The sequence below is a fragment of the Falco peregrinus genome, chromosome 5 (assembly GCF_023634155.1).
Source record: "Falco peregrinus isolate bFalPer1 chromosome 5, bFalPer1.pri, whole genome shotgun sequence".
Lineage (NCBI taxonomy): Eukaryota > Metazoa > Chordata > Aves > Falconiformes > Falconidae > Falco > Falco peregrinus.
This window is the reverse complement of record NC_073725.1, coordinates 89,888,016-89,946,337: the sequence shown is the minus strand read 5'-3', so window position 1 is coordinate 89,946,337 and position 58,322 is coordinate 89,888,016. Positions and strand designations below refer to the sequence as shown.

At 56.5% G+C, this 58,322-nt stretch overlaps 1 protein-coding gene across 1 annotated transcript; it reads left to right on the top strand.

Annotated features, from left to right (window-relative positions):
* The first annotated feature begins 37,818 nt into the window (after positions 1 to 37,818).
* HS3ST2 (heparan sulfate-glucosamine 3-sulfotransferase 2) lies at positions 37,819 to 52,780 on the top strand. Its single transcript, XM_005229152.3, has 2 exons — positions 37,819 to 38,798; positions 51,481 to 52,780. Exons 1-2 carry the CDS (start codon positions 38,311 to 38,313, stop codon positions 52,097 to 52,099), a joined length of 1,107 nt encoding a protein of 368 aa, XP_005229209.2. The 5' UTR covers positions 37,819 to 38,310; the 3' UTR covers positions 52,100 to 52,780.
* The last annotated feature ends 5,542 nt before the right edge of the window (positions 52,781 to 58,322 follow it).

Here is a 58,322-nt window from a genome sequence, read left to right as displayed (position 1 = left end):
CATTTCCAGTTATGTACATGAAAAATTACATAATTTTCTGGGTTTCAACATTTTGGGTCTTTCAGCACGTACATCAGAAGTCTGCTAGGTTTGGGCCTTTCCATAATGGGCTCGGGAATCAGGAAGCACTTTGCAGCCGCAGCTCTTTCATCGGGATCCCTGCTGTGCCCGATCCCAGCTAACCCCGGGTGGGGAGGTGGGATGACGAAGTGGCTGCCACGGCACAGCCATGAGGTGCCCGGGGTGGGTGTGGGGCCGAGAAGCTGGGGCAGGACCCAGCCTGCGCGCCGTGCCTCATCACTCCCCGGGGAGCCCCGGCCGGGAGCCGGGCAGCGTGCACCCCATGCCCCGCTGGGTGGATGCAGCATGCTACCTCTGCCTGCCCACCTCCGCTGCCTGCAGGGACGCAGCCCTGGGACTGAGGGCATTGGCAGGGACTTGGCCAGGGGCTTGGCTCTGCTTGCTCTGTGAGGCAGTGGCATCAGCCGTCCCATGCTCCATCACTGCTGAGGTGAGAGATATCATCGCTCAGCTCAAGTTCAGGATCCTGCCAAGGGAAAGCCCTCGGGAGCACCATCAGGCTGGCACCAGACGCCCTCTTCCCATTTCCCCGGGGAACTTCTGCACTTCTCCATGCCCCATCTTTGCCACCCCCCTCCATCACGCTCCACCAGCAGCCCCTGCTCTACCGGCCTGTTGGCAGGGGGACATCTGGGCATGCCAAAGGCCGCACATCTGCCTGTCTCTCCTCTCACCCACCCAGCTGGGCTCCCTGTGACCCCCAGCATCCCCGCGTTGGCAGCTCACTGACAGAGGAGTGGTGCCAGAGCTGAGCAAGCGGTACTGGCTTTTCTCCTTCTTCTTCTCCCTGTGCAACTGTGTAAAGGGGATAAAAAAGTGATGGGCTCATCCCTGGTGTCTAATGGAGAAATGGGAGGGTTGAACACATCCCCACCAACAGCCGGTCCCAAGACATGAGGGCAGCTGCCTGCTAGGCTGCAAGCAGCTCCTGCTTCAGCTTCCCCAGAGCTTCCTCCTACCATGACTGCTCGGGCACACTTTGCTCCCACCATGTCCCCAGCCTGGGTGTTGGGGCTCCCGTCCCACCGAGGCACCATCCCCGGCTCCTGGCACATGCCTGGCAGTGGCAGCTCAGCTCCACATGGGCCAGGCAGCCCCGGCGCTCAGGGAGCATCACCAGCTGCACCCTGCCACCACACCGCCCTGAGCTGCAGCTGCTCTGCAGGAGACACGGAGAAACCATGGAAAACAAATGGTTTTCCTCTTGCATTTCTCTTTTTTGCTAAAAGCCCCAGTGCAGTAATCTGAGTGGCATTGTTTAGCCAATTACTAATTTACTAGGAATTAACTTTAATGCATTAATAAATGTTGTCATTTTCCTGACAAATTATCATAATAACACATTTTAATAGGCTGCAGGAGTCAGGAGAATAGTGGGAAATAAATATATTTTAGTATTACTTATTCACTACATCTGTACCTGACTATATTTGCAGAACAATTACACTGCCACTGCTTCCCCGAACTGTGTTTGTGTCAGCAGCACGGGGGTGATAAATCCCTGCCAGGCAGCAGCAGCCCCCCCGCAGCGGTGATTACAGCCCTTCATCACCCGCGGGGGAGGCCCCTGGGTGACACTGTCCGGCCGGGCCCGCCGCCAGCTGCCCTGATTTACTTACCTCTGCACAGGAGAAACTAATTCAGGAGACAGATTGCTGGAAGGACCCTCCACGTGAAACATGAATCATTCTTTAATCACAGCCTACCCTGGGCTAAAGAGCATGGCTCCAAGGTACCAATGGGAGAGGAGAGCTCCAGCCCAGCCTGGGTGATTTGGGTACTGCAGCGATGGGCTGGAGGAACCCCCTGCATCCCGCTGTGCCTCCCCCCACCGCCCCTGAGCATCGCCCTGGCTGCGGGTGCTGAGTCCTGATGGCTTCTGCCCGGATGAGGGGGCGATGGGACAGGGTGACAAGGGGCTGGGTGTGCAGGCTGGCTCCATCAGCGCCCAGCACAGCACGGCACATGGCACCAGCTGCCTGCAGAGGGGCTGGGTGATGGGCTCCCATCTGCCATGTGAAGGGTGTACAGCAGAAACTGTGAAACGCTGGGTCTGGCCAGCCTGAGGGCTTCTGCTGTGGTTCGTGGGTGGTGTGCCATCCCATGGGGCAGGGACAGGGACAGGGGCAGGGGCAGAACAGACCGGCAGCACTGCGGGCTTTCATGAATGCAGGACGGCAGGACAGCCCTGCACGCACTCTCACAAAGGTCAGCACTAGCCGTAGCACCGCTTCATCCCTCAACTTTGTGTGGGCTCTGAAGGGTCCTGGACGGCGGCAACGAACCACAATTATGCAAGACCTTTCGATCATAACAGATTTATTCAAAACTCATGCATAAATATTAATGTCCCCAAAGATTTTGAACAACTATTTGGCATAAGGAGAGCAAATATTTAAATCAAATCTGACTGCTGTGCATTGCAAACAGACGGGGCAGCTCTGCACACAACAGCACCTCTGGCAAAGCCTGTCTGTGCACTGGCATTTCTGGGAGCCCCACAGGCTGCTGCAGCATGTGCGGCACGTGAGCCTGCACCCGCGGATGCCCTCCTCTCCCCTCCTTTCAAGGTGATTTTTTCAGCCAGGCAGGCAGCTCCTGGGTGAAGGGGAGAGCCTCTTCCCAGCCTTATCCTGAGCTGGGGGATGGGGCAGCCCTGACTTCGTGATCCCCCTCCTGCAGTGGGGACTGACACGCAGCGTTGCACCCACAGCCAGCAGCATGGGCAGGCAGTGACCCAGTGGGTTAGCAAGAGCTGGCCGTGAGTTTCAGCCCCTTTGCCCCATTCTCACCCTCTTTCCAGGCACATTATGCCCGAGGTATCTGCAATAATGAACAAAGATGTATGTGCTGTCATCAGACAGCCTGAAAGGTTATGAAATTATAACCGGCTCCTCTTAGCACTGATGAAGCATGTCCACTTTAGGCAAATTGCCATTTTCCTGGTTAATCGTATTTCAGCCACTCTCCAGGGAGCTGCTCGAGGGCCAGCACAGGGCTGTCCTGCTTCTCTCCTGGCAGCTGGAGCTCCTCGCCTCACCAGGCTTGGTGGTGAAGGGCACAAGCCAGTGGAGCCAGGGCGCTGGGCAGAGCATGGGGAGCCGGCATCTGGAGGTTGATCTAAACCCCTCTCTGCTCTTATCCCTGCTGCTGCTTGCAATGCAGCTCTACAGACCCTGAAAGCAAGGACAATGGTTCATCCCCTGGTGCTACCGCCTGTGATCTGCCCTCACGGAGAAGATAAGCTCTTTGCTGGGAAATGCAGAGACTTCGCAGGTCCTGCCTGCTTTCTGATCGGGCTGTTCACTAATGACACGATCGATGCTCATTGATTGCTCAAGGCCGTAATATCAGGATGCTATCAGCCAAAGTGGCAATTGCACAGAGACCTGGTGTCTCTGCAGTTGCAGTGCAAAGCAGAGATAACAGAAGTCAGCCCGTTCAGCACCGATGAAATAATTGTTCAGTCTGTGCCGCTGCACTTACGGCCATCTGGGTGAGTGGTGCTGTGCTCCTTCCTGGCTGGGGGTCCTGGCAAAGCAACAGGGAAACGAGGTTCCTGCTTTGTCGGCATCTCAGGACAAGCTGCTGGTGTGCAGAAGAAGCAGGAGTCATTCAGGAGCTCACTGAAATGAAAGTTTTTTGCCTTGAAGCATATGGGGATTCTCCGCCTGGACACAGGATGCTTTGCAGTCTCCTTCTGACAGGAGGGACCCGTCAACTTCTGTCTTTAACCCTCAGATATACAAGGTGTAAGGGAGACCCCAGGGCTGTGTTTGGGCAGACAGCACCTCTGGGGCCCAACTCCTGCTGGAGGCTTGTGGGGCAGCTGAGACCCACCACCGCACACAGCCCGCGGTGCCCTCACGTGGGGCAGGACCAGGCTTGGGCATGCTTCTGCCCCTTCCCCTCTTCCTCTGGTGCCTTGCCCTGCTCCCTCTCACACTCCTGGCTCTCAGCTATCATTCAGCAAACGAGGAGAGCAGCAAATAGCGTCGTTTACAGATATCCTGGGCGTACCTGGAGCTTACGCAGAACTGGATCAAGAAAAAAATACCCACAAATGTGCTTTTGGTGTATGATTTCCTTATGAGGTTTAGAAAACAGCCCCAGTTCTGTCCCTTCCAACAGCAACAAACAGATCCTCTCACAGGTAAGGCGGGGGAAAGTGGCAAACTGCAGCAGTTTCCTGTAGAAATGGGCTGGTTTGAGGCTACAGATGTTGGCACCAGTCTGTCTAAAATAAAAATAATTGCAGACCATTAAAATAAAGCTGTCTCTTCAGATGAGAAACAATTATGCTTTTCAAAGCAAGTGCACATGTCTTTACACCTAGTAATTATCAATTACAGAAGATACCTGCTCTGTTATCTCAACAGCATCTCCAGTTATCTTTTCAGGGCTAATTGCAATGGATTTAATTCAGAACTCAAACACTAATGATTTTGACCTTTATGCTTATTCCTGAGGTGTGATAACACTTTAAAGGCTGCGCAAAACTGATCTCCCTGTTGTTCGCATTGTGATTCCTCACCTCTTAAGACAGAGAACCTCCCTTCTGCCCTGTCTGTTCTTCCTGACATCTCTGGCTGCTGCAGGGGCTGGTGAGCTGGGCTGGAGAGGAGGAGATGGTGTGCAGCCCCCAGCCCCAGCCCACCCAGGGGATGCTCCCCTGCCAGGGCTCCGGGGTGGCTCTGGGCAGTAGAGTCCCAGCGCCAGCAGGTCCATCCCAGCTGGTGTAATGGCAGCACCATGCAGCTACAGTCATTCCTAACTCCAGATTATTTACAGTGAAGTTTGTAAATGTCCCTACAGACTTCCTCAGTCAAGCAGGGATGGAGGAAAGCTCTCTCATTGCACTCTGTCATAATCTGCAGCGGCCTTTGTTCATAAGTACTTCTCTTGTTGCCATGTGATGTTTGAAAAATCACCTTCTAAATCACTTTGAAATGCACCCATTAAAGTCTGGTCAAGCAGCAGCTTTGGGGAGGGGAACCGTGCACGGTGAAGTGAAAGCTCCAAACAGAGCAGCATGAACCACATTTACTGTGTTTCAGCGCTTTGTCCATGCATTAAATGTGGGTAAGCGTCTCATGGGGCCCCACAACATTCACACGTGGGCAGCATTTCCCAGTCTCTTCCTCTCATTTAAATGTTAAGTGGGTGGTATTGGGGGCATTGAGGAGGGTGCACAGAGGCCCTGTGGAAGATGAAGATCCCACAGGGCGGTGCCAGACCCACGGTCCCTCCAGCTGGGTGCATCTCTGGGTGCACTGGCTGCTCCCCCAGTGCCATCCCCTGCACCCTGGCAGGGGCTGGATCCTGGCTGCGGGCTGCTCTGCAGAGCTGGCACCATTGGCCAGGAGGGCTCTGGGCTCCGGTGTGGCCAGGCAGAGCAGCTTCCCTCCTCGCAGCCATGGGCCATGCGTAAGCGTTGCTGCCAGAGGCTCTACGGGAGGCAGAGGTGGTGACACAGCTCTGCATGTCTCAGGGAGTAAAACGTTCTCATCTGCTCTGTCTTCAAAGCAGATTTGATCTCCACGTTCAATAAGCACACATCCTGGCTAAATCCCCTTTTTAAAGACCCTGATTTCTTTTCTGTCTTTGAGGACGATTCTTCCCTCTTACCTAATTAAAGCCTCATTTCCATGAGGAGCCTTTGGGTTAGCTGGATTCTCTATTAGCGCTGCCCCTGGCAGGTCTGCAGCCTCTGCTGGTGGCGGTGCCGGGCTGTGCTGGCTGGCATGCCCTCCACTCAGCCCTGTTCGTGTGGGTGATGCCGCTTCCACATATGGCTCCCTGAGCCAGGCCGAGCCAGGAAGGGAAGGGGAAGGGCTGCAAGGAGGTGCAGTGGGTGGGCAGGAGGTCCTGGGGGGCTGGAGGTCCCCGGGCGGCAGGAGATGTGGTGTGGTGTCTCTCCCAGTTCCTTCTCTGGTGCCTCTGGCAGCTAAGGAGCAAATTCAGGCACAGAGGAATCGCAAAGCAGACAAATGTCAGGAGTAAGTGTGCAAGAAACCCCAGTGGTAGGTGGATTTCCATCTCCCACTTAACACTGTCATTAGCATTGAAAGTTTTCATTATAAATGAGCTTGGGAGTTCTTCTTTAATCTCCAGTACAAATTGTCCTTATTACTTGCAGATGGTGAAAACCCATTCACGCTGGGTCGAGCACTCAAGCCCTGCTTTTGGAGCTGACATGTGCCCCCTTCCCCTCTGCTGCTCTGTATTACATTTGTGAGTTTTAATATTTAATTGGTGTTTTTTGCTATTTTTGTCTTCTGGTGCTTTGCTGTGGTTGCAAGTTGGAGGTCAGCAGCCTGTCAGAGTGGAGGGGAGGCTGTGTATTAGTTCATCAGGTTTTTATAATTTATTTGTAATGGATGCTACACCAGGCCTTTCCCAGAACCTTTGGCTGCCTCCCTTACCTGTTATTTATAGGCTTCTCTTTTCCTCCTCTTATACCCCAGGCTCTGGCAGCCTCACTGATGGAACCCGCCTTGGGGGGCTAGGACCCCACAAACCTCCTAGCCAGCTGCCAATGCCAGAAGGAAACCCAGTGGGAGACCCAGGAGCAAAGGTGATGCAAGTGCCACAAGTGTCCCCAGGTGACAGCTCAGTGCCCAGGTGGATGGACGCTTGCAGCTGGAGGCACCCCTGTTTTGGCCAGCAGCCCCCGAAGCACAGCCGCCGGGCAGGCTTGCTGGTGGAGCTTGAGAGCAGCAGGGGCTCGTGCCGTGGGCAGAGGCTGCGCAAGGCACTGAGGGCAGCGTGGGGGCCACAGGCAGTGACTCACCACACTCTCCCCCTGGCTTGAGTCCACACTGGAGCTGAGCTCCTTGCACCCGGCTGGCGTTATGCCTCTGTTGTCTAGGCAAAGGTTTCCATGACACTAGATAAAGTGAAATATGATTTTGCACAGCTGGATTCTGTCTTAGAGGCAGGTTAGGGACAAGAAATGTACATCCAGCAGGGAGCTGTAGGTAGCAAATTATAAGGGCTGTGATCTGTGATGGCGACAAGCAGAAAAATACCAATTTTTAGCAGTTATTCAGCTGGCTCCCAACCAGATGTTTACTTCCAAACCAGTGTCTTGTTTGTTGGTCTTATGTAATTGGCTTATGCCACCAGGATGGAAAGTGTTCAAGCGAGGTCATATAATAAATGAGGAACAGGAGAGGACGAATATCGGTGCCTGGGCAACACGCTGGTCCCCACCCCCCCAGTGATCTCATGTCGTTCCCAGGATGCAGCCAGCAGCCCCTGGCCATGTGTTTGTGCTTGGCAGACCCATGCATGGGCACCCTGGTCTCGAGCTAAACTGAGCTTGAGCTAAACTGGGCCTGTCCATCACTTGCCAACACCTGGCACAGTCCCCAGGCAGCGGTGAGGGCATCCCCCCAGCACCTTGTACCTGGGTGCCTGAGCCCCAGGGGCCCGAGGGGACTAGGGCAGGTTTGTCCAGCCTCTGCCAAACCCTGCTACAAAGGTGGCACTGCTGCACCAGCACTGGTGCTGGCTGGCTCCCGGCAAGGGTAGGGGGAGCTGGCAGCCGCCCAGGACCACCCCAGTGCCCTAGCAGCACCCCTGGAGATGCTCTCTGGTTGCCCTGATATGCCTGCTTGATGCACATAGGGTGGTTCATCAGCCTGGTTTATTAACAACAGTACCTGAAGATCAACTCTGCCATGCTTGTGCACCACCTCAGCAGGCTCTGAAACTGCTGCTTGTATAAGAATTTTATTTAAATACCTTTAAGGTGTAGGATCCGATGGGATCATCTTTGTGAAGCTTGGAGAGGAGCTTTACAGATCTTATTTTAAGAGGTTTAATTAAATGTTATGGGTTATCAAGTATACAATGTTAATTGGTGTTAATTTGGAAGTTGTCTGAATTCTGGAGGCTCAATTAGAAGTAATTAAAATCCATTCTCATTTATTCTTGCATGCAAAATATATGATGCTTTTCCACTCCTCTTTTTCTATTAGAAGCAAAGGGCATGTCTGGGCCTGGGGTGCACCCAAATTTTGGGGAAAAAATTGGTGGGTGAACCCAGAATGGGAGGAAAAATCAGAAAAAACAGCATTACAGCCTTACTGCTTAGATAGACAGCTGGAAAAGGGCTTTCTGTGGTTACAGCTAGACCGATTTCCACCAGTTTGGGAATAAGCAGCGGCTCCACGAGCTCCTGGGCAGGGACAGGCTTGGCAGTGAGTGGGGGGCTGCTGTGGAGGGGCTGCATGGCAGAGGGGGGCTCTGGGGGAAACCTGGCAGGGGACAAGCAGGGCTGGGAGCCCAGTGGGGGGAAAGGAGGGGCCTGGCTACCTAAGAGCAGGTGAAATGGGTGTGAGTGGGCCCCTCAACCTCCCCTCCCACCCAGCATGCTGACAAACACCTGATGCTTGCAGAATAATAATGCAAAATTGAAGAAATAAATATATAACGGCAGGAGGCGAGCCGTGGGAATGCCCCGGCCGCTGGCGCTGCCTGCCGCTGCCCGGCCCCGCGCCCACAGCAACGATGATTACACAAGCAATGGCTCTACAAATTAGCCATGAAATTGAGACTCTGACAAGAGCTTTGAAATTAGGAATTTGGGGGAGAGTTTGTAAAATGTTTAAAAGGCAGAAGCAGCACAAAGCCTCAATTTTAATTATTGCGGTTTTAATCAGTGAAATAGTTTTTTCTACCCTGAATGGTAAAGTAATTGGAAATGAGTATGGAGTGTGATAATCGTGTGAATTACAAAAACAGAAAGAAGAGCAACTCAGCCCAAAATGGTCTCCTTGATCTGAGGGAGGGAAGGAGGGCTTCAGCTGCACCCGGTGCGGGGAGGGGGCTGGGGGCGGCTGGCATGCAGGGTCAGTGCCATGGGCACTGTGCCCTGGCACTGCCCGTGCGCCAGGGTGATGGGTGGGCATGGGGCCTCCACACCCCTTTTTGGCGCGGGCAGCTTCTGCCCGCTGCCGCCCTCATAGGCTGGTGGGACGTGCACCTTTCCCACAGCCGGCCGCTGGCGGTGGGTGGTAGCAGGGCTGCAGGGTGCTGCTCACCCCTGCTCGCTGCAGGACCCGCTCAAGGGGCACAATGTGGTACAGGCGCAAGGTGTCACACTGAGCTGCCAGTGCAAGTGCTCTGGATGGAGACCAGCTGGGCATGGGTGGATCACACCCCGCAAGGGCAGGTGGGTGGCATCCCCTCGGGGCAGGTGGATCGCCTCTCCTTGGGGCAGGCAGATCATATCCCTCCTCCTGGCCCGCCTGCCCGACCCGAGGCAGAACCATTGCACTGCCCAGGGTGATGCTGAGCTCAGTCCCTCAAGGGCCCAGCCAGGCAGGGAGGAGCGTGGAAGCCAGGCTCATCTCTGTCCCCAGCACCCCGGGGTGCAAGGAGAGACCTGGCAAGGGGATGAGCTCCGGCTGTGGACAGTGCTGCCCAGCAGGATGGCTGCGGGCAGGGGGCTGAGCAGCCTATCGGGATGAGCAACATGGAAGTCATTTGACAGCGAGGAAGGGATAGACCTGCTCTCAGTCATGTTTAGGTAATTGGAAGTAAATAACTCCTTTCATCCTTAAATAGGGTGTCTTCATACGCTAGGTAAATGGAAGAAACAAAATCCCGATTTTCGTTCGCGTTCCACGCACGTAGTAAAAATGAACCTTCGTCTGCAGCAATTCTGAGCTAATGAAAAACGAATGAGGTTTTAAATCAACCCAAAACGCAGAGCTCTGCTGCCATAGTCGTGCACGGCTGCTGTAGGACAGCCTCTATTTCCAAGGCTCCTCACAGAATCCTGAATAATTTTATTAGATTTTGAGCAAGGCTGTTGCCAAAACATTCATTACTGCACCCAGCAGATGGTGGGGAGACAAAGGGGTGTTTGAGGGGCTGGTGTCACAGGCAGTCATGGCTTTCTTTTCTCTTGCAGAAGTTTTGAAGGGCTGAGGTTTATTTTGTGGTGTTTATACATCACTCATCTGGTCCAGAGTGACCAGCCCTGCCTGATCACTTCTCGTGGAAAGGTCCCTCTTGCATGGCCTTTAAATCATGTCTGAACACAACATAATTCTCCCATGTGCCTGGTGACTTCTATGTATTTGATCAGTTCACATTCCATAAAAATGTAAATAATCAAAGTCCTTCTGCTATTATTTATAATGCCTCACTCTGGGCTGTAATTTATGTATTAATTCCAGCTGCAAGTTTCTGAGGGGAGGGGGAAAAAAAGATTAATAACCGGATGTGTGGCTGCTCTTGCTGCCAGTGTCTCCTCCTGCGCACACACGCAAAAGCCCCGCAGGCCTGATGGCTGGGGACTGGGGGACCGGGGAGACCAGTCCCTACCCCGGGGCCAGCCAGCGGGGTATCCGCATTGTGTCCCCACCAGTGCTGGGAGGGTCCCTGCCAGCCTGGGCAGGGGATGCACTGCACAGCCCCACCTGCTGCTGGGTACTGCCTCCAGCGGTGGGTGCCCCCGGGCTCAGGACCCTCCGAGTGAACAGGCAGGACCCACCAGCGTGCTACTGGTGCATGCCACAGCGTGGCACAGCAAGGGTTTGCTGGCAGAGGATCCACTCATCAGCACTTACCTCTGATGTGTCGTATAATCTGCCGGCTTGTAGACCAAAGCTCATGACAGTCTTTAGAGCAAATAATCAACTCGGAGCTGCTGGCAGGCGATGTAACACTGGGTGGTTTGGGGCCGTGCCAACAGCTTTCCATCGCTGCCCTGCGCACGCAGCGCTGCCGGCCAGCCCCCCATCCACCCGTGGGAATTTGCTCCATCTCAGGGGTTCTTCCCTGTGTTAAATCCCCTCAGTCCAAAGCAGGAGGCAGGACAGAGCTCTGCTGCCTCAATCCTGGAGCAGCCCAGCCCATGGGATGTGCCCAGAAGGGGTCAAAGGCTGCTGTGCGGGATGCCCGTGGCTGGCAGTGGCCAGTGAGGTGAGCCTCACACAGCACCAAGGAGCTCCTGCCCCTGCGGAGACTGCTTTTCCTTCACCTGTCACAAGCAGCCCTTCCCTCCCACACACTCGCGCATGATGGACCCTCCTTTAGAGGATATCGAAGCAGCTGTAACTGGGTTCTGTGGGTAGCAGAGGAGTTGGCTGGGATGTTCAGGAATAGTCCCACCCTCTTCCCAAAGCAGAAGGAGGAGGTGAGGAACATGGGCTGTTTGTGGTGCTGTGCTGGCAGCTCTGGAGCTGCAGAGGGACAGGACAGCATGACTGCGTGGGGGGTGCTGAGACCTGGTAAACTCATGCCACATGGGGCTGCTTGGGATGCTGCTTTCACAGCCTTGTGGGCTGTGGTTCAGATCTGTTCTGCCCAGGAGCAGACATGCCCTGCCAGGCTGGCCAGGAACCGAACAAAGGGACAGCAGAGGTGGCTGCTGTGGGCCCCCAGCCCTCCTGCGCCCAGGGCCATGCCGTTCTCCCCGGGAATGGGACCAGCACCGGCTGCCAGCAGCTCTGGCTCTGTTCAGCCACACCAAGCAGGGATCTCCTGACAAACTGACCTGACTACACTGGTGGTTCCTCAGTCCCTGCTATTAGCTATCTGTTAAGCATCGTATCTGATCCAGACACAGCATTATATGCATTTCTCTGGGAATAAGCTCCTGCTTGACACAGTCTGTGATTGCTTTTTTAAAACCATGCGGGGAGGATCAGTTCCTTCATCCACTGATAAGGTATCAGGTGACAGAGGGATCAGCATCCACCACATAAATCTGCAACTAATCCTTCGAAATCAATATTTTTCATTAAGAACCTGTGAGAGTTGGGCCATTATAGGGAAAAATCTGTTTAGGTTGACACCTTGATGAAGTTATTCAGTTCAGGGGCTTAAGTCATTGAAAGGTAATAAAGAGCAAAGAGCACAGAAAGATCGAGGTACCAGTTATGAGAGCTTGCGATGGGAATAGGGGCTTTATTGCAGAGAGAAATTACCATACTGATTTATTGTGGAATTACAAGAACTTTAAAAGGCTGGCAGCACTGCCCAGATGTCACTGCCAGCTGGGGATGCTGCCCAGGTGTTGCCTCTCACGCCGAGGGCTCTCCCCTCCTATACACCCCATGCCTTGCTGTGCTGCAGGTTTGGGTAGGTGGGTGCTGGCTGAGACACCAGCTGCACTGCCCAAACCACTGCCACCAGCACAGACACTGCTGGGGGCTAGAGATGGAGGAGCCCGGGATCCCATGGCCAGGGAACCCCTTCACTCAGGAGCTCCAGGTGGCTCCTCAGGGCTATCAATGTGGCAGCAAAGCTGGGCTCTAGGACAAAGTGTGCCTCCTGCCACACCAGGTGCCTGCGCCATCTGTGCCCTGCATCCTTGATGTTCCTCAGTCATCCATGCCCTGCATCCTTCATGTTCCTCAGCTGCCTATGCCCAGCATCCTTGATGTTCCTCAGCCATCTGTGCCCTGTATCCTTGATGTTCCTCAACCATCCATGCTCTGCGTCCTTGATGTTGCTCAGCCATCCATGCCCTGCATTGCTGGTCTTCTCCGGGAGAGGAGGTGTTGCTGCCTTCCCACAATTGCTGATAACTAAGCACCCTGCTCCATCACTGCTGTCTCTGTGAAGCGCTTCCAGCTGCAGCAGCGATGTCCACTGGGACTCTTGGCTGGATTTGCTCCCAGCTGGCTCCCTTCCCAGCAGCACAGCTGTCCCAGCTGCAGCTTCTGGCTGAGCACAGCCCCAGCATGGGGAGCAGCCCCGCGGCCACAGGAGGGGTGTGGGGGCACAGGGAGCTGCAGAGCGGGGAGCAGTGGGCAGCCTAGCTGCAGGGCAGCGTGCAGCCGAGCAGTGGGTGCCTGTTGTGCCTCTTTGGGGGGAGAGGAGCAGCTGCCCATGGACCTGCTGCAAAGCCCCATTGGGGAGGCACCTTGTGCAAGCAAATGCTTCTCCTGGCCCAGCAGCGCTGCCGAGCTCTGCCACAGGCCAGCACAGATGCTTAATCCCTGGATAAACTGTTGGAGAACAAGTGTACACAAGCACGTACACGGCTGGGAGGCAGGACTGCTCCTAACACGCAGGACACTGCTGGCTTCTCTGTACATGATACTTAATAGTGTGAGTGAGACAGGGCACTGTGGGCTGCCAGTCGCTTTTCCAGTCCCTGGCTTTAATAACTGAAGAAGTCAAACTTATCCTGAAGTTTTCTTTATAGGTTAACCAAGGTTAATTGCACGAGCTGCAAATGAAAATGTCTGGCCCATAAATCCTCAAACCTCATTAAAGAGGATTAAATGATATGACTACTTTGTAAATCCTAAAATTTCATGCAAACCTCTCATAAACAAAACAAGAGACCCCTGACATGCTCAGTCTTTGCTAATCCTGGCGCTCGCTCCAGCAGCAAGGAGGAAACCAGCACCCACCTCCCTGCAGCTTGCGTGGGGGCAGGTGCTGCCAGCAGCAGTGGCACGGTGGGGTCCGCTGTCCACACGCCCTGAGCCGGGCGGCCGCAGGCCTCTGCTGAGCACAGGAGCAGCGCGGCACTGAGCACCCTGCTCCCGCTGAGCCAACAAATGCAGGCAAATCATAATCCCTCAGATCTGGGTAATGCTGGGGAAATTCTGCAATAACTACCTTGGCTCTGAGCCACGATTGATGTGTTTTGTTCCAGAAAGATTTTGTTTTGCGGCTCCTTCAGCAATCATTTGTTTTCATCCTCACTGAATATCCATAACCAGCACTGAAACGAACCAGGGAGGGGGAGAGACGGAGAGCAGCACCAGAAGAGAGAGCAGCACCCAAGCCAGAGAGCAGCACCCAAGGCAAGGCTCTCCCAGCAGCTGGAATGCTGCTCTCCAGGAGGAGCCTGGTTTGCTGGCTGGACATTGCCATGGCCCTGCAGGGGTGCTGCTCTGCTGCCATGCAGAAAAGACATAAACCACCCAAATCTTAATGAGCAATTAAAAGCTAATCAAAGGGAAATCTGTCAGATAAGGATTGTTGTGTGGTTTTATATTTGGCTTTGCATCTGTTTGAGGAACAAAACATATTGTCAGTGAGATTTGTAGCCCTGAGATTTGCATTGTGGTTCCTGGATCTAATTCAATTCAGAATTGATGGATTGGGAAGGATGGGATTTTTATGTTAACAGGAACCTTTATCTTAGATTTAAGCTAACTGCTATGTGCTCTGTAAATACGTGCATGTGCTAGACACATTTCCTTAATTTATAATCATGATGTCAGTTCCTCTTCTCTCTCCAAACGTACCCTTTCAGCCGAGCATTGGAGAAGGCTCTTCCATGTCCTAGCGCATGGCGTGGCACCAGCGTGGGACCGCCTGGGGCACTGCCCCTGCATCCTGTCCCTGCCTTGGCTCACAGGGGGCAGAGATGCCCCATTTCTGCTGGTGGAGACAAGATGCCCTGTAACAATGGGGCACATTTCAATATCTGCTTGATTTTTGACTGTCTTTAAAAAAAAAAAATCTCAAAAATTTTCAAAAGAAAAGCAGATTTTGCAGGCATTTTCACAAACCATCTTCCTTGCTCTTTGCCAGTCACAGACCTGCTTTAGGAATGTTTTTGCTACATTTTGCATTTGAGAAAGGAAGGAGAGGGGTTGGGGCTGGTGGTGCCAATGCTCCTGACTCGGAGTCTGTGCAATCCCTCCCCAGCCTTTTGGGAGCAACCTGAGGGGTGCAGGGCTGGTGCACCCTCACCCATGCAGCAGGGGCTGGGGACGGCCGCAGGTTCCCAGGATCTTGGTAGCTCCGGGCTCCCCAGCAGCCCCAGGTCTGGATGCCAACCCGGGCCCCCCAGGGAGGGAGATGCTGGTCATCCATCCTCTCCTGTCGGCCCAAAACCCAGGGACACAGGGGACAATTGCTCCTTGCAGCACTTGGGCTTCATCCAGCTGGCTCTGAAAGGTCTGCAAATGGTGCAATCCCGGCGGTAATTACTTGCCAGGCAGGGAGCTGAGACCCGCCTGCATTATGCACAGTTAAATGCTCGGTGATTCTGCCCTGAGCCTCTCTGCTCCGCTGCAGGCCACCCGCCCTCTGGTCACCACGATTAACGGATTATGACATTCCCAGTTCAGAAGACATTTGTGTCTGCAGAGTTTTGCTGAGCAAATGCTGCTCTCAGAGATCTGAATAGAAACTAATTGTTCTGAGTGTCTTTCACATTCCTGATCTATTGATTAACCAGCAGGAGTGGGAATCCCTCTAGAAATACTCTCCCAACTCACTCAGTCCACATCAGTTCAGCTTCTTAACTAAATCCCTTCCAAATCCTTGCAAAAAATCTAATTGAGAGCTCATGCTGCTGAGCAGAGGTGCCGCAGCCTGACTCAACCAGTAAATGGCGTGTGAATAAGAGGGAGCCTATTGTTGCCTAACATGGTCCCATCAATAATAGATACCAGCAAACCTCTGAGGGAGCTAAAAATTTCTCCTTTAAGTATGAATTATGGATGCAGTTTAGTGTAATGTAGATGTATCTCAAAGGTTTTTCCCAGTTTATATGCTAGTAAAAGCTAGCAATTTGCTTGTGTTCCACCTATAGGTTTTTTAAACTAAAGAAATTCTCTCCTCTGCAATAAATTCTGGCATTAAGGAAGGTGAAGACAAATTCTTAACATGCATTTCAAGCACAGAATGAGCATGTCCAGGTGGGAGGTGCGGGGCTGCCAGCTGTGCCCTAGTGCCAGGGGTGCTCTGGCAGAACTGGAGCTGCATGCCGTGGGCAGCAGGGGACCGAGGTGGTCACAGGGCCGGAGCTGTCCCAGCCCCACCGTGTCCATCACCCCCCTCCCCAGGGCGGGTGGGCAGGGAGCATCGCTGGGCTCGACAGGCTCTGCCTTGGGGTAGATTTTGGCTGCGGTGGGGCAGAGGAGTGGGGTGATCCCCAGGGGTGCTGAGCACCTCCTGCTCCCGAGGGGTTGCCAGGAGCAGGGGACGCTGCTGCTCTGTGTCGGGCAAGGGGCTGCCAGCGGAGATGGGTCCCCGGCATGGGGGCTTAGCCCCGCAAACTAGCGGTGCCAGAGCCCATTACCTGCAGCGCTCGTCTCTCTCTGCTCAACAGCCCTGGCCCCGACAGATCTGTGGGAGACACTTGAAAAGCCCGTGTGCATCTCCAGGGGTCAGAGGGCTAATGCTTTTTTTAATGCACTCTAATAATTAATACTCTACATCTACGATGAAAGATCATTATAAAAAGATTTGCTATAACTACAGTAGCTCCTTCTTGAACACATAATGAACAGCAATCCCGAGGGGTCAGCTTCTGTCAAAAAAAAATCCATAGCTGCAGATTCATGTTGGCGTTTCCTACAGCTCCAACAACCACCGAGCGACCAGTGGTAATGAACCGGTGCAGCCACGAGCCCCGGCGGGACAGGCATGGCAGAGCCTCCCCAGGCCCCCCCTGGGGCAGGAGCTGGGTGCTGCCAGGTGCTGCAGGGCACAGTGCAAGCCAAGCAGCAGCACTCTTCATCTTGGTTCAGTGGGAATCCCAGTGGGTCACTCTGCAAGGGGCTGACCCCCACAGATCCAGGGCATCACAGTGCCCACCGTGGTGCCAACCCCAGCTCTGCCTCTGGCTGACTGTCCCTGCCTTGCTGGCTGTTGCCACCAAAACAGGAGACACCAGCAGCTTTGCAGCTCCACCAGCCCTGCCAGGGCGAGCATCACTGGTCCTGCTGCCCAGGGCAGAGGGGGGGATGCCAACAGAGCCCGAGCATTTGCTCCAGAGCAGGGAAAAGGTCTGTCTGCTCTCCTCAATGAGAGAAAGGATACAGCAACAGCAGCCTTTCCACAGTCTGGGACCAGAACTATCAGGGAAATTCCCAGTTTTCCAAAGGCATTGGCGTGAAACACAGTTTATACGCAAAATCATTGTCATTTAATATGAGTGATAAAAAGGCTCTTTAAGCACATCTTTCACAGACATAATATTTCAATTTGCAAGTTTAATTTTTTCTGGGTGTTTTTTTTCAGAGGCGTTGACATATCTGTATTTATTTTTTAAAGAAAGAACAAATTTTTATAGACCTTCTGCAAAACCTTGTAAAAATATAATCTCTTCTTGTGCCAGACAACTGGTGCCTGCTGACTCAATTGCTTTTATATATGACAAGGCTTGAAAAAAAATGATTGCCATTGCCTAACTCTGAACAGATTGGAGTGAAGTGCAGGACTCATCAATCAGAGGTGCCATGTTGGGCATGCAGAATACAGCACCCTGGTGCTGGGATCATTGTGATGGCTTTTTCCTAAATCTTCCCTTCAACCATTGCTTCCAAGCGCTTCTGGCTGTTGCTGAGTGGCTTGAGCAGCATCATCACAGGGTAATACAGAAAATGCAAGTGCTGCAAGTCAGATGCCGTTTCCAGCCGATGGCGGCTGCTTGTCAGGCAGAGTAATTGCTGATACACTTTCATAGGAAGAAACTGTCTTCAATTTAATAAATATGTAAAACAGTGTTTAACAGCCCTGAAATAAACTGTTGAGCCATGTGGTCTAAGGACCTAAGCTTATCTGCGGCTCCTGACAGCACAGCAGTTTGCATCCATGTTTAAGCGTGTCACACGCTCTGCACCTACAGACGCATCCCCACGCCCCACTCCTGCCTCCCTCCTCATCCCCAGATTCAGTGTCTGTGATTGGTGGGCTCCTTTCCCCTGGACTGGGGGCAAGGCCAGGCTTGGAGGCAGCATCATGCCCACAGAGGGGCTCTTGCCAGCAGCGGGGGGCAGAGGGGGGGCCTGTGCCAGTGCGGGAAGGGCTGGGGCTGGAGGCGGGTGTGATGGGAGTGCTGTCAATTTATAAATTTAGGAAGTGACAGCCCAGTGTTGTGCTAAAGTGTAGGGGTGGTATCTCTTGAAAGTTTTGCGGTACATGTACTTAAGCAGGATTATTGATTTGAGCATGTATGTGGCGCAGCATTGGAGCTGATCAATATGTGCATTATTAATGTGCTGTACTTATACCTAGTGATTACTCATGAATAAGTGGCTTTCACTAGGGCCAGAGTTCAGACTTCTCTGCTGTGATAGATGCTTTTTAAAATTGCTGGATTTGAGTTGTCAGTGTTTCACTCCATGGGTCCTGTGAGTCACCTGCCCTTTGCTTCCCGCTCTCCTGCCGGCTCGGCTTGGTGAATGCAGTGAGCAGAGCCACGATGCGCCACCACTTTGCACCTTCCTCTGCCCTCAGAGCGGGGCTTGTGTCCTGGGAAAGCCCCCACCTTCCCTCGGTCACCGGGTCCTCCCCACGGGGCTGTGGCCGTCCTGCTGCGAGCGGGTGAGCTGAGGGCTGAGGAGCTGTGCCGTGGGCCAGCACAGCCACGGAGCCCAGCGCTGGGCTGCAGCCTGCTGCGGGGATGGTGGCACCTCACGGGGGCTCGGCTTGGTGCTGAAGCAGTGTCCCCATCGCTGCAACCGCCTTCCTGCTCTGAACCCTGGAGGTACCGACCGCTCCACTGCCTGGCGAGCTGCTCCTCCTGCTCTTTGCTCCAGGACCGCAGCCAGGTACTGGGTGGGAGCGGGGATGTGCAACCACTCAGTCCATCTTTGCTGCTGATGGGGGAGAAAAATATCACTCCTAGAAAGGCTGTTCACTTCTCCTGACCCCCATATGTCCAAAATTCAGTGTGCGAGAAGCCTCCCAGCGCTGGCAGAACCAACAGTGGGGAGCAAGGGCCGTGCCAGGCTGGTGCTGCCCTGCAGCATGTGGTCTGGGCGAGGGGCGTCCATCCCACCATCAGCTCCCCGAGCTCCCGGCTCAGCCCTGCCACGAGCCCGTGCTCTGTGCCTGGGGGTGTCTGCAGGGATGCCACAGCGTGAGAGGACTTGAGTTACAACAAGTAACTCTGGAGTATTTAACTCACTAATTAAGCACAGACCTTGCAAGTTGGGACTTACTGAAAAGGGAGATGCCAGGGGGATATTTCTGAATGCTGCTCTACAGCTGAAAATTAATTCTTTGAGATGTTGTGTGGATTAAAAGGCAGAGCCAGGCTGGAGCTGGTAATTAGCAGCTCTGGGATCCTGCAGTTGCAGCCAAAGGAGCAGCTGCTCCTGGGGTGGAGACCTGCCTGGAAAGGAGCCCTGCCCTGGCCAGCAAGGCAGCGGGGAAATCGGGGATCTCCAGAGTTGTGTGCCCACCACGGGCTGCAGTGCCCCTGATAAACAAGTGCAGGAGACCTGAGCTGGACAAACCAGCAGCACAGCCCCATCCCCAAACCCCACTCACTGGGGGCTCAAACCCACCGAAACAGAGGGCAGGGAGCAGCCAGGCCAGGCTGGCTGGCAGGGGGGCAGGAGCAGGCAGGAGTCAGCCCCCTCCCTTTGGCAGTGTCAGCTGGCACTGCCACTGGCGCTGGTGGAGACCTTCTCGGTCAAATAGCTCCCACCGCCTGCCCTGGCTCGCTGACACTGAGGTGTTCTGAAGGAAAGTGTCAGCACTGATGAAACTCTCAGCGGAAAAACTGGAGATGATTTGAAGTATAAATGCCATCTTTCATTACAGCTCTCCCTCCTTGTTCTGTTACAGCTTTCCTGCAGTAATTTTTTCTTCTATGAGACACTGTCATGTTCACATTATCCCACTGAAATCTTCCAGTGGGAACCTTCTGCAGCCTCTGAACTCACTTTCTCCCCGACTGTCCTGTCCACAAGATATCTGAAAAATTGACTTTGTCCCAATTTGTGATTACCAACAACAAGGAAAATCCTTGCCTGGGAAGGGAAGTTTGGGTTCCTCACTGGGGCAGCAGCCATGCAGCACTGGGGGCTCTGGAAAGAACTACTGCAGGACTGAAGATGTCCCCTGACTGTGGGAAGAGAAGGGCCACAGCAGCAGGGCCACAAGGCAGGGTGGGCATCTGAGCCACCAGCAGCTGTGCATGGAGGGCAGTGGGGATGGGATGGGGCTGCCGTGGCAGTGGAGCTCCCACCTTGCCCACCTGTCACCCATCACCCATCACTGCCTTGCGCCAGGCACTGGCAGGTCCCCGGGCACAGCAGACCCTGCGCTTCCTGCGTGAGCAATAGGTGAGTGAGCTCTGGCCAGAACTACTCCTGTCTGCATTTGACCCGTGTGTTGTTGCAAAGCTTTGAAGAGGCAAATAGTTACCTCAACTGATCTCTTTTTCTTGTTAGTTTGGAAACAGCATCAGCCAGCAATCCAGATTGTATTGCTTTGCAGCACACCCTCATTAGAAACACCAGGACAAGCTCAGACTCCTCAAATCAAAGGCACCAGATCTGTGCAGCACATCTGAGGGATTCAGTGCTGTCACAAGTTAGTGCATGTTAAACGAGCACGTGCGGGAGTTGCAGCTGAGGATGCTCATGCCACTGCCAGTGAAGGACAGAGGAGCGCATCCCCACACTGACAGCACAACACGGGACCGGGGACCACAGGGACCGCAGAGCCCTGGCAGAGCTGTGTTCCCTGGTGTGTGGGGAGCAACATGCCTGTGTGCCACGAACAGCTTGTTTCACCAGTCTTAAGACATCCAGTGCCAACAGCAGCCAGCACATGCATGTTTTCCTGGGGAAAAGGGCTAATTCAGCCTCACATCCCCCAGTGAGGAGCATGGGATGCTTATTGGTCTTGCAGACCCCAGGGTTAACAGCCACTTGTCCAAGTGTTCTCCAGGCAAAAGCCTTCCCAGGAATTTCCATGCCAGGCAGCCAATCACAACCATAAATCTGCTCCATCTCTCTCTCCACCTCACATTTGCATATTTTTTCTTTCATCTTGCAGCAAAAATACCAACTTTGACAAGTCCTTTCCCCAGAGGACATCCTGATTAAAGTGAGACTATTCAGAGGTGGCTCTGGATCACAGACCCAAGTCATCTCGAATCATCCACGATGGAAGAGCTCAGCGTGCCCCGCCACGAGCCATCAGCTCACCATGGACTCTGCAAAGTGCTTTAGCTGGAGCCCTGCAGCCACTGGTGAAGCTGGTGGTCCCACAGCACTGGGCAGCCCCAGCATCATGGCCCCACATAAAGCATCCCCCCACGGGCTGGGACAGCCGCAGTGGAGCTGAGAGGATGTCCTTGCACACGCGTGTTCACATGTACAGACACTTGCTACAGGGAGGGTTTCACCAATCCCCCAGCAAGACAAGGTCGCTGCGGTGCCTCACTCCCCTCCCAGCTTCTCTGCTGCAGCAGCAGACGGCAGTGTCACCCCCACCTGCCAGCCCGCAGCCCCCCACAGCTCTTGCCGCTCTGCCAGCCATTTGGGAATGTGCCATAAGTTGCCCGCTAAGGATGAGCAAACCTGCAAGGCTGGTGAGTGGGAATTTGCAAAGCTTTAATAGGCAAAGGAGCCACAAGCCTGCAACGCTGAAGGGCAGAAACAGAAAGGAGAAGGGTGTTTCAAAGCAAAGATCAGGGGTTCCTCGAACACCCACAGGGAGTACGGAGGCTGCTGAGCTGCTGCATGATGAATGAGAAACCCAGAGATTACAATAATTTTGTTAAAGAGTTCTTAGCTCTGCTCTGCTCTTCTGATTAAGGGGATTTTGTGGAGAGTGCAGGGAAAGGTCATCTGACACGTGTTCAACAGCTGATGACATTATTCAGCTCTGCCAGGGAATTGCTACTCCTAAATACCCTCAGATGTGCTTCACCAGCAGCTACAAGGTGCTCCGCACAGCGCAGAGCCCGTAGCATCACTCCAGCTGCACCAGCACATCCCAACGCTTTCACAGGGATGAGTAAATGCTTCGGGCAAGGCTTGTACCTGGATCTGCAGAGCAAGGCGGCACAGCCACCCTCATTCCCTTTCTGGGGAGGGGTGTTAAATAACAAACTGTCTCTGTGCTTCCTGTCACAGGCAGATGTGTGGTACATTCTATACATTTTATATGTTATATACATTCTACACATTCTATACATTATACAGAGTCCGTAAGTGTCCGGCGGGTCTGTAGCTGTTTGGTCCCTTGCTGCAGCTGGCTGAGGGACTCGGTGGCTCTGTTCCCAAGCACTGAATGTGTGTGATTTGGCACGGATGATGGATGGGTGAGATGTGTCCTTCAGTGCCCTTTGCCCACTGGGGCCGTGGGGGGCTCAGGTGCAGTGTGGTCCCCGAGAGCGGGCAGCAGGTCCCAGCTGGGTGTCTGTGAGCCTGCAGTGGGGCCACAGGACAGCACCCATCCTGGGGCTGGGACTGCAGCCCCCTCAGGTCTCCTGGGGCCAGCCAGACCCTCATACCAATGTTGCTCCTCCTGACCCAGGCTAAGCTGCTCCCAGCTTCCAGCCCCATCCCTCCTGATCCATGGAGCACCCTCCAGAGCACATCTCAAAAGTGCGAGATCAGACAGTTATCACCAGCCCTGTGTGTAAATCTCAGCTACCTACAGCCCTCAATGACTACTCCCAGCAGAGCTGGCAGGGTGACTGCCATGCTTTCCACACGCTCAGTTAATCACCGCTCTCCTCCACCTCTCCAGCCACTGCTCAGCCTCAGATTTACGAGCCCTGCTGCCAGGAAGCACGGTGCCGGTGGAGCTGTGCCTCAGGCCAGCCACTGCACAGCCACTCCTCAAGCCCACAGTGCCCACTGTTCGGGTGGTACCCCCATAGCCCCCATCCCCTCTGTGGGGATCAGGGCACAGCTGCACTGCTGGAACTGGCATGTCCCAGCCCTGCCTGTGCAGGGAGCCCAGGGATGCTCGGGAGCTGCTCGCCAGGCAGCTGGGAAGAAGCCGACATGCCACCATGTCTGCTTGCTGAGCCCACGCGTGCATCGTCAGCAGGTGCTGATGCTGGAGCATGTTGAAAGGCAGCACTGGCATGGGTTGGCAAACATATTAATTACGAGTTTTTTTCCTGGGGGTGCCCACTTCTCTGCAGGAATCAATGTTTAGCATGAAGCCAATTAAATAATCACTATGGCTTTTAAAAATGGTACATGTTGACTGCCTACGAGTTCCTCTTCTTCCAGGTGAGGGTGTTCCTGGCAGCTTGGGGGATGCTGCAGCCCGGCGGGTGCAGGACAGTCCTGCAAGCAGGAGCAGCAGGCAGTGGTGTCTCCCAGGGCAGAGGGCAGCGGGCACAGACCAGCGCCCAAGCAGACTGATGGTAGAAGCGTCATTCCTCGTTCAGCCCATCCTGCACCCAAGGCTGTGTCCTGAGGGGTCCTGTCCCCATCCCAGGGGCTCAACACCAGCGTGTTGGAGCGAGGGCAGCCCTTCCCCACTCTGCTGCCTTTGTCCAGGTGTGCCATAGCTTTGACTGTTTTTCCAGTAATTAAACTTTTTATTGTTATATTATAATCTGCTTGGTGTAAATGGCTTGTCCAGCCAGCCCAGCAAATCACCTGTTATCATTGCAGTCAATGGTCTGTGTCAACCCAATTTCACAGACAAATGCTTCTCTCCCTGACCACGGTCACTGACATGGGTAACTCTGATTTACAAAGCCAATAAAAATAAAATTACTGAATTACTAAGAACCACTGACTTAATATAGGAGATTAAAATCTCCAAATTTAGGGTGACTGGAAGACATTTAATACATGAACGGTGGCAAATGGGTTATAGAAATGTCAGCCTAGCCAGGGTCAGGTGCCACAGTATGGTGATTTATTGGTGAGAAAAGGGCTAATCGGTAAGTTACCTTTAACGCTTTTTCCAGAGGCCAGGTTATTTATATGACAGTTTGTTTGTCATCTTTTACTTTTGGGGTCAACCAAAATTTTTTATGGTAAGAAAAATCTCTGCGTCCTGCTCATTAAAGTAGCAAGGTCAGGCTGAAGGGTGGGATTTAGCTGGAAATAATCAGGTTGATGTGATTAACTATGGCCTCGCTGCCTCCCAGAGCAAGCCCCCAGTGAAGTCAGCGTTCAGAGAGGCAAAGCGCTGGCCATCAGCTGCTGGCAGAGGTGGCTTTAAAAACTGTCAGCAAAGAAGCAGAGACAAGGCGATGGGCAGTAACAAGATGAAGCGCCTGTGTTTCCTACCCCATCCTGCTCTGGGTGCTGCAGTCAGCAGTGCCTTCCCCCTTGCACCATCTCTGAGGGGGCTGTGGCCCCCTGGCCCTGACCGGGGTGGGGGGTGAGAGAGCTCTCTCCAGGGCTCTGCCTCTTCCTATTTCTTTGCATGATTTTTCCCCTTAAAAGATATCCGCGCTTTGTGCCTCTGCGCGTGCTGCTTGCAGATGATGTTTGCCACCAGGACAGGGTCTCCAGGCCCAGCCCAACCCGGCTGCTCGAGCAGGCACTGGGGCAGAGCTGCCCTCCCGGCCCCTGGACCCTCAGTCCTGCGTGAGGTCATGGGGCAGGGGGGTGTTGCACCTCCCCAGGGCACAGGCACAGCCAACAAAGGGGATTACAGAGCCAGATGAAAGCGCAGCTCCCAGCAGCCAGTTAGGAAGGATGTGAGATTACAAATGAAAGGCTTGTGTAGACTTTAAACTTCACTCTGCCTTCATAAAGGTGTCAGCTGGAATTATTTTGGGCATTTACTTGCGTGGTCTAGTGCATCACTAGCTAAAACAGTTTTTTTAAATAATGGAATTTGCTGCTTGGCTCATGCATAAAAAATAGCAAGAACACGACCCAGTTGCATAATTTTTTAGTAATAAATAGAGTCAAAAGTGTTTAGCTCAGCTGCTGGTGCAATGAGAACACCCTGCGTGGGGAGACACAGGGCAGGGAGCCCCGGGCAGCGCAGCCCTTCGTGGCATACCTGTAACCAAGTCCTTGGGCCAGCACAGAAAAGGCAGTGGGGGAGACCCTGGGAGATGTGACACTTCAGCTGCTCTCAGTGGCCCGCTGCCTGTGGCTGTGGTCCTGTGCCACAGAAGGCCACTTCCCTGGGGGCTGCCCTGGCCTCATGTCGCTCCTGCTCTGTCTGTGCACCCTGCACAGCTCAGCCACAGCAGCACCCCTCTTCCCACTCTAACCGCTCCATCTCCAGGAAAGCTGCTCTCCTCCCCAAGAAATGCAGAGCATGAACCATTTTACCTCCACACTCTTAAACAATTGGTGCATGAAATATGTTTCTATAGGAACCCCTACAGATGTTAGGTGAGCACAGCCTGGCATGGATGGGAGGTGTCACCGGAGCCTGCATGCAGGAGAGTGAGATGTGGCAGGAGCGACATGGCCAAAGCCAGCCTGTCCCCCCACCGACATCAAGGCCCTTCTGTGCCCCGGCACTGTCGCTGGGCTCTGGCTGTCAGACCAGACTCAGCCGGGACCCGCTGCTCCCAGCCCGCACCCCCTCTTCTGCGCTGGGGGCTGGCATTGCCACAGCTGCTGAGGGTCGCTGTGGCTGCAGATGCTGCGGGTGGACGCAGGACCAAAGGGACCCATTTACCAGCCTCCCACTCACCGGGCATCACCTCCTGCCCCAGTGCACTGGGAAACACACTCCTGTTGTATTTCTGACCATTAAAAATGTTTGCAGCCATCAGTGTTATCGGTGATGAGCTTGGAGGTAGGCACAGGAGCCAGTTATGGCCCTTGAAGAAGCTGTCCGGTGCATGGCCCCCAGAGCAGGGCTGGGGGATGCAGTGGGACCCCCACCATGACACAGCCACTGACCCCAGCTCAGGAGCCCAGCAGGGCTGCTGGTGCCACCCCACACAGGGCATGGGACAGGCTGGCCCTGGCCCTGCTCCCGAGCTGTGGGGGGCCCGGGAACCACATCTGGGGGGGACGCCCTGCCTGAGGTGCAGCACAGCCCTGGGCCAGGGACAGAGCAACCTCTCCTCCTGCGCAGAGGCAGTTTTATAAGAAGTGGCATTTTGATTGATGCCATTTGACATACAGAGAATTCCCCACAGCGGGCAGTCACTCACCCGGCTGATTGCGGGCTCTGACTTCTTTCTCTAATTAAAACTCACCCTCCCGTTTTAATTCCTTTGCCCCCAAACACCCTGTTCTGGATCATCTCCTAATGTGACACTAACTGCCTGCGACAGGCAGCGAGGGTTGCCCCATGCCCAGATCTGCCGGGGCCCCCGTGCTGGTGAGCACAGCTGCGTGGCAGCCTGCACCCAGCACCATGGGGTCGGGGGGTGCAGGGACACCCTGCCCACCCCTGCTCCTGCACAGGCTGTCCATGCACCAGGCAGCTGGGTCCCTGCCCTGGCCTGGTGTGTCCCAGCCCCAGCCACACGTGCCTCTGCTCCAGCAAAAGGCACATCCCACTCCACCCCCAACCGTTTTCCAGCCATGTTCGTGGGGACACACAGACCACAGCCTGGTCCTTGTGAGCCCAGCATCGGGATTTTTTGGCAGGCATCCCTTTGCAGTGACCTGCCCAGGGATAGTCTCACCTGCGCAGCAGGTGTTTGCTTTTCCTGCATCAGAGTCAGGTTTTCATGATTAAGTTGCAACCATTTCCTTCCCTCCCAAATCCCAAGCTGGATTCAAGCCAAATCCCTTTCCTTAATGCATCCCAGCTCCCCAGGCACTCCAGGCAGGCGCCCGTTTGCAGTTTGGTGCAGCCCCTGCACTGACAGCTGGGCTGCCTGCATCGGGCAGCACTGGGAGGGTCTGTGGGGCAGGGGGACAGAGCCCAGAGCCCTGCCTGCTCGTGCCCTCGGCAAAGCCATTCAGACAAGAGGGGGCACAAAGAGCACAGGCCCCAGCAGGGCAGGGCAGGGCAGGCAGGGCAAGCAACCAGGCTCTGCTGCAGACCACGCTCCAGCTTGTCTCTGGTTGTAGCTGACCACAGTGGGACGAGTGAAATGGGATTTCTGAAGAAAGGCAATAACCTGCGCAGGGAGCTGATGGAAACAAAAGGTCCCACTTGGGTTTTCTTGGCGCTTTGGGACTCATTTTTAATGTAACTCAAAAGAAAATATGTTTAAACACAGAATTTAACCCTCTGACTTGAGCTTTTTTCTGGCTGAAAGTAAATCCCCAAGTAGCGGAGCCCAGCACAGACGGCACAGAGCCCTGGTGTGGGAGCTGCCATGGGGCCGGGGCCAGCAGCAGAGGATAGTGATGCCAGTGGGGGACAGCGCTGCTGGACCAGAGACCACCCACCAACCCCTCCCTCGGGACCACAGCCGCCTTCTCCCCCGCTCCCTGCTCAGCACCCACTCTGGCCACATGCTGCCTCCCCGGTGCCTCCCCTCTGCGGGGCGTGTTCGCTGTCCAGCCCTGACACCCTGCCAGATTGGAAGCCGTTTGCCACAAAAACATGTTCAGTTATTTTATATAAACAAGTTATCAAGCTGGAGTTTTACTGCAGTGGGTAAATACTGGGTCAGGCCCTCTCACAGCAATGTCTCTCTCATTGTAATTAATATTGATTTTGTGCAGCTGAAATATAGCTACAAAATTTAATTTTGCTGCTAAGATTTTTGACATCGCTGTTCTTAGAGATTAATGTGGGATTTAATGAAGGATTTGGCTTCTCATCTGTGATGTTCTCTCATGCCGTCATGTACCGCAACCCCACTGCTGACTGCTTCGTCGGTCGGCTTATGGTTGGTGTCCCCGTGGGCGGCGCGTGGCCCCGTGCCTGCAGTGCCAGCACGGCCGCGGGCACCGCACCAGGCACACGGCTCCTGTCCCACTGCGCTGCTTTAGAGGAGAACTAGGGCCCGGGGTGCTGGGTACAGTGGAAGATGGAGCGCAGCCCCTGGGACAGCACCACAGCTGTGCCACGGGCAGCAGTGGTTTCATAGCCACTGCCACTGGAGCATGGCAAGCCAGTGGGTCTGCCCACCCGAAGTGTGACCATGGGGCAGTGGGACCTTGGGACAGCAGTGGGACAGGGAAGGCTCCTCTCATCACACACTGAGGTGTGCGGTGGCTCCTGAACTCAGCCCTAAAACAGAGGTGAGAATTGTCCTGCCTCAGCTCCAGGTCCAGTAAAGAACCAGCTGGGGGGCACATGGCTCCACCAGCCCCCTCACTCTGGGCTGGGACCAGGGTCTGACCCCTTTAGTCCTGTGCCTGCACCCAGCAGGATGAGGCCAGTGCGGTCCCCTGCACCTGCTCCAGTAACTGGGCATGGCACGGCACAGCACAGCATGGCATAACATGGACCAGCATGGCACAGCACGGCTGGGCAAGATCCAGAGTCCTCTGCCCTGGAGAAGAGCAGTGTGAGGGCTGGTCCTCAGGCTTGGGGCCACAATGAAAAGAGTGCAGGATGGCACCCTCCCCGGCCGTGCCTCCTAGGGGAGATATCGCATAGAACAAGGGCCATGTGGCCAGAGCAGATTTTTTGCTTATCAAATCAGGGAGCAGCTGGATTAGAGGATTAGAAACCAAATTAATTACTAATGACTTCCCCGGGCCCTGGGCAGTTCTGACATGACTCTCCCAGGCAGCAGCAGCGACCGTGGTACTGGGCAAATGGGGAGGGGATTGTTTATCAGTGGGCAGCAGGACGAGCGTGCGGAGCCAGAGGACGGGACCTGGACCCCACAGGCAGCCGGCACCCTCCTGGGGGGGCTGCGTGCCGCTCCGGCAGCGCCCCACTGCTGAGCCTGACAGGCAGAGCTGTGGCTGTGGGGAAAGTGCAGCCCCTCACCTCTGGCTCCCACTCAGCACAGCTGGAGCATTTCCACAGGCGTACCTGAGACGTGGCCCCCCAGCCCAGAGGGAGTCTGAGTCGTGGGGGCTGGACCCTCCTCTGGCCCTGGGATTAGCCCGTGCTGCCCCAGCTTCCCTGTGGGACTTCGTGCCGAGGCAGCGGTGTCTGCGGTGTCCCTAGCTGCGCTCCCTGCATTACCTGACCCGCTGAGCTGCAGCAGGAGACAGGAGCAGGAACAGGAGGGGGCGAGTGGCTGGTTTTGTTGGCACAGTTAATTGACTCGATAAACAAGTGTTCATAAACAACTGTTCCTGTCCCCATTAGCCAGGACAACTGGGCTGGTTTCCATCTGCTTCCTGACCTGGATATTCAATTGCAGCAGATGATGAAAATATGTCAATGGGAAGAAAGTTTTCTTCTGCCTGCCAGAGCCGTTTGCTCAAGTGTGCGAGTGCCAGGCAGAAGGATGGAAGGACAGAAGGACATCGTGGGGAAGGGCGAGCAGGGCAATTGGCTGACTGCGCATGCCATCTCTCTGCCATGCACCGTGTCCCCATGCTCCAGCCACCGCTGGGGCACCCCACAGCACCATGGCCGGGAGCTGCTGGCACAGTACTGGGGGCACCCATGGGGCCCTGGGGCAGCCAGCATGGCCATCGGCCCGGCTCTGCCAGCACTGTCCAGGAGGGCATTTCTGCAGTGGCTGCGAGCTCCAGGGGATGTCAGTTGATCAAAGGGCTGGAAGGATTTTTTAAATCACATCAGCCTCTGCCTCTCCCTGTCGCTGGATGGAAGCTGGGTTGATTTTTAACTAGGTACATCACAGCTCACAGAGATGCTCCCCAGGGACATGAAACCTCCCGAGGTCCCCGGGGAGGGGAGGGTGCAGGGGCAGTCTCAGCCAGTGGATGCGGCTGTGTCCACCCCTTGCTGCAGCCTCCTGGTGTGGCTGTGCCCCGGAGCCAGGCCCACTGCGACCAGTGCTGTCCCATGGGATGAGGGACACACAGCGTGGGGACAACTCTGAATGGATGGTCCTGGCTCACAGGGCCCCTGCGTGCTGGTGGCCGCCGCTGCCCGCTATGCCAGCCCCGTGGCACAGCCAGTGCAGCCCAGCCATGCCAGAGCACTGCGGGGGCACCCCTGCCCGCTGGGCAGCTCCCGGCGCATTTCACTTGTTACACTGGGCTAATTGGTTTAAAAGAGATTGCTGGGTCACTAATTATGGAGTCTATTGAACGGCACATCTCAGCTTAGGGATACAATTAAAAGTTCACCCTAATTAATCAGGGGTAATTAACAGACCTTGCATTTCTCTGAGATTAATTAATCAAGGAATCCAGAGCAAATCAATGTGGGCAGTAGGGAAGCAAGGGAAAGAGTGAGCGGGTGTCGCAGGGACAGCGCACTGCCTGACCCACTTTTCAGGGCTGGGAGCAGCGCTGGGGTCCCCACGCCAGCTCTCACGGCCCCGGGGTCTGTGTCACCCCCTGTTTGCTGCCACAGCTGCGACCCTGCTCTGCTCCCTCCTCAGCACGGGGGGGCTGCGTGGCTGCAGCAGTGCAGGACTTGCTTCCTACTGCAGGTCCGGCCAGCGACAGCACTGTGGTGGCACTGCCGGCACCAAGCGGGTCCAGCCCCATGGAGTGAGTCCCATGTCCAGCCCGCTGGGTCCAGCCCACCGAATCCTTCATGCTCTGCTGCACCCAGGCCCTGGCCATGCACACACGGACAGCAGTGCCCATGCAGGACCATGTGCCCAGCAGATGTGGGGACAGTGGCTGGAGCACCATGGTGTCCTCAGCTGAGGGCTGCTGCAGCCGTGCCAATCGTTAACAGTGGTTTGGCTGCAACTGCTTCATCTCCAGCTCCCCAAGGAGAAGTGTATTGAGATAATCCAGACAAAATGATATATGTGCATCGGTGTCTTGTGTATGGATCTGGCTCGGTGTTTGTAATATTTTGTTGCTAAGGAAGCCCTCGTTTGTGGTGTGACAGAGGACCCCATGCCAAATCACGGAAATTGATGTGCTCATAGTGGGAAACTTAATCACCAGAGGGGAAATGCCCACCTCGTTTTTCTCATGAAAGAGGAATGCAGTGCTTTGATTTTTGGCTGCAGTATAAACAGGGTGTGATTAAATATTGTTTCCCTTCTCTTTCTTGTCATTAATCAGGATATAGCTGTGAGCACTAGGTGTGAGGTGGGGACACTTGCTTCGATTCCTCAAGTTCTTAAATGGTTTTGTTCCCTTTTCAATCCCAATAAAAATAGAAGGCAGGGTGTTTCAAAAGGAGAGCGCTTCTGATCTGAAGGATGTGCACTTGTTGGGAAATGCACCTTCTGCAGCCAGCGGCTGTGCCAACAGGTAGAGCACCAGCCCCATGGCCATGTGACTCCACCTGTGCCTCACACGTGTAGTGCTGCTGTGCCGTGCCATGGCAGACCCTGACACCTGGGGCAGCCTCAGGGCACGAGCATGGATGGGGGCTGTGCCCTGCAACGCAGCTGGAGGGCGGCTGCCTTGATGCGCATCCCACGGCGCTGGCAGACCAGCATCCCGTCGTGGCCGAGTGCCGTGAAGCCGCACCTCCCCAAGCGCTGCCCCAGCCGGGGCAGTTAGTGCTCGCTCCTGCCCATACAGGTGCCCGATGCGGGGAGGTGCAGGGCAGCCTGTGCCCCGGGACCCTCAGTGGGGGCTGCTGTAATCAACTGGTATGAAAGCAGACAGAGCCTCTCCTTTAGGTACATTTACTTGTGTAGGCAGTGATGGGAATTGGTGCCCACAGCAGGGGAGGGTGGGTCAGGGGGAGCTTTTGGTCCCTGGCCACAATGCCCAGCAGAGCTGCAGGAGGGTGCTGGACTGGGGAAGCCTGCGAGCACTATGGGTTGGGAGCCCTCTTGCAGCGGCCAGGCCGCTCTCCTCCTGCCTTTGGTCCGCCAGCCACCACATCTGCCACCTCCTGTGCAGTCAGAGGACACTCTAATGTCACCGGCGGCTGGTTTAGGTTGTCACCAACAGCCAAAGAGAGGTGTGGATGCCGGTGGTTTTGCAGGGAGGAGAGCAGAGGCAGTTTGAGTTGCCAGGAGCCCTGCTCCAGGCATGGCCCATCACACAGGGCAGGACAGATCCAGCCCCTCAGCCCTCTCCTGCCCCCCGGGCTGCCAGCACGCTATGCCCGGCAGCTGCCTGCACACACTGCACATCCCTGCCTGCAGCTCACCGAGACGGGGAGTACTTCGCTTGTTCACTCCTGCCCGTGTGCTTTGCTTGCTCACAGCTTGGCCTCCTGTGGAAATGCACCAGAAACTGGTTTCAAAAAGTTAATTTTAGTGCAAATCTGCCACAGAAGCTTCTGCTGTTCTGCTTGCCACAGCCTCTAGTCTCTGGTACAGCCAAGGCTGCCCAGCCAGCCCAACAGCCAGGTCCCTACTGAGCATCCCCATGGAGAGACCTTGCAGGTGCAGGTCTCCTCTCAGCACCCTGGCAGCCCCAGGGGAAGGATTGTGCAGGTGATTAAGCAGGATGTTGGAACTGGCAGTGGGTGAGGTTTAAAAGTTTCCGTCAGGGTAGATATAGCAGGAGTGGGGTTGGTGCTGCCTGGGCGTCCCCTGCATGGGCTGGCCCTGTGGGCAGGGCATGGAGCTCTGAGGAGGCTCCGGTGGGTACCTGGTGCCGTGCCCAGGTTGTCCTCAGATCCCCCAGCACCAGAAATATGGGGCTGCTAGCCCAGAGGGGTCAGAAGAGGAACAGCTCACAGATGCCTGGCAACCCCCAGGAGATGGTGCAGGTGGGTTGACACTGGTGTTGGGCTGACTGCAGGGACCCCTCCTGGGCTGGGGGGCTGCTTCTCCTGGAGCAATAGCTTTCCTGCAGCCTGAGACCTTTGCCAGCACACTCTGCTCTCCTGGTCTTTTGTGGAAAGAAGAGGGCAGGCTTTCCTACTCCCAGCAATGGTGCCAGAGGACACAGCAGTGTTGAGAGTGAGTGTGAATTACTCAGTTCTCTCCCTTCAGTGTGAATGGGGCAGCTTCCTTCTTATTTTCTGCCTTAAAGTTTACGTAAGGCAAGGATGGGGTTATAAAGCTATAGAAGAGCTGGCTGAACATGAGGCGACACTGAAAACAAGCCTTAAAAAAAAAATTACCAGCTTGTGTTTGAGTACAGATTCCTTATTTGCAGTTAAATATAATTGTGAAGGTCTGTGAGCCAAAGAGATATTTCTAGTTATTGGAGAACTAGCTCCTGCCCCTGTGATCCCCAAGGAATGATAATGAGATTTAACCTAAGCAGACACTGCGGAGAGCCTGGGAGAGCTTCATGCGTGATGGTGTAATGATGAGGAGCAGAGGATGGTTACAGGGTCCCTGTCTGCTGCAGTGTGCAGATGAACTCTGCCGACTGCATCATTTTCTGCACCGTGCTGTTCATACAGCATCTCCGTGGCATGAGACAGTGACAGATCCAGCCCAGCCGCCCAGAGCCCTCTGACACCAGGGAGGTGCCTCTGGCTCCTGCAAGGGTAGGAACGGTGCTTGTGGTGAAGAAAGAGAGGATCCAGCTGCCCTCGGGAGCCAGGACATGAGAAGCCTGTGGGGCATCCTTGCCCTGCCTGCACTGCCTGCTCCCAGCACCCTTGCTTGCCCTTCCCTTCTCACAGCAGGCCTTCATGCACCTCCAGCCCCAGCCTAGCCAGGAGTTGCCCAGCCCCATGGGCAGGATTCAGCCCACAGTCCTGCAGCGGCTGCCTCCTCTGCCCAGTCAGTCACAGCTGTGGGGCAGAGGGTCAGCCCGACCCGGCATCCTCATTCCACCAGCTGCGGCACTGGGGTTGGTGCCCACTGGACCACATCCTGATGGGAACAGCCGTTGCCCCCATGGTGGGCGGCAGGGCTGTGGCACAGCTGCCCACTACGCGGGACAAGAGCTCGGAGGGTACCGGCACATCCCTGCCCACCTCCAGTTATGGTCTTTGCAGCGTCAGTGACAGATATGTAAGGATTAAATTGCAGTAATCTCTGTAATCTACTCAGCGAGATTAAACTCCCCCAACCCCTGCCCCCAGACTTTATCCCTTTCATTCCAGGAGTCTGCTAGCAGTGATTACAGCTGGGGGAAGCCATTTAGCTTTTAAGCATCGCTCCATCCTGCTTAAAAATGCATTTCAGAATCAAATGAGTTTGTGCAGCACGGCCAGGGCGGGCTGCTCCGCCTGGGCAAGAGGCTCAGAATTAGGACCAAAGTAGCTTGAGTCACAGTCAAAATTAAATTTCTTGTTTCTGGCCTTATTCAGAATACAGTGCATTTACAACTGATTAACGAGGCTTAACAGGAGTCTCAGACTCAATTCAAGGCAGCTCGGAAAGTCTCCACTTCCACCCTGCCGTCTGACAGGCACTTCTGTACTCTGCTGCCCTTGGGAGACCCCACACTCCAGGGCTGGGAGACCTGCCAGCCAGCACTGAGTTTGGTGGTGATGAGCTGAGGTGCTGCAGGAGCTGGGATCAGCCTTCAGAAGCAGCTCTGAGGCCAGGGCAGCTGAAGTGCCATCAGCTGATGGGACTTAATATCACCTACATCACCAGGCCCATGGCTCTCGCCAGGGCCGGGATGGTGTGAGGGCTGCACTGAAGAGAAGGGAGAATAACCCACGTGCTGACAGCCGCTCAGTGATGCCAGGGCCTGTGGCACTGGCTGGAGTGGGAGAGAGAATGCAGTCCCAGCGTTCGGGAATGGGTAGGACCTGCTGGCATGCACCCCATCACAGTGCCTGCAGCAGTCCCAGGGGACGTGCAGCAGGTCTCTGAGCACCATCAGCCTTGTCCTTGCACCATCGTGGCCCCTCACTGCTGCCCATGGATCTGGCTTGGCTGTGTCCCTTGCTCCTCTACTTTCCCGCTGCAAAATGCTGGAATATCCTTTTTTTTTGGCTGCAAGTTTTTTGCCAGGACAGGGAGAATGGGGAGGCATTTGAGCAGCATACCCTGCAGTGGAGGCTTTGTGCAGGTGTTCAAGGACATTGCCAGGGCCATGAGGCTGGAGCAGCTCAGCCCCAGCTGCCCTGTGGCACTGAAGATCCCCCCCCTTCCAGGTACATGTACTGCTCAGCCATCAATTTCCAGCACAAAGAAAGGTGGCAGTTTGTCAGCCCAGAATCAAAAGGTTGTTAATGACATACATATTAGACACAGAAAACTAGATTAACAATGACACTTTGGCCCTGAGGGCTTTTTTTGGCTCTGGAAATAAATTCTAACCTTGATCTCTTCTGCCTACAACCTGAAGACATCAAGGGCAGAATACCACCTTTAATCTTATTTGCTATTTCCAGAATGCATTTTATTGCCTCCCTTTTTTTCCTACAGGTTTCACGTGTTTCTGGCACAGACTTTCTTTGTGTATTTCTGTAATAATCTTCTGATCCCTACATTTCTGCAGCCTTTCTCTTTTTACCTGCCCGTCAGCTGCCTGCACTTGGGTTGAGCCCTTGGACCAGGTCCTCCCTGGTGAACCCCCCGAGCCGGGACCCCCTCAGCAGTGGTTCATGGCTGCTACCAGCTTGTGACCTGGGGCAATCAGTGACTCAGGGGATGGGGGAAGGAAGGTGAAAGGGCTGAGGGCTGAGGACAGGCTCCAAATCCATGGTGTCTCTGTCATGAGTGCCACATGTCTGGCCACAGCCCCTGCGGTTCCATGAGCTGGGCACTGCTCTGTGCAAGGTGGAAAGGGAGGAGCACAAGAGGCTTCTGAGGAGCATTTGGAGAAACTGTCCTGGGGCAAACCGGCATCCAGGATTGTGCAATGAGCTGCAACTGGCCTGGGAGGGACAGGACTCTGTGAGGGGCCCTCAGGGTTAATGCTGGGCAAGGCAGCGGGGTCTCAAGCTGCTTTGGTAAACCCCACCCCAGCAGGCAGATCAGAGAGCTTGGGAGTGATGGAGGTAAGATGGGAAAGATCAACTTGGGAAGAAAGCCAGGAACCCAGGAGAGGTGAGGAGAGGGTGGCATCAGTAGGCCCCTGAAAAGGAACTAACAGAGGTGGGGGAGAGAAGAGGAAGGAAAAGAAGGTGTAAGGCTGGCAGCAAAATGCTCTGCCAGCTCAGTTCAGGAACGGGGGTAGGGGGGCTAGAAGGGGAGGCAGGACCTTCTTCAGAGCTCGAAGTCCAGTCCCCATGCTGCAAAGTGCTGGCTGCTGAGAGGGGAATCTCCTGCAGACATTCAGAGAGCTCCCAGGGCAGCTCTGGCAGCAGCCCAGTGCCTGGTTCCCCTACCACAGCAGGGATCCCACTTGAGGCTGGCTCCTGGGGCTTCTGTTAGCACGGGTGGCAGGGCCGGGAGTGTGCCAAAAGTGCCAGAAAGCTGTTGTTTATGTGGAGTGGGGTGTAAACAGCAAACACGTCATGGAAAAGACATGCCCTACAAAGAAACAAAGGCTGAAAGCAAAATTGTCAGCTTTACAAAACATTCCTCCCTTGCAAGCAAGAGAAACCTGGAGGTGTCTACGCATCCACACCAGCTTTATTTATCCAGACACCTCTAGTGTTCATGCTTAAGCAATGTGTTTGCTGCTGAGGCTGGATCACCACATGGAGGCAATAAAATGGCTAAAAATGGAAAAAGCAACTTTTCCACAGATTTGGCAGTTTGTCACGGAGCGGAACTGAGTGATGGACACCTCCTGCCACTGAGAGGGGAGCCCACCAATGGCCAGCCCACCTTGGGTACCTCTGCTCCCGTGTTCCTGCCGTGCTGTCACTGCCCAGGCAGGGCAGCATCCCCCAGCGGAGGGGCTGAAGCCCCATGAGCTCTGTCAGTGCCACCTCCCTCTCAGTACTGCACTGGCTCAGGTGGAAGTACCAGATGTGGGCGAGTTCACACCAGCCAGGGATGGCCCAGTGCTGACTGGCTCCTCCATGCTGAGACTGGATGCTTGTCCCTACCTTGACTCACACAGAGGTGCTGGTGCCCGTCCCTCCTGGGTAGAAGCTGCTGTTGCACAGAGCAGCAAACAGGGTACCAAATGTCCCAAATGCAAACCCCCTGTGGGTCACTTTGGTGTGTCAGGGTGATGAGGTTGGCCCCATGAGCTCTTGGTCCCTGCCCTCCAGTTTGAGAGGTCCCCTGAGCCAGTAGACTCTTTCTTCCTTAAGAAACTATTTTTAAACTCCCAGAGAAGTCCAGTCCCACTGCTTCCACACCAGCATAGGTGAAAGAGGCTGTAGAAAGCACCACTCTTCAGCTGTCTTTTCCATCTTTCTTTTACATCTGCACCGAGTTCCTGGGTGTTGCACAAGAAGAAACGCCATTGCCACCCTGGACTGGCTGCCAGGGAGCTTGCAGCATCCTTGTTTGTGTTGGGCTGGCACTTCTTGCCTGTCTCTCTCTATTATCATCCTTCTTCCCAAGTAACAAGACAAGTAGTTTTCTGCAGCTGAACGAGCTTTCTGTGCTGAGAAAGCAGGGATGATGACTGCTCATGTTTAAGCGGTGCTGCACACAGCCTTTTGGCTCTAGCATGAGCGACCAAGCAGAAGCCTGGGATGTCAGGGTGTGAGAGGGAAGGAAGCCGTGTCAAGCAGAGGGAGCCAGAGGGGTGGGGACGGAGCAACGATCTGCACCCACACCCTGCACCAGCCTTGTGGTTTTCCTGGGTCAGGCTGCTTGCAGGGCATCACAAACCACCTAGGCGAGGCTTAGCATCCCCAGCCTGGCAAAGAAATTTAACTCTCGCATCACCTTCAAGCCTTTCCCCCTTACTTACGGGCGGAAGCACAGCGGCCGATGGCTGCTCCTCCTGCCCTTGCTGAGGACAGAACCGGCGGCTGCCGTGCGGGGCGGCCCTCCGGCTCCCGCCGCCTCCCTCGAGGGGAGCTGGCTGCCGGGCGGAGCGGCTCCGGCACCCGGGGCGGAGGATCCCTGCTGCCGCGGCTCCCCAGCCTGCTGCCGGCTGTGCCCCCGCCCGGCTCCGAGCCCACCCTGCCCGGCTCCCGAGTCGGCGGCGGCTCGCAGCCGCCGCGGTGCCGGTCCGCCTTCCCGGCCCCGGGGCTGCCGGAGGCGCACCCGCCCCCCGCGCCGCCGCTGCGGGTAGTTGAGGACTCGCTGCGGGTTCCCACCGGCAGCCGCCGGCCCTGCCCGCCGGCACAGCGGGGACCGGGGGACCGGCCGGGGCGGGGCTGGGCGGGATGCTGGCACCGGGGCCGCGCCCGGGCAGGGCACAGCGGAGACGGCGGGGGCCGGGCTCGGCGGGGGAGCGGGGCCGGCCCCCGCCCCGTGGCAGCCCTGTCCCTGTCCCCGTGCCGGGCGGGAGGGCTGTGCGCGGCGAGTGCCGCCGGCCCGGCCCGGGGGAGGCTGCGGCCGCCGAGCGATCGCGGGGGCTCCGGGAGGAGCTGACGTCAGGCGGCCCCTTAAATAGCAGCGCAGCCGCCTCTACCCCGGCACTTCCCGCGGAGGCGAGAGCCGGAGCCGCCGCCGTCCGAGCGCCCGGCACGGCACGGCCCGGCCCGGCCCAGCCCAGCCGGGGATGGGAGCCGCGGCGGCGGCGGCGGGGCCGCGGTCGCGCAGGGGCCGGGGCAGCGGGCGCAGCCCCCCGGGGCGGCCCGGCCGCACCGCCGCGTAGCCGCGGGACATGCCGGAGCGGCCGCGCAGGGGCCGGGCCGCCGCCGCCGCGGGGCCCCGGGGGCAGCGGCGCGCCGGGCCGGGCCGCGCCATGCCCGGCGGCGCGGCCCCATGGAGCCATGGCGCATAGGGCGCCGAGCGGGCGGGCCCCGGCTGCGGCTCCGGCTCCGTCCCGGCGGCTGGCGCGGAGGGTCCTCGTCCTCTTCACGCTGTCGCTGTCCTGCTCCTACCTCTGCTACAGCCTGCTCTGCTGCTGCGGCGGCCCCGCCGCGCCCCGCGCCCGCTGCCCGCCCGCCCGCAGCGCCGCCGCCGCCAAGAAACTTCTGCAGAAGTCGCGGCCGTGCGGGCGGCCGCCCCCCGCCGAGCCCCCGGGCAGCGCCGTGCCCGCCCGCCGCCCGCGGGACCCCCCGGCGCCGCCGGCCGGCAGCCCCCCGGGGCCGGCCCGCCCGGGCGCCAAGCGCCTGCCTAAGGCCATCGTGGTGGGCGTCAAGAAGGGCGGCACCCGCGCCGTGCTGGAGTTCATCCGGGTGCACCCCGACGTGCGCGCCCTGGGCACCGAGCCCCACTTCTTCGACAGGAACTACGACCGTGGGCTGGAGTGGTACAGGTGAGGGCGGTGCTGCGAACCGGCCCCCTGTCCCGCCGGGCACCCCCCTGCATCGCATCGCATCCCGTCCCGCCCGGCCCCGCCGGGCACCCCCATGCATCCTATCTCGTCCCGTCCCGCCCCGGGAGCGCGATCACCCCCGGCCGCTGCCCCTGCCCGCTCCCGATGACGGACGCGGGTCTCGGGTCTGTGCCCACTGCCGCGGCGGGTGCATCCCTCGGGCAGGCGGCCTAGTGTTGCCGGTGGTGCCTGTCGCCCAGCTGCCCTCAGGGAGTTGTTCCTCCTCCTCCTCCTCCTCCTCCCCTTCTCCCGCAGTGCCGGGCCGGGCTGGCTCCGGGCAGGGCAGCCGTGCCCCTCTCGCGTGGGACATGGCTGCTGGAGCCCACCGGGTGCTGTGGTGTGGCCGCCTGCCCCCAGCCCTGCCGTAAGGGGCTCTGGGCCCGGGACCGTAACAAGTTTCCTGTCCTGTCTAACGCTGCGTGAAGTGGCCTCCAGAACAGGAGTGAATGAGTGGCCCAGGGGATGGCACGGCTGCCCACCCTGCATCCCCACTGCCTGTGCCTCAGCACCCCTCAGCCATCAGGTCCCCTGCCCTCCACCACCCTGCCTCCCTGATAAGTCTGGGTCTATCTAGGATCTCCAATAATTTGCAGAGAACAGTGAGTGCACCTCCAGCATGAGATAGTGGGATTTTAATTTCGGTAAAGACTGTTGTGAGGAGCTCAGGGGTGGTCACGGGGAGGCAGCGAGTACTGCATGTGAGCCGGTCACAGTGCCCGTGGGCTCACCCGCTGCCCGTGGCCCTGCACATAGAGCTGCAGGCAGCTCACCCATGCTCCCTGTGCTGTCCGACCCAGTGTACTGGTTACCCGTGGTCGTTTGCTGCACTGTTGTGGAGTGCTTGCAGGAGCGCTGGGCTGCTCTCGGGCAGGGCCACGGTGCTTCTGCTGGGCATCAGCCTCAGGAGGCAGAGGAGGGCTCGGTCTGGCCCCGGGTGCCTACAAGCTCACAGCAGGGTAAAGGGCACCTGGAGCTGTCAGTGCATCAGAACATCGTGATGGGAGGCAGCCTGTGGGGCCGCACACCAAGCTCATTTGCTCCTCTATGTCAGCAGTGGTTTCTGAGAGGAGATGTCCCTGTTCCAGAGCAGGGCAGTGCTTGTTGGCTGCCAAGGAGGTCAGGAGGCACCGTGACACGGTGCTCACTCCCAGCATTGCTGTGGTCCTCGTTCGTCTCCTTGCTGGGCAGGTGTGAGTCATGCCTCTGGTGTGAGGATGCTGGTTTTGGACTGTGAGTGGGTCAGAGCTGCTCTGAGCAGCACGTGCCTGCTGGGCACCGGGCTGGTGCTCCAGCCCTTGTAGTTGGGGTTCATGCCCATGGGGTTCAGCTTGAGCACTGCATGGGGAGGGCTGTCTGCAGCCGCAGGCAGGTCTGCTGTCCTGTGCTGTACTTGGGTCACAGCAGACCCTGCAGCTGGAAATGTTCAGCTTCTTTTGATGCAGTACTTGTATCAGGAGAGCCAGGACAGGCGCAGGTGGAACTCACTGAGGCTGTTTCCCGCTCCTAAGGCTGTCCTGAGACATTCCCCATTCCTCCTGCCCTTTGGAGAGTAGCTGCAGCCGTGTCCTTCACCTGCTCTTGCTCCTCGGCAGGTCTGTGTCATTCACCCAGCCTCCCCCCTGACATCAGACACTATCACCCATCCTGCATCACCCAACAGCAAACAGCTGGGAGCAGCCCTGCAATACAGGCTGTAAGGGCAGGAGCAGCAGTGCTTTGTCTAAAGGGCATCCAGGGCAGCAGGATGGGTAATGGAGCAGGACGTGGGTCCTGGCTGAGCCGCTCGCTCAGAGGGGCTGTGTGTGCTCAGTGCCTGGCTGGGAAGCAGCCCCCCTAATCCTGAGCTGGGGTCCGTCCCCCCCAGTCCTTGGCCCTGCAAGCTCTCATGCTTCCCATGCATGCGGTGGGTGTGGGGATCCTGGGGCTGGGAGCCTTGAGCCTGGGGCTGGAAGCCTCGCAAGCAGTGCAGGAGCAAACCTTGTGGCACAGCTCCTGCAGAAATGCTGGTGTCCTTTCAGGAAAGCTGGGGCCACAGGGACCAGCCTGAATGGAGGGAAGGGGCTGCGCCCTGGGACAGACCCTGCCTGGGCCACTTAAGGACACCTGTGGGCACCCAGCATGGTGCTGGTCCAGGAGATGGGAGCCACGTCCCCCTCCACGCACACGCTCCAGCACCGAGGGCTGTGGCAGTGAGCGCCGAGCAGCCAATCTCCTGCCCTGAGCCGTGGTTCAGCCTGGGATCCTCCATGTGAAGGGACTGTGACTGGGAGGGATGCAGCCTGTGACAGTGTGTGTCAGTGGCAGCGGGCAGCTGCCGAGCGAGGCAGGGGCAGCGATGGGAGCGCGGCTGAGTGAGCAGCATGCTGCCCAGGGCCTGGCTTTGTGTCCGGATCGAAGGAGAGATCACATTGGAGCAGCGAAGCCTCCAAATTAGTTCAGCTAAAACAATTAAATGACACTTCCCTGGGTTTACTACTTTTTTTTTTTTTAACCTCACAAATGTGCCAAAACTTAAGGACAGAGGCTACTAATGTATAAAACGTGGAATTGATTTTCTTCCTTGCAAGTGGAGCAATTAAATGTGTAGCAGGTCTAACCCGCAGTGTGATGAGCTCCTGTCGCTCTGCCAAGCAACCAGGGAGCAGGAGAGCAGGGTCCTGCCGGCGGCGGTGTCCCGGGAAGGGCAGAGCTGATGCCGTGAATGGCTGGCTGGGAAGGGCTGCCCTGCTGGGACCCCGGAGCGGGCAGGCTGGCCTGGCCTGGCCGGAGGCTGTCCCCAGCCGCCAGCCAAGGAGGGGTGATGCTGCCGTGCTTGGGGAACACTGTGGGGCAGTGGGGTCTCTGCAGGTAGCCTGGAGCACAGACCGCTTGGAAAGGCAAAGGCTTTCCCTGTTGTGAGCAGAGACGTCACCTGCAGGAGCCCCTGGCTGCTGTGGTGGCTGAGTGCTCGGTCCGGCTCCATTTTGTGCCCCGTTGGGGAGCCGAGAGGAGGGACCAAGTGGGTCTTTAATGCAGTTGAGAGCAGCGTGAGAGCCAAGCTCCTCTGATGCTCCGAAAACATCAGTTCCTGTTTTTCCACGTTTTCCCCTGCCTGGGAGCTGGTGTGACGCAGAGGTGGCAGAACCAGCGGGAGGGGACATCTCCTGATCCGCCTGTCCTTGCCGGCTCCAAATGTCGTGCTTGCTCACAGCTGCTGTTCTTGTGGTGCCTCCTGTCTCAGCTCCTGCCATCACCCGGGGCAGCCTTGGCTCCCTCTGCTCTGGGAGGCTGGGCAGAGGCAGACCCCTCTGCTTTCCCCGGCAGAAGACCACCACCCAGGAGTGCCTGCTCACCGACTCCAGACCCAAAACACCTGTGCCGTTTCCAGTTCCCATCAGTCATTCTAATCCACCTCATTAGCTACAGATACACTACAGGAAAGATATTTTTAGCAAGATCTGTTTTAAGACAACTGAAACCAAACAGCCAGCTACTGGGGAATATCGATTCATTACCAATCCTGGACTAAATGTTCAATATTGAGCTTTTTCCTGCTGCAGGTAGTGTGTGCCAATAACCTTCAATATTTTCCAGAACACAGGGAAGACAGTGGTGTTTAATTTGCAGTTAACTTTTGAATGGTGACTCCACAGCATCTCAGGGTGCAGTTTTCCTCTTTGGGATTCCTGAGTGACCCTGTCAGGTGCTCCAGCATTATTTTCATAGAGAGGGTTTTTTCCTGGCAGACCTGGCTGCAGGCTGAGCCCAGCTCCTGCCCGGCAGGCTCCCGTGTGAACCCACCTGCCTGAATCCTGTCCCACGGACAGCGCTTTGGCCAAGCCCGAGCTTCCCCATGTGCCAGTGTGACAGGTCCCTGGGGGCAGCCGTGCTGCTGGAACTCTGCCCCACACTGCCTTTGGTTTTGGGGTGGTCTTGGGGCTGCAGCAGCAAACGGAGTGCTGCTGGTCTCTGAGCGGTGGGCACTGCCCTGGGGGAGCAGACCCCACCGGGTGGGGAGCATCGCTGCACCATCTCCATGTCCCTGTGCCTGTGGGAGGGAGAGGAGGGCGCGTGCAAACCCAGCTTCTGCACTCCGCCTCGCTAATTGCTCTCTGCTAATGGCCAGGTTGGCTCGCACACAAATGGGAGCCCATTAGGCTTTGCCCAAGACGTGAACTGTTTTGTGGGCTTGACTGACAGTGCATTTTGCTAAAGTTAATTAGTAAGAAGAGAGGAAGGCAGCAAGCTTCAAGGATGCTTTGAAATTTCCTTGACTTCAGAGAGTGCCCTGGCTCTGAGAAATGGGTGTGAAACCTCTGGCAGAGACTTTTGTGTGAGAAGCTGCCCTGCAGGCAGCTGTTCCTTGGTCACTGCCTTGCCTATGTCTGCCTGTGGGCAGTGGTCCTGCCCTGCCCTCCTCCAGGTGGGCCTGGGTGCTGCAGAGACCTTGGCTCAGGTCCCAGCAGGGTTTCCCTCACCAAGGTGCTCGGAGAAACGCAGGGGGGTAAACCCACACAGGGTACCAAGCCTTCAGTATTGATGATGTATGTTTTCGCTCTCTCTTCCATGACCTTGTTTGTAAACGCTGCAATTTGTTCTAACCGTCGATTCGGTAGCACAAAATACAGCTTGTAACCTGGCATGGCCGTGGGTGCGGATGCTTCACGAAGCTGGCAAGGGAAGGACACCAGTCGCTGCTGACCTTGGGTGTCTGTGGTGGGGGTCAGGCACTGTCCATGGTATCTGCCCGCAGTGTGTGCTCCAGGGACGGCTGGGGTGTGTGCCAGGCTGGGAGCAGGGACCAGGGCAGGTTCCCGGGGCAGGCGGTGCCCAAGCACAGCTGGCAGCACAGCTGGCCACCCAGGGATGTGGCTGGCAGCACCCGACCCTTTTGGGTGTCTGCAGCCCTGGATCCTCCACACAATGACCGTGTCCCAAGCGTGTCCCTGACAGCAGGCATGTTAGATGTGGCTGGAGTTGCTTTTTCTCAGCACTGACATGTGATGTGGGGTCTCCAGGACCCGCCACTGGGTTGGTGTGGTTTGTTTTTGGGGGCCGGCCCATTGTGCCATCCATTTGCACCCCTGAGCACTGGAAGATCACCAGGTGGGCAATGTATTTCTGACACTAGCCTTTAACTAGGGAATTGCTGCAGTGGCTGGGGCATATTAGTTGATTTTTTAAATTAATATTAATTTTTAAAGTTTCACCTATGGAAGGAGTTGCCTTGAAAATGGAAGAGGGGGAGACCCCAGCTTTTCTCCATGAGCCACGGGGCCTCGCGCAGCAGCTGGGCTTACGCTGGGTTGGGCTGTGTGTGCTCACTGGCGGGCTATCTGCCCCGACCTGCGAGCACTGTGCTGGGAAGCCCTTGCCTCCCAGCATTCCCAGTCGTGATCCCCTCGGTGCTGGCCTTGGGCTTTGTCTGACCTTCAGTCAGTGCTGGGTGGTTATTTAGGAAGATGGGAGTTAGCACATCATCATGAACACAGTTGCACATGTGCATGAAGGGCATCGGCAGCATGCCCTTTGGAAAAGATTTTGTTGACTTAAAGGACACTACAAATCTCTGGAGCATTTAAATGATTAAAAATGAATCAGCAACAAAGTTAATTACTGTGTTCACACTGCTTTTATGCATTGAAATGTCCCTCATTAGCTGTCTGAGCACTGGTGTAAATTCTTTGAACATAAACATTTATTAAAGGCGGTCGATCCATCATTAAATCCGAAGATGCCTCAGTTGCAGGGCGATGGCAGCACGGACATGGGCCAGGGCCAGCTGCTCCTGGGGCCACAGTCCCTCGGGGTGGTGTTTCCCCTCTGTAGATGTGGTGTGATCCCCAGAACCCTGCTCCCGGGCAAGCCCCCTCCCAGCCCTGTTATTGTAGTGCTGCCAGCCTTAGCGGGTGAGTGGAGGAGACGCGGCAGCGGTGCTGAGGGACTGCTGTTTGACCCATGAACCCCTTGCAGTGGCCTTTCACTGCAAAGCACCAGCTGCGCAGCTCTCAGCTGGGGTGTCCCGGTGTCCTAGACATCCACTGCAATGTCACTCTGCCAGAGAGAGCTTGTTATCTTCCTCACACCTCAGTTTCTTGCGTGCTTGACCCAGTTTTGCTTAAACCTCCGAGTAGCTTTGCTTGAGCTGTCATCTACTGATGCCATCCCCGGTCCTGCTGAGCCCAGCGGTGCTGGGCTGCCAGGCGAGAGCCCGTGGTGGCTGTCAGCTGCATGCACCCGTGGCCCGGCGCAGCATGGCACAGGGCAGGGGGCTCTGGGCCAGGTGCTGACTCTTGTGCAGCAGCCAGGCTCTCTCCAGCATTGCCAGTGGGATCCTGCCAGTGCCTTCCCCAGCTCCTGCCAGGGCAGTGTGGTGGGCAGCCCACTGGTACAGCTGCAGCTGAGGGGCAGGCTGCGGCAGGGGTGGGCTGCCAGCAGGTCAGGGCACAGCATCCCACAGGACCATCCCTGTGCCAGTCTGCACTCTCGGAAGTTTTTGTGCTCATCTCCAACACGTCGAGCTGCAGCTGGAGACGTGCTCGCATCCCACCCTTCTCCCAGCTCCTCGGGGCCACGCAGGGCAGTGACCCTCGCTGCTGCCCCACCACCCAGTGCGGCCCCTCTGGGAGGGCAGCAAGCAGGTGCTCGCTTGTGCTGGAGGATTCTGGCTGCCAGCTGGGTGGCTCCCCACTCCTCGCCTGCACACCGGCAGCATCCCGATGTATAGCCGCTGAGCCTGTGACATCAGCTGGAAGAGGGAAGGCACACAGCCCTCATCGCAAGAGCCAGCAGTTGGGATTTTTTGCCATATTAAACAGTTTGGGTTTATGCCGGTGAATGGATGGAGCCCAGGATTACACACGTCGGTCTCTAGCCTCTGAGAAGAGCCTGGGATACACCTGCCATGTCCTCGCACACAGTGAGCTGCAACAGGCAGATATTTACCTGGGAGCTGCCTCACTCCGCTCTGTGCTCCGCAAGCTGGATGGAGGGGCCAGTGCTGAAACAGGATTATCAGATGGGCATTCTCCCCATGCACGCTTATCTGCAATATCTCAATCGTCTGATGAATTTTTGTTCAAATTCCTCCCTGGGAGAGTGTTTCACGCATGTTCGACATCAAAGCAGCACAGCCAGCGAGGGAGCGCATGTTTCTTTAATGTGGGAGTGTTGTAGGGGCTGCAGGGTGCCTGAAGGCAGATTATAAGAAAATTAATAATTCAGGTCTAGGAAAGGTGCTGGTGAAAAGTTAACTCCTTCAGGGCAAGGCGCTGCCTTTGCACCAGCACAGCTGCAGCTGCAGCCGGGCTCTCTGCTGCTGCCTCCCCATGGCTGTGGGGCCGTGGGGGCCACCCAGGGATCTGTCTGCTCCCAGCTGTCGTGGGGCACAGGGATGCCGGCTCGACCACAACAGGGGATGGCAGGTTTCCTGGTGCTGTGCCAGTGACTGGATGTACCCCACGTGTGTCCCCACTCCAGTAACATGGGCAAACAGCCTCCAAATCTGCAGGTTGGAAGGCAGCATTAATGCCCGTATCAAATGCACTAAAGGGCTTTAAGAATTGAGTAACTGTAATGAAAATAATCTGTAATTCAAGAGGAATTAATTCTGTCTCTCCAGCCAGAGTAATGCATTGAGCAGGGGATTTGGCAGGTGCTGGGGCCACCCCCTGCTCCCCCCAGCACACCCAGCAGGTCCTGCTGTGTGAAAGCCCCTGGCCCTGGGGGAGTGTTTGGAGGGGCACAACAAGCACATGTGCCTGTAGCCCCTGACCGATGGACTGTCCCAGGGGAAGCTGCGATGCCCCTGGTAATTAAATGCCTCTGATGGTCGGAGCATTGGCCGTCTTGGCAGGAGCAATGGAAAGCAAATGAAGTAAAAACCCTATGGCTGCTGAATGGCCTCTGCGGGGAAGGAGGGTTGAGCTGCATCCCACTGTCACTGCTGGAACAGCTTCCGACACCTCCTGCCTAGCCTTGTCCCTCCTTGGAGGGGACCCATCCTGTGTATCCTGGAGCTGAGGCCGTGTCCCTGGTCTTGCAGTGGTGGGTGGGTGTGGGCAGTGGAGCAGGCATCAACTCTCACCCAGGCAGGGAGCCCAGGCTGGGGTGAAGCGCAGCATCCGCTGCAGAGAGCAGCAGGGCTGGGCCGGCAATGGGCATCTTTGTCACCCTTCCTTGTGGTTTTCCTCTCCCAGGCAGTTGGAGGGAGCCGGCTGCAGGGGTGGACAGGCTGCTGTGCTCTCCAGTCCACGGCATTGCTGCCAGGGTGGAGTTTGCTCCCTAATGATGTCTGTGGAGAGCTGCCCTGGTATTCATTCAGCATCAGCGTTTCTGACCTCCTGCATTTCTGCCGCATCGCACATTCCCATCACCAGGATACAGTGCAGATGGCTTGTGCACCGCTGCCAGGTGGAGAAAGCCTTGTCGTTCCTCCGGCCTGCCCGTGTCGATGGGGAGAGCACTCACTGACAGCGACGGGCGCGATGGCAGCATGGGCAGCGCTGTCGTGCTGTGGGGGAACTGTAGGGGCCATGGAGGGGAGGGCTTGGGGTGAGGGAAGCAGCCTTGTGCTGCCCTCCTGCACCACCAATGCCACCTCCCGTGACAGAGGCAACCTCCCAGCTCCACCATCAGGGGGGACTCATTATCTAGAGTGGTCGTCAGGTTCAGCCACGACACCCCCCTTCCAGCGGCACTGTCCTTGTCCCTGGTGCAGGAGGAGGTGACTGCTGACCATCCCTTGGCGCCCAGCAGCTCTCCCAAGAACGGCAGGTTTGGTGTCTCCTCTCTGCACCTCACCAGCGCTCCAGCCATCCTTCCCCACTGGTGTCACCAGTACATCACCGTCACTGTGCTGGCATCAGCTCTGGCACCTCCTGGCAGCGGCTCACTCAGCATGTGCCAGGAGCCGGTGCCAAGGCCAGCTGGGGATCTTTAGGAAAGTCACAGGCACCCAGGACAGGTCCCCAAAGTGGCAGGAATGGCTCCTGCCTGAGCGCTGGCCATGTGGCACCACAGGCTGGCTACCGAGAGCCTTCACACCTAAACACACAAGTCTTGGCTTTAAAACTATGTGACATGCCATTTGTATGCAAATAACTCCGTGAATGCAGAAGTCCAAAAATATAATTTTAAAGTCAACTGTAATTAAGGTTGCAATGCATTTCCCTGCTCTTGCAGCCCTCGGGATCCCACCGTTAACGTAAAGATGAATGCCTGGATGACATTTCTTCCCCTTGCATGGTTTCACTGGTGATTTATTTATCTATTCGGGTTGTGTTTTGTTGTCTCAGCAGTCTCTGTTGTTCAGGAGCAGCAAACACTGGGAGTCCATTTAAGAAAAAAAAACAACCTCTTGTCTCATTTCAGTAATTTACTGTGCAGAGATTTTGTGTTTTTCATAATGGATTAGAACCTGTAATTTCGTTTTTTGAATACATGGACCTAATAGCTCACGTAATGAAAGCCTAACAAGCCTGAAGATGAGCCATTAATGAAACAGCAGTTTTATGATTCTCCACCAATATATTGTAATAGTGAATCGCTTATAAAGCTGTCCCGTGCTGATTTATGATGAAACTTGTTTGTGATATGGAGACACAGCCATGGTGACTGCCGCTAAATTAGCATTTCCTGACAGTCATTAAACAGTGGGATTCGTAATCTGGATTTACAGGTTTTGAAGCAGAGCAGTGGGAAAGGCCAGTTAAGCCATGTCCATGCCCAGGTACCTCTGTAAAACATCCCTGTTAATTTATGCTAAGTAGTTTGTTCTCCTTCAAATGAGGAAACTGGTCAAGAGAATGTGAGGGTGCGGGGCAGCCCTGTCCCCTCACGCAGCCTCTGTCCCCTCGCCGATGAGACAGTGAGGCGACAGCTTTGGGGCTGCGTGGGGACTGCAGCCCTGCGCCAGCACCTGGGGGAGTGAGGCTGGCCTCAGCCATCGTCCCCAGTAGCCTGGTGTGGACCTCTGGGCATGGCTCCACGGGTCTCCTCCAGCTGCTCCTCTGGTCCCCCTGGACCACGGTCTCTTCTTGTCCCCATGTCACCTTCACAGGGAGTGTCCCAGGTCCACTGGGGACTCACCGCCCTTGGGTGTACTGCCGCTCCTCACAATGCCCCAGGTCTTCCATCACAGTCCCCTTGTCCCACAGAGTGTTGTGGGCTGCTGTTGTATCTCTTCCCAGTTAGGTCTTTCATCGGATTTCTCTCTACAGAGCAAGCCCCAAAGCTGGTGGCTGTGGGTTGTGTTTCAGGGACCCTGGAGGTGTCTAGTCTCGGTCACCAGACGGATGCAGCTCTCAGGAACACTCGTGTTGCAGCATGGCAGCGTGGCCGTGGCAGTTGTGCAGGGTTTGTCCCATGAATGAAGCAGCGCCTCGCTCTCCAGCTGAATCGCTGCAGACAGGGCTGATGATGTTCACTTTCCCTGACTGCCTCTGTCCCCAGGCCTCGCCGCATTACACGGGCAGCCACAGCTCCTCAGGCTGTCCAAGAGCTGCACCAGCTCCTCCCCAGGTCCTTCTGGTCCCCTGGCAGCAGTAAGCTGTGGTGCCCGGCCAGGGCAGACCCTGCCTGGGGGCTGTGTACTGTGAGGGAATGGGGTGCTCACAAGGAGCCCCACGAGCTGAGCTGGTGGTGTGCCTGCTCACCCAACAGCTGCCACTGGTGCCGGGGGGCTGCCAGGGTGTGGATGTGACACCCAGCCCCCCTCACCGCAACTCGATGGCAGTGCACCGAGTCACCTCCCTGGGTCCCTGAGGGGAGTGAGCCTGCTGAGCTCGCCCCTTCCTCTTGGACGGGCCCTGCTGTGCCCTGGAAAGGTGCAGTGGGAGGTGATGGACTTGAGGAGACCCCTCGTGTTCCCTGGGGTCCCTGTGGCCAGCTGCCTGCGAGCTCTCTGGCACCCATCATGCAGCTCTGTGCTGGGCATGTGCGGGTGCTTCACATTAAACATACAGGCTCTGTTTTTAAAAAAAACACTCCTGGGGGCACTTTTCACAGTTCCTCATAAAACTGTCCTCAGGCAGCACCTGCCTGTGCCTCTCAACGTGCCTTCTGCTGCTCAGCTGAATCTGAATTGGCCAGTTTTTGAATGCGAGCCACCAAGTTGGCTGCAAAGTGGGAGAAGTGACAGATGCTTCTAAGTAATGAACATAATTGCAATAGAAGGTGCCCTTGCAGCCTGTGCCTCTCCCTGAAGGGCTGTGTGGCAGGAGGGCAGCTGTCCCAGGGCAGGTGCCCAGCTCACCATGGCACCGCTGCCAGGAGGGATCCTGCATGCCCAGAGCTGCTGGGGCAGCAGCATGCTCCCCAGCATGGGTGCTAGTGCCGGTTGGGACCTGTGGGGCACTGGCCTGGTCCTGGCTGCTGGCGCTGCCTGCCCACGCCAGCCAAGAGCTCCCTGCCCACTCCTAGCCTGTTCCAGCCACAGGACCTGCAGTGCCGTGCATCTGGCTGCAAAGGATTTGATAGTTTACTCTAGTAATACAAGACCAATTTATAAATCTTTCCATCCCATTAGTTTTTATTTGATTTGGATGTTCGCATGTCAGAGCAAATTATTTAATTAGTGTTAAGCTGGGCTGCAGGGACGCTACGTTTTCCCCCAGTCTGGTGCTCCCTCCCTGGCCTTGCAGCCCGGCTCCCCATGCCAGGAACAGACGGGTGTATGCAGGACCCTGCCTCAGAGCCCTTGGGCCTGATCAAGCCTGTCAGGGTGGGTGATACCCTTGTGGGTGTGAGCCCCACATCCCTGGGCAGCCCCTTGCTACCGGCTCCCACTGGAGGAGCAGCACAGCACCCCGGAGCCTCATCCGCTGCTGCCCACAGCTTGTCATGGTGGTGGTATCACACAGCCCTGGCACCCTGTGCATCACTGGGCACAAGGGCTGTGTGCTGGCGGCGCTGATTTCTTGGCTGCCTCCAGGATGAAGGCAGGAGGATGAGGGGGCTGCGCTTCCGCTGGGTGCTGGAGGCTGGCACGTTCCTGGGCTGGCACCCTCCTCTGCCCCAGAGCATGGCACTCGCTGTGGTGCTGGTGTCACGGGGTGCGCAGAAGCCGGGGTACCCAGTAATGCAGTCAGGGAGATGTGCCATGTGATGGCAGTAATCCTGGAGGGAGCCACTGTAATGTCTTTTGCAAATGGCAGCTGGTGTAGGAATGGGGGATGAAGGGCTGAGTGCAGGCTGCAGCGGGGGCTGTCTGCTGGGTGATGCACCCGTGCCAGCGACCGGGGTGGGGGGCAGGACCCGTGCCCCTTCCCGGCTGCAGACTGAGCTCCGGCACTTCCCTTACATTGATAATGACTTTATTGCTGACGGGGACAGATCGGCCCCAGCTGCCCCGCAGCCCTGGGGTCCCCAGCGACCTGGCTGTGCCCTTGCCCTCCGTTCTGCCTGCCGGGAGCCAAGCATCTCCGCTTGCTGCTGTTCGTGCGGGGCTGCCAGTGCCCCCATCCTCTGCACTGGGTGGGATGGACCCAGGGGACAGCCATGGCCGGGGGCCCTCTGCAGCACTGCAGGAGGGAGCTGTGCCTGCCTTGTTCTGCTGGGAGGGGACACCCCACCAGCCCCATGCTGTGAAGCCTCGGTGCCTCCCCAGCTCCTTCCTCACCATCACCTTCTGCTTCACTTGCAGGAGCCTGATGCCACGAACGCTCGACAGCCAGATCACGGTGGAGAAGACCCCCAGCTACTTTGTCACCAAGGAGGCACCACGGCGGATCTTCAACATGTCCCGGGACACAAAACTGATCGTGGTGGTGAGGAACCCAGTCACCCGGGCCATCTCAGACTACACGCAGACACTCTCCAAGAAGCCGGACATCCCCACCTTCGAGGGGCTGTCCTTCCGCAACCGCAGCCTGGGGCTGGTGGACACCTCCTGGAATGCCATTCGCATTGGGATGTATGCCGTGCACCTGGAAAGCTGGCTCCAGTACTTCCCCCTCTCCCAAATCCACTTTGTCAGTGGGGAGAAGCTGATCACAGACCCAGCCGGGGAGATGGGCAAAGTCCAGGACTTCCTGGGCATCAAACGGGTTATCACCGACAAGCACTTCTACTTCAACAAGACAAAAGGCTTTCCTTGCCTCAAAAAGTCGGAGACCAGTGGCTTGCCTCGCTGCCTGGGCAAGTCGAAAGGAAGGACTCATGTGCAGATAGACCCTGAGGTGATCGAGCAGCTTCGGGACTTTTATAGACCTTATAATATCAAATTCTATGAAACAGTCGGGCAGGACTTCAGGTGGGAATAAGTGTCTGGGAGCAGAGCTGCGGTGATGTGAGGCTGCAGTCTTCCATGAGAGGGGCCCAGGGGGGATGGAACTAGCACCCCCAGCCAGTCTGTCCTGCCCAAAATCCACAAGCAGAAGCAGGTGATGGGCTTCCCTGGCCCTCGGGAGGCTGGGATGCTCCAGGGCAAGCTGAGACGAGGGAAGACACAGAGTCCTGCTGCAGCCACCGAGGAACGAGTGCCCAGCAGGTCAGCAGTGCCGTGGCTTGCTCCATGGGTCCCATTTGCTTTTACTGCCACATGGTCCCCAGGGCCACGGTGATGGCCCTGTTCTGCAGCCTGTGTGCAGGCTGCTCCAAAGCACGTCCCTCCTCTATGTCCCCAAAGCAAACAGGCACTCTTGGACACCCTGACTGCGGGCAGCGGCCATGGGGCTGTCCCTGTTAGAGCTCTGTCCCACTGTGGTGCTGGGGCAGGCGTTGTTCTGGCTGCCCCACTTTGCCTTTTGTCACTTAAGCGCAGTGTATAACCGTGAGGACAGTGAGATATATCTGCTTGAAAAAGAAGTCTATGAAAAATGTTGTACCGATATTTTGTCCTGTGAATAAAGCACAGAATCCTGCTGTTACGGGTACTTTAGTGGCACTGTTTCTTTGTTCAGCATGTGATCCCTTTGTGTAAATAAAAGTGGCTACCACTGGTCCGTATGCATGGGCTTTTCTTAGGGCAAGGCTGGGCAGCCCCGTGCTGCCCGTGCAGCACTGCTGGGGGCCGTGCAAAGCCCCACTGCGCCGTGGGTCAGCTGAGGCGGCAGGTATGGGGCTCGGGCAGGGCAGTGGACCAGCCAGCATGGTGAGGAGGGCACCTGCGGCACAGCCCTTCGCAGGGGTGACGGCACTGCTCAGGAGTGCCGGAGCAGCCCAGGGTTAATGCTGCCTCTTGCCAGGCATGGGGGGCAGATGCTGCATTAGACGCAAGCAGCAGTAATTTATGGTTGAACTTAATGGGCTGTTCTATAGCAGCCCACAATTATACTGAAATGTCAAGTGCTGCATGCTTTGCTAGATGGCCCCCCAGCCTGTGCACACCTCCCGTTGCATTAGTCACGGTTGTCCTTTGATTTACCTCCCTGGCGGCTGCAGCTGGCCCAGGCAGAGATGATGAAGCATGGGCAGGCTCTGCAGGAGGGTACAGGCAGCCCTGGCAGATGCCCTCCCCTCCTGCCCTGCCTCACCTGCATGAAGCAGAGCAGCACCCACAGCACCTGCAGCCAGGCACTGGGGATATGCCTGGATGCACACATGCCCTGGGCAGCTCCTACATGATCTCGCCCAGCCACAGCATGACTGTACTGGCTGGGAGCCGAGAGCTGCTGCACCTCCCCTGAGCAGAGCTGGCGCAGACCCCGCATGCCTCCCCACTGCACCCCAGCCCTGGTTCTTGCGGGAAGGTCCCTGGTGCCCACCCTCAGCACCAGCCCAGGCCCTGGTCCCCAAACCCAGCCAAGACCTGTGTCACTGAAGTACCAGGCAGCCCCCAGGCAGGTGCCCTGGTGGGATCAAACCCGTCGCTGCCCCTCCTGTGAGCACCGCACTGCTCCCTGCACCTCTCCAAGCTGATCTGGGGACCAGCCACCCTCTGACTGCCAGGACACAGGGGGATGGGGAATTCTCCCCGCTCAGCATCCTGCCTGCAGCTAAGATTGATGGGCTGCATCCTCAGGCACACGGAGGTGGGTGCAGCATCACTGTGCTCCTGGCTCAGCACCGCTGTGTTCCTCGCTCAGCACTGCTGTGGGTCCGGCTCAGCACCTTGTGAGCATCTGGGGGAGCCGGGGGCCCAAACAGCTCCCACAGGGCTCAGCCAAGGGGATGAGTTGCTGAGCACCACGCAGGCACGGCCAGGCAGCATGGGGTCCTGGCCTGCCATGGGAGTGCCTGCTCTGTGGATGCACACACGTAGCCCCATCCCATCCTGCAGCAATCCGTCTTACGAGCCTGTTATCAGGCTCTGTAATGAGCACCACTGTTCATGAATAGCAATAACAGCTCTTGTTGGAGTGGTGTTATTTGCCTTTCTGAGTGCTGGACTGTTTGAATCATCTATTGATTTTTGTAGTAAATCTCAGGCATTTCTGTCAAAGGTTCCAATTTACCACTAGCATCTAAATCTCAGACCCAGCCTTCAGCCGTGGTGCCTGCACAAACCAGTCTCTGTGCCACTCTGCAGCTGAGTTCTCCCTGGGGCAGGGAGCAGCCCAGGAGCAGCTGGATGGGCCTGGAGGCTCCCACTGCATTTGTTGGTGCAGTGTGGGTGCCACAGCGGGGCTGGTGCTCGAGGCACCCACGAGCTCAGTGGCAGAGCAACCCAGGGTACAGCAGGACAGGGACAAACCCCCTTTCTTAGGCCCCCTCCACCCACTGCCAGCATGGAGCTGGGCACAGCAAGGATGATTCCTGGCCAGCCCCACTTAGGCTCATCCTCGGTGGCACTGGGGCCGTGGGTGAAGTGCCTGGGGAGAGCCGTGAAAGGGCTGGGGGTCCTCCTGGGCTGGCTGTGACCCAGGAAGGCAGGGTGTCACTGTGCGGTGTGGGGGACATGGGTACCCCTGGAGCTGGTGACTCACAGGATCAGGTTTATGGACACATTTCACTGAAAACTGTGCTTTCTGCTGGGGCTGCACAAGGCAGATGCAGCATGGGGGGGCTGGCCTGAGCCCAGCCTGAGCGGCCACTTGGCTCCATGTACCTTGGGGACATGCTGGTGCAGGCGCTGTGACAGGTGCCCAAGAAAGGGAGCATGCCTAGGCAGGATCAGGGGGCTCTGTTTGGCATGAGGCTGCTCCTCCTGCTTTGTGATCCTGTGCTCCCTGTGTGCACTGCAGGCTTCCCTGAGGATGGCTCAGCCATGGGGCTGCTGGAGACCCCAGGCGATTTGGCAGGACCAGGGCACAGGTGACTGAGGGGAACCACAGCTCCAGGCACCCTCTGTCCCCTTGCCTGGGGCTGGGGGATGCTTTGGAGCGATGCACGGTGGCCATGTGGGGATGCAACACAACCACAGACCTGTTTAAGAGGCCTTACTGGAAGTGATTACTGTCTGGCAAGTTCTAACAGAAAAAAAAAATTGGAGAAAATTAATGGAGATCTAATAGAGCCCTATCTGCATCTCTTCTACTATCATCCAGCAGCAGCCACAGGGGGACCCAGCAGCGAAGGTAGCCAGAGCCAGCTGTGGGAAGGCAGAGGGAGAGAAGGGGATTAATGGCCATCTACAGGAAGATGGGATATTTTCTTGTATTATTTTTCCTTTAAAGGAGAAAAACATTCACAGTGAGACTCACAAATCCCAGCCTCGCAGTAGAAAAGCCATTTCCAATCCATTCCAAGGAGGCAGAAGGTGCCGGGTTAGATTGATCCCCCTGACAATACTGTATTAGTGGGAAATTAGAGCTGGAGCCTGAGGAAACCACTGCAATATCAAACAATTACTTTACATTTGTCCTTACAAATGGAAGGAACAGAAATGTGCTTAAATCAAGTATTAGATTTCCAAAGGGTAAGCAAATGAGGGCTCGGGAAGGGCTGTATTGAAAATGCTTATCACATTAGGAGCTCATAAAATGTGGCTTAAAAAGCCTTGGAGTAAACGATCTGCATTCCCAAGAGGCAGGGCAGGGGGGTTGGTAAGGACATCAAGCAGTGGTGGTTTGGTGATGCCAACACCGAGCAGAGGGGCTGCCAGAGGGAGCTGCCCCAGCTCCACCAGCCTGAGTCCTCCCCACCAAGATGCCCCCAGCCCAAGGGACATGGGGGTCCAGAGAGCCAGCCTGGGGTTCCAGGGCCCCCCAAACACCTCTGGCCGGCTCGTACAAGCCACACGCCATCCCTGCCACGCTGCCTCAGCCCCCACACGGGCAGGGTCCCTGTAGCCACCGGGTGGGCAGAGGCTCTGGGGGAGCAGCAGAGCCAGCGGGCAGGGCTGCACTGCTGCCCTTGTGCTCAGGACAGACACTGCAAACAAGCAGCGCATCTGCTGAGCAGGGTCCTGCTCCAGCCACTGCTGCCGAGCACAGGGGCTCTTGGTGGGCACCATGATGCATCGTTGGGCTCCCCCTCCCCTCAAGAGCCCCAAAACGTCAGCTGGCCCCACCACACGCAACAGTGTGATTTCAAGCAGACCAGCTTAGCTGGACTAATCCTCTCCCAGCGGCTAAATCTGCTCAGAGCTCTGGCTTTGTGAGCGCTGTGAGATCCAGCCGAGGTGCACAGGGCCATGGTCAGGAAGGGAGGAGAGCCCCTGGGTGAAAGCGTGGGACTGGCTCAAGGTCCAGCCATGGTGTGTTTGGCAATGCCTAAACCAGAGGGTGGTTTCCAGCTGCCCAGGGAGGGGACTCTGGCACAGCCTCCCCAGCCAGGCAGGGGTGGGTAGCGGCACTCAGCATGCTGGCATTGCCACCATCGCCTGTGGGGAGCAGGAGGGCTCCAGTGTGGGGCCACGTCTGTGTCCCTGGAGGAGCCGGGCTGTTGGGGGTGTACACTGGATGCTGCCATCCATGACCATTCAGGTCCACTCACAAAACACTCAGTACAGCTCTGAGCAGGAGTGAGATTGGCTGTGCAATCACAGGAAACTGGCTTTGTGAAAATGTGTCCTGCATTATCCTAGCTGCTGCCCTGAGCAGCTTCCGCACCATTAAATGGCTGTAAAAGTCAAGAAGAATATGTTTTCTTTAAGTGCAAACTTTATAAGCCAGCATGTAAATTGTAACAACCACAGTGTAATTTTTACTGGGATGTAAGGTACCCCATTTAAGGCCACCATTTCTATGAAAAAGGTGACAGAGAGCCTTGCCAGAGCATACTGCAAAGCCTTGATGAAAGCGTCCAAAGACAGAAGGACAAGGGGACCTGTTGCCAACCTGACTAACGTGCATGCCAGGTTCGATGTGCTGGACCCAGCACACCCCCAGGGAAGGGCTGGGCTGCAGTACCAGTATGCCAGAACTGGAGCTGAGCATGCAGGGAAAGCCCCAGCCCACACATCTGGCAGGAGCACTTGGCTCGCCTGGGAAGCTGCTGTGGCTTGTACACCATGGCTCGCATGCGGCAAGCAAACCCTGCACACACTTGCTCCTCCTGCAGGTGCAGGCACCTGAGGAGCTGCAGCCACTGGGTGCTGTGGGATACAGAGACCGTGCTCAGCACCCAGGAGGCAGTGGGACCCTGAAACCAGGAGTTGAAGAGAGGCTCCATCCAGTACAGCCCAGGACCCTGGGATTTCTGATTGCCCTCCTGGACAGCACAGGGACAGCAGTGGCAGGGCGCTCACCTCCCTGACAGTTAAATGCTGGGGACGGGTGCTTTCTGGGCAAACCCCTGTCCCACTGCCAGGTAAATGCCACCAGCTTCAGCTGTGCTTTACTAATGGCACCTGCAGTCACAGCAGAGCAGAAGGGGAGGTACGTGCCAGCTGCACCCATACAAAGCAAGCCTGGCATTGCCATGGGGTGGGTGACCCACAGGATTCATGCCCACCAGTGAAGCCAGTAGCACAGGCACAGGGTGCTGGCTATGCCAAGAGGTGCCAGTCAATGTGCTGATCGGCAGCAGGGCACACATGGCTATCAGAAGCCATCCCTGGTGCAGCACATCCCGTGGCCCTGCTGCCCCAGTGGCACAGCCACCGCTGTTGCGTGCACCATGTTTTGATCGGTTCACTCAGGCTTGAACCCCAGAGAGCAGCTGTTTAATATTTATCAGCTCATAAATACTTAAACATAATGAATGCGACTTAAGTGGGCCCTGATCCTGTTCACTCTGAAGAGCTCTTGAGACGTGCTGGGTCAAGGGAAACCTTCCCAGGGCCCATTTACATCGCAGGCAAGTGCTCTGCCCTGCCCGGTGGAGAGCAGAACCACCGGCATGTCCCCAGGAGCCGCAGCATCGGCTCCTACCTGGCAGCAGCTTCTCCTCCCCAAAACAGCCCTGAACGCCCCCTCCCCAGTGGGACCACCCCGGGACCCCCCAGGCAGGGATGTTAACTTTGACTGAGCATCTCTGTTAGTTATTTACCTTCTCTGTCCCCAGATGAGGAGATACAGCCCTGGGAGCACCACGTTTATTCCCTACTAGCAGGCAAGTGCCCATCGGCCCCGGCCAGGAGGAGCTGGCTCGGTGGTGAGCTTTGCACCACACCAGCAAGCTCAGGCTGTGGTGCTGGACCAGCACGTTAAATTAAGCCCA

Excerpts from the sequence above, each read along its gene's own strand:
- HS3ST2 (XM_005229152.3), top strand. The coding sequence starts at position 38,311 with ATGGCGCATAGGGCGCCGAGCGGGCGGGCCCCGGCTGCGGCTCCGGCT. Across the intron at positions 38,799-51,480 it reads CGTGGGCTGGAGTGGTACAG|GAGCCTGATGCCACGAACGC; the intron begins GTGAGGGCGGTG and ends CTTCACTTGCAG.